At 37.9% G+C, this 72089-nt stretch overlaps 6 protein-coding genes across 6 annotated transcripts; all 6 read right to left on the bottom strand.

Moving 5' to 3' along the window:
* Positions 1–8198: 8198 nt before the first annotated feature.
* LOC123948833 (olfactory receptor 8D2-like) lies at positions 8199–9140 on the bottom strand. Its single transcript, XM_046015962.1, has one exon. The coding sequence runs from the start codon at positions 9138–9140 to the stop codon at positions 8199–8201; it is 942 nt and encodes a 313-aa protein (XP_045871918.1).
* A 12325-nt stretch (positions 9141–21465) lies between these two features.
* On the bottom strand, positions 21466–22398 carry LOC123949719 (olfactory receptor 149-like). The gene has a single exon (XM_046017302.1). It carries the CDS (start codon positions 22396–22398, stop codon positions 21466–21468), a length of 933 nt encoding a protein of 310 aa, XP_045873258.1.
* A 5775-nt stretch (positions 22399–28173) lies between these two features.
* Positions 28174–29136, bottom strand: LOC123949325 (olfactory receptor 8G1). Its single transcript, XM_046016725.1, has one exon. The coding sequence runs from the start codon at positions 29107–29109 to the stop codon at positions 28174–28176; it is 936 nt and encodes a 311-aa protein (XP_045872681.1). The 5' UTR covers positions 29110–29136.
* Positions 29137–36935: 7799 nt separating this feature from the next.
* LOC123948835 (putative olfactory receptor 8G3) lies at positions 36936–37895 on the bottom strand. The gene has a single exon (XM_046015963.1). The coding sequence runs from the start codon at positions 37893–37895 to the stop codon at positions 36936–36938; it is 960 nt and encodes a 319-aa protein (XP_045871919.1).
* Positions 37896–48941: 11046 nt separating this feature from the next.
* On the bottom strand, positions 48942–49931 carry LOC123948836 (putative olfactory receptor 8G3). Its single transcript, XM_046015964.1, has one exon. The coding sequence runs from the start codon at positions 49893–49895 to the stop codon at positions 48942–48944; it is 954 nt and encodes a 317-aa protein (XP_045871920.1). The 5' UTR covers positions 49896–49931.
* A 10694-nt stretch (positions 49932–60625) lies between these two features.
* Positions 60626–61588, bottom strand: LOC123948837 (olfactory receptor 150-like). The gene has a single exon (XM_046015965.1). The coding sequence runs from the start codon at positions 61583–61585 to the stop codon at positions 60626–60628; it is 960 nt and encodes a 319-aa protein (XP_045871921.1). The 5' UTR covers positions 61586–61588.
* Between the last annotated feature and the right edge of the window lie 10501 nt (positions 61589–72089).

Consider the following 72089-nt stretch of genomic DNA (forward strand, 5'->3'; position numbering starts at 1 on the left):
TGATCTCTCTCTGTCAGATGAATAAATAAAATATTTTTTAAAAAAAATCCTATTGATTTATAAGTATATGGCTAAATTAATCAAGATAAAAGAGAATATATAAATATGTAAAGTAAAAAAGGTGAAAGACAAACCATTAAAACACAAACAAAGCAAGCCATGAGAAAAAAATTTTGGTTTTTTTTTTAAAGATTTTATTATTTGTGAGAGAGAGCATGTGGGAACAAGCAGGCCAGCAGCAGACAGAGGGAGAAGCAGGTCCCCTGATGAGCAAGGAGCCCAGCGCAGAATTCCCAGGACCCCGGGATTATGACCTGAGCTGAAGGCAGACACTTAACTGACTGAGCTACCCAGGCATCCCAAAAATTTGATAACATTATAAAAATAAGCTTTGAAGCTTAGCTAAATGGCTAGTTTTCTAGAAAAATACAGTTTACCAAATTGTATTACCAGGAATAGTAATACAGATCAATTTCCATTAAAGATTAAAGTTATCAATAAACTACCACAGAGAAAAATATCAGACCCAGAATGTTTCAAAGGGTAATTGTAGACAACCTTCAAAAACAAAATAGTCTAAATGTTTAAAAAAATCTGGAGAATACAAATAAAGAAAATTTCCCCAGAATTTTTATGAAGTAACACATGATACCTAGAAGTGGTAAGAACAAAAATATTATGAAGAAATAACATCTGAGAATATCAAAGCAAAAATGTTAAATATATATTTCTAAACAGAATCCAGCCCCAGAATATGAAGAGAATGTGCCCTGACCAAATAGGATTTATTACAAGAAAGAAAGGTTTTTCAATATTAGGATTCTATGCTATGATAATAAACAAGTGTAAGAAAAGAGAAAAACATGAAATTTTTGTAAATCTGAAAAAGCCACTAATGAAGTTCGCATTCAGTTTAGAGTAGAATGGCATGTTTCTTTTAAGAAACAGAAGGGGAAGTTAGTTAAAGAGAAAGAAACACACTATGACCATGACCTTTACTGCTTCTGACTGCTACCCTGTGGCTCTCCATACCTCTTCCCCATGACTTTTCTCAGCACATTCTTTCCATCCTTATCTCTCAAGCTCTAGCTCAAGGGATGCCCCCATATCAGTAAGGACCATGGTAGTGTAGAATATGGGGGCAAACTTCTCCCGAGCCATGTTGCTGCTACTAGAATGCATAAGTATGATGGAATCATAAAAGTTTCCAGATGGAGAGGAGAAGGGAGTTGAGGGAAATTGGAATGGAAGGTGAACCATGAGAGACTATGGACTCTGAAAAAAAATCTGAGGGTTTTGAAGGGGCAGGGAGTGGGAGGTTGGGGGAGCCAGGTGGTGGGCATTAAGGAGGGCACGTATTGCATGGAGTACTGGGTGTGGTACAAAAACAATGAATACTGTTATGCTGAAAAGAAATTTAAAAAAAAAGTTTCCAGCAGCTGTAAATGAGAAACAAGTACTAAAATGTTTGGACCTGCCTGCGCCTGAGGGTTTTCAAAGCATGTTGGAGAGGGGCGCCTGGTGGCTCAGTCAGTTGAGTGCCCAACTCCTGATTTTAGCTCAGATCATGAGCTCAGGGTGGTGGGATCGAGCCCCTCTTGGGGCTCCGTGCTCAGTGTGGAGTCTGCTTGCCCCTCTCCCTCTGCTCATGCTCTCTTTTTCTCCCTCTCAAAAAAGTAAATAATAAAAAACTAAAAAAAAATTTAAATCTTCTAAAAAAATTTTTTAAAAAGAATGTTAGAGCACATGAAGATATAAGAGATGATGATGGTAGCTGTTGCCAACAGATTGAATTCACCTAGAGGTATCATGAAGAGCTAGTTTAGGTAGGTTCTGGAGCAGGAGAGCTTCAGGAGAGGAAATATGTCGTAGAAGTAATGCTGGATGATAATACCCCACAAGAGGAAAGCCTGATCATGCAGATCCTATGGGTACAACTCCTAATGCTGCCACCATATAGACCCCAGTCATCAACACATTGTGTATCTTTTGGGACATGATGACATTGCAGTAACTATTCTCTCCTTCAGTTTATATACTGATTGTTTTAATACCATCAGATCTGTTTTAATGCTGCACTTACTCTTCAGTGTAGTGAAAGGTAAAGAGACAATATATAGTGGTATCCTCTTGCATTTTTCAGCACAACCCATTTCCTGGCTCAACAATCTAGAAAAACACAACAAACAACAGAAACACTTACTGAAAAACAAAACAAAATTTCCTGGCACATTACACAAGAAACAAATGACAGCATTTTATTTTTTTCCAGACAAATCCATCAATACCTTTTTAAAAACTGCTTCATTTTTATAAAATAATTCATACTTATTTTAATTATTTTTAAGTTAATTATTATTTTAATTTTTTGTTATATTCAGTTAGCTACTGTATAGTACCTTATTAGTTTCTAGTGTAGTGTTCAGTGATTCATTAGTTGCATATAACACCCAATGCTCATAACAACATGTACCCTCCTTCATACCCATCACTCTGCTACCCCATTCCCCACTACACCCTCCCCTTTGAAATCCTCAATTTGTTTCCCGGGGTCCATAGTCTATCATGGTTCATCTCCCTCTCTGATTTCTCCCCCTTCATATTTTTAAAAAGACATTCAAATAAGATAAAAGTGGAAATAGAAGAGCAGTAAAAGTTATCTCACATTTTATTACACATACAAAGTAAAATATCAGTAAGTAACCATATATAGAAGGATAAATAGCTACATAGATACACAGAAGAACAGACCAAAATCATTTTATTGAAATGGCTTTGTGTTTCACAAATTTTTATAAACAAAAATATTATATAACTTTTCTTTTTATAACTTCATTTTTTCAGTGCTCCAAGATTCATTGTTCATGCATCATCGTCATCATAGAATAAGCAAAATAACCAATTTTAAATGGAAGAAATTGCTTAGCCTCTGATCATTATAACCTATATGATATACCCATGATGTTATGGGAGTTTCATGTCTCTGCTGAACAAGATACTTACTGTCTCCTTGGAAAGAGAAGAGGTGTTCTTGGGTATGTGCAGTAGTCCTTGACAAAAAAATGGTCATTTCATCTGTGTTGTTCACTTTTCTTACTTTCCTTCCTTCCTTTATTTTCTCTGGAATGGTTGAAGTTGCCATGTGGTATCTTTTCATTTTCTCATTCCCGATGTAGATAGTTCTGTATATCTCCCATATACATAATGTATGAATTCCCATGGAGTCCTCTCCAGATCATCTGAGAACTTATTCATTTTCCCCTTTGAGATGTAATTTAAGTAATTTGTTATGTTTTATGCACTTTTCTTTAACCTGGGAGTTGGAGGCAGAAGGAAGAGAGAATTTTGTGTGTACTTCATATTTGATGAACAGAATTTTGTGATTTTTCCTGAGATTTTGTTTTATGTGTTGAGTCATAATTTACTCCACCTACTCAGGGGAGGAGGTTATGCCCTTTGGGATAGTCTTAGAATTTAGCTCATTGCTAAGATTGAGTATGGCGTTCTGGAGACTTTGCTTCCATTAGAAAAGCACTTCTTAAATTGGAGTTTGTGGGTCTGAACACTTGGATAGGAACTTTATTTTAACTAATCTCTAATTTAAAATTTAATATTACCTTTAAGTCAAAATCTTAGTAACCGATCATGTTAAAATATGTAATTATCTATGACTTTGTTACCAACAGAATCACACTTACTTTCCCATCACATGAAGTTGTACGTATGTCAAAGGGGTTCTTAGGATGAAATGGAGTACTGATCATGAAGATTTATAACCATCACTACTTCAAATTATAGTAATTATTAGATCTGCTACCAGATCCTATGATTTAATTCTCTAATAAAGAAATCACAATTTATTTTAAATAATTTTATGTCAGTAGTTTAGTTTATTATAATGTTTAATCATATGTATGTTATACAGTTAGAAATACTATTCTAGGGGCGCCTGGGTGGCTCAGTGGGTTAAAGCCTCTGCCTTCGGCTCAGGTCATGATCCCGGGGTCCTGGGATCGAGCCCCGCATCGGGCTCTCTACTCCGTGGGGAGCCTGCTTCCTCCTCTCTCTCTCTCTCTGCCTGCCTCTCTACCTGCTTCTGATCTCTGTCTGTCAAATAAATAAATAAAATCTTTTAAAAAAAGCTGTTAAAATACTATTCTAAGAATCTAATTCTTCATCTGGCCACCTAAATGATCTCTGATCCAAAAAAGGATTATGAAACTCTACATTCAAGAGACTCTGGATGGTTTGTATGTTGCATCTCTTCTTAATCTCTTCCACATATGTAATATCTCTTACTAATAGTGATTTGTAGTCTCAGTCACAAAGGAGGAGGAATATAGATTTGTCCTCAGCATCAGTCTATTCATCTGTAAAATGATGACACTAGAAAGAATTCCCAGAATTTTGTGAATACAACAGTTTCTATTACTACCATATTTTGATGTTCATTTCATGGATTTTTTTTTTAAAAAAAGGAAGCTTTTTTGTATTTTACTTATATATTTATTTTATTTATATTTACATTTATTTTTTTTCATTTTTTTTGTTTATTTGTTTATTTACAGCATAACAGTGTTCATTGTTTTGGCATCACACCCAGTGCTCCATGCAGTACGTGCCCTCCCTATTACCCACCACCTGGTTCCTCAACCTCCCACCCCCCCCCCCGCCCCTTCAAAACCCTCTGGTTGTTTTTCAGAGTCCATAATCTCTCATGGTTCATCTCCCCTTCCAGTTTCCCTCAACTCCCTCTCCTCTCCATCTCTCCATGTCCTCCATGTTATTTGTTATGCTCCACAAATAAGTGAGACCATATGATACTTGACTCTCTCTGCTTGACTCATTTCGCTCAGCATAATTTCTTCCAGTCCCGTCCATGTTGCTACAAAAGTTGGGTATTCGTCCTTTCTGATGGAGGCATAATACTCCATTGTGTATATGGACCACATCTTCCTTATCCATTCATCCGTTGAAGGGCATCTTGGTTCTTTCCACAGTTTGGCGACCATGGCCATTGCTGCAATAAACATTGGGGTACAGATGGCCCTTCTTTTTTTTTCCCCATTTTATTTATTTTTTCAGCGTAACAGTATTCATTCTTTTTGCACAACACCCAGTGCTCCATGCAAAACGTGCCCTCCCTATTACCCACCACCTGTTCCCCCAACCTCCCACCCCTGACCCTTCAAAACCCTCAGGTTGCCCCAACCTCCCACCCCTGACCCTTCAAAACCCTCAGGTTGTTTTTCAGAGTCCATAGTCTCTTATGGTTCGCCTCCCCTTCTTTTGACTACATCTGTATCTTTGGGGTAAATACCCAGCAGTGCAATTGCAGGGTCATAGGGAAGCTCTATTCTTAATTTCTTCAGGAATCTCCACACTGTTCTCCAAAGTGGCTGCACTAACTTGCATTCCCACCAACAGTGTAAGAGGGTTCCCCTTTCTCCACATCCTCTCCAACACACGTTGTTTCCTGTCTTGCTAATTTTGGCCATTCTAACTGGTGTCAGGTGGTATCTCAATGTGGTTTTAATTTGAATCTCCCTGATAGCTAGTGATGATGAACATTTTTTCATGTGTCTGATAGCCATTTCTATGTCTTCGTTGCAGAATTGTCTGTTCATATCTTCTGCCCATTTTCTGATATGATTATCTGTTTTGTGTGTGTTCAGTTTGAGGAGTTCTTTATAGATCCTGGATATCAACCTTTTGTCTGTACTGTCATTTGCAAATATCTTCTCCCATTCCGTGGGTTGCCTTTTTGTTTTGTTGACTATTTCTTTTGCTGTGCAGAAACTTTTGATCTTGATGAAGTCCCAAAAGTTCATTTTTGCTTTTGTTTCCTTGGCCTTTGGAGACATATCTTGAAAGAAGTTGCTGTGACTGATATCGTAGAGGTTACTGCCTATGTTCTCCTCTAGGATTCTGATAGATTCCTGTCTCACATTGAGGTCTTTTATCCATTTCGAGTTTATCTTTGTGTACGGTGTAGTAATTCTGTAATTTGTGTTTATCATCCTTACTGGTAAGTGAAGTTCACATTTTTGTTTCTTTCTTTCAATAAGGTAAATGGACACTAGGGAATTTAAATTGTCCTTATTCTTGCATGTGGGAGTGGGAAGGGATGTGGAGACCTATGAGAGAGTGAGTATGCAGAGTTGGAGAAGCATAAACTGAGAAGAAGGGAAGATGGAGGGGAAAGAAGAACCTTTCTGAGTCTCAGGTTTTATCACTATGAAAATGATAAGTTGAATTAGATGTGTTTCACTACCACTAGAGATCTGCATTATTTTTCTGGAATTTTCTGCATATCAAGTTTATTTAATAAACTAAGTAGGAAATTCTGAAGTGTCTAGTTAGGCATAGAGGCTAAAAAAATCATCTCCTTTATCTTCATATAATCTAAATGAGGAAAATAACTTTATAAGAATTCTTTCAGTTCTTGGGGCACTTGGGTGGCTCAGTGGGTTAAGCCTCTGCCTTCGGCTCCGGTCATGATCCTAGGTTCCTTGGATGGAGCCCCACTTCAGTCTCTCTGCTCAGCGGGGAGCCTGCTTCCTCCTCTCTCTCTGCCTGCCTCTCGCTTACTTGTGATCTCTGTCTGTCAAATAAATAAATAAAATCTTTAAAAAAATGTACATGCATGCATATATATATATACACATATATACATGCAAGTGACATTATAAAAAAAAAGAACTCCTTCAGTTCTTTACTAATACAAAATGACCAAGACTACATAGAATTTCTGTTGGCGATTATTATATAATTCAATTATTAGTATGGTCATTGTAATATTATAAGTTCCTAATTATATAATTTCTTATAAATTTATTCATTGATATTGTTTTGTGAAGAGCTTTCCCTTTTCTACTATGTTCTATTTTATAGTCATTATTATTTTTATATCAGTAAGGACCTATAGATTTTCATAAGCCATTTTGATGTTCAAATTGTCCTAAATTTTTCCAGAAGAAGCTCCTTCCTTTTAACACATTTCCATAAATTGAGGCACTTATTTATTCTATGGAATAGTAATATATTCTAGGCTCATCTTCAATTTTAGGTCCCAGCTTGGAATTTACCATTTCTTAATGAAGTCCTGGTTTCTCTCAGTGGAGTGCGATAGTTAGAAATTGGATAATAGGCATAAAGTTTGTTACTTGAATTTCATTGCTTCTAGGCCCATCCAGTTAAAAGAGTAAGAATAATCTATTATTATCTAATTATGTAATAATTATCTATTAATTAGATCAGGTCATTCTTCTGTTCAAACCCTTTTCAATAGGAGCAAATGTTCCCATCGAAAGATAGAAATTTTGTTTGTCTGGCTCATAGTTGCCCAGCAAATATTATTGATTGACTGACTAAATGAATGAATTTTAATGATATATTGAGGCTCAGGGATTATTTTGAATGGTGAGAGAATTATAGTGAATAATTAAGAGAGTCATCCAGAGGGAAGTCATCTTGAGATTCAACAGAAAGGAGTCAAAGTATGCAGTAAGTTGGAAAGAAAACATGTAGATTAAAATCATAGTGGAAACTAAAAATGAGAAATCATTTTGTCCCTTTCTGCCATCCCCCCACCCAACCTTCATCCCATTTGACACCTCCACAAGACAGATCTTATTTTCAATGGTTCTAACAGCAGCCAGAAGTCTTATGAAAATATTATTTCTTCTTGTTTACTAGCAACTGGATTCCTTTCAAATTCTACTAAGAAATGTCTATTGCTTCTGTAACTCTCTTGTGTGTTAATATACAAACTCCTGAAGGCATTTACACATTCAGCCATTATTAGACATTACAACTTTAAAATACAACTAACTGAACATAATAATAATAAAAATAATAAATAAATAATAATAAAATAGATTTGATTAGGAAATTTCAGTTTAACAAGGACAAATTATAGAAAGTTTCTGATATATATGTATTTAAACTGGGTAAGAGTGTAGGCGAGGAAGTCTGTTTCCTGAGTGGCTGGACTAGACATAGTAAAAGGATACTGGGTGTTGGGAATAGGGGGACTAAAGAGGAAGTGATGTTCATCCCCCCACAAAAAATCATTCAGACATTTTAAGATGGCCCTTGATTTGAAACTAATTGATTACTCTTAAAAAACAAGAAGAAAACTTTTTTAGATAAGATCTATATTCAAAGCTGCTGGGTCTTTTAAAAAGAGCTGTTTTCTATGTTGACCAAGAAAGTAACCCACCATTTAGAACTTTTTTAAGGGATTCTTTGACATCCTTATTTCTAAGGCTGTAGATAAGGGGGTTAAGCATGGGAATCACAGTCGTATAAAACACAGAAGCCACCTTCTCCTGTGTTATGTCACTAGTAGATGGTTTAAAATACATGAAGATGATTGAGCCATAGAAGATCCCAACAGCTGCAAGGTGGGAGCTGCAGGTGCTGAAAGCTTTGGACCTGCCTTCAGCTGAGCAGATGCGTAAGATGCTGGAAAGAATGAAGGCATACGAGATGAAGATGGCTAAAGCACATGCAAATGCATTGAATCCAACCAAAATCATCACCAAGAGTTCCTTGGTGTAGTCTCTTGAACAAGATATATTCAGAAGGGGAAGGATGTCACAGAAGTAATGGTGGATGACATTAGTTCCACAGAAGGATCGACTGGATATGTAGCTGGTGTGGACCAAGGCTCCAAAGGCGCCCACTGTATACACACTAGTGACTAGTAGAAAACAGATTCTGTGGGACATGGTGACATTGTAGAGCAAGGGGTTGCAGATGGCAACATAGCGATCATACGCCATTGCTGCCAGCATGTAGGAGTCATCAATGCCAAAGAAGCAGAAGAAAAAGAGCTGAGTCATGCACTCAGGAAAGGAGGTGAGATTCTTCTCTGAAACAAAGTTCACCAAGAGCTTGGGAATTATGACAGTGGAGTAGCAGAGATCTATGAAGGACAAATTACTGAGAAAATAATACATGGGTGTGTGAAGCTGAGAACTGATTCTGATTAAAAAGATCAAGCCCAAATTTCCCACCATGCAGACTGTATAGATCAGTAGAAAGAGGAAGAAGAGGGGGAGCTGGAGTCCTGGCTGGTCTGTTAACCCCTCAAGGATAAACTCAGTTACCAAAGAATGATTTCCTGTATCCATCCTCCCAGTTGTCATGGGCTGAGGGGTTCAGGGAAGAGGTTCTTATTAGACACACGTTGTCATCTGACAGTATTTGGTGATCCAAGATCTGATGAACGACGTGATTTCTAACTGACACAGAATTTCCAGAAACCGAGAGACTAAAACCAACTTTCAGTTGAAGATTTTATCAAGATGCTGATGGTTCATTTGGCTTCAGTGTTTATTACTCCTATGTGACATTTGGAAGTAAAACTCATTTCGTCTCCACAAATTTAATTTCAGACTCTTCTAGCAATGAAAAATAACCCTTGTGTTATTCAGTCACCTTTAGAGAAACTGTACAGAGCTGCTGCCAGGTTTTGCTGGTTTTCAGTGCACAGCAACCTGTGTTCTCCTCTGATGTCTCAGAACTTAACCTCTCCCTCACTGGCATCCCATGATTTCCTCCTTGTGTCTTTGGTGTCTTCAACTTGCTCATTCAGTCCCGGACCCAGTCTCACAGAGCACTGGTTTCTTCCAAGCTTTCCATCTCCATTCTGAGTTGCTGGTTTTGACTTTGTTTCTTCTACCCATGTGATTACTCAGATAGGAGAGGAAGGAAGGCATGCTGGAGATGGTGGGAACAGGGCGGGGCTAGAAGGGAAGCTGTTGTCATGGGCTGCAGGAAGAGGAGAGCAAGGAACAGTTAACAGTGGAGTTTCTTGCATTTACTGAGCCCCTATCATGTGGCAGCCTTAATGTTAAGAAAGTTTTATTTATGATCTCATTTATGCTTTATGACAATCCCATGAAATAGACACTGTTTTTTTTTTATTATTTATTTGTCAAAAAGAGAGAGAGAGATATTGAGAGCAAGTGCAAGCAGGGGAAGTGACAGAGGGATGGGGAGAAGGCTCCCCACTCAGCAGGGAGCCCAATGCAGGCTTGATTCTAGGACCCTGGGATCATGACCTGAGCCAAAGGCAGACAAATAACTGACTCAGCCACCCAGGCACCCCTAGATGCTGTTATTATATCCATTTTGAGGATCAATTGAGAGGCAAAGAGATTAAGTAAACCCTTGCCCTAAGTCACCAAACATGAAAACAGAGCTTTTCTGTATTTTACAAATGAGTTTATGTAAATATTCCAAGCTTACACAACTAGTAAGTGTTGGAGTCAGAACTCATATCTTTGTCTGTTTTATTACAAATAAAACCATGTCCCCTGTGAACCAACTTTTTTTCTGAACCTGAGTACATTATTATAACCTCTGTGCAGCTTTAATTATTATGCTAATTTTATTATTATTACTGTTCAATCCCTTTCTCTGATATTTTCTTCCTGTTGTTAATGAGAGAATATTAGGGTAGTGCAGCTTTTGTATTAGTGTATTGTAGCTTTTGGTAAACACTTAAAGCAGTCTGTCCTCATGTGTAAGTGAGATGGTCATATTCTTTAAGGTAGAAAATAGAAAGGAAAGATTTGTATGTGCACACTTACGCACACATACACACACACGCATACATTATTCTGTACTAAAGTGATTCCCAATATCCAATTCCTAAAAGTATAAACTTCTTAGATAATAACTACAACAAACCATGTGACCATGCAAATTCTTCCATTTAGCTTTTTAATTTTGAGATACTGTGTGAAATAGGAATATTACTTTTTTGAAAAGAATATAAAAAATAGTAAGAAAATAACCTCCAGTCACAAGGACTGGAATGAACCAGGGCCAAGGATACCAAGACTCCAAAACAAACAAACAAAAGGGAAAAAAAAAACAGAGAGATAGGTAAATCAAGAAATGGAGAGAACAAACTGATGGTTACCAGGGGCAGGCGGATAGGGATTTGAGTGAAATAGTTGATGGGGATTAGGAGTGCACTTGTCATGATGAGCACTTGGTGACACATGGGATTGTTTGATTACTATATTCTACACCCAAAACTAATATGATACTGTAGGTTAATATACTGGGATCAAAATTAGATTAAATTAAAAATAAAATAAAGATATATTTGGTCTTATCAACTGATGGATTTTACAATTTTATTGTCATACGGTTCATTAAACCTCATTTTAGGAACACCTGTGTAGCTCAGTTGGTTAAGTATCTACCTTTGGCTCAGGTCATGATCCCAGGGTCCTGGGATCAAGTCCCACCTCAGGCTCCCTGCTCAACTGGGAGCTTACTTCTCCCTCCCCTCTGCCTGACTCTTCCTCTGCTTGTGCTCTCTTTCTCTCTCTCAAAATAAATAAGTACAATCTTTTAAAAAATAAAATAAATAAATAAAAATAAAACTGATTTTTAAAAATAAGCCTCATTTTATTGGTTAAAAAAAGTATCATTCTCCACAAAACTTTTTCTGATTCCCTATTACTACTATTACTCTGACATTTCTTTCTCCCCCAAGGCACCCTGTGACTCAGAAAATATAATGTAACTTATTTTCTATTTTATTTTATTTTATTTATTTGACAGAAATACCAACGACCAGGGAGTCCAATGCAGGGCTTGATCCCAGGACCCTGGGATCATGACCTGAGCTGGACCAGGTCAGGTCCAGCTTTATTTATTTATTTATTTATTTATTTATGGCCAGGACCCCATATAATGTAATTTCTTATAGTATAGTTGTGTTTTAGTCACTGAGAGGTGATGAAAAGCTGGGTTTATTACAACATATAAAATTTGATTCATTTTTAGGCATGATCATATCCTAGCTTTGTGACCCCAAGTTATTTCTCCCATATAAACTCCAGTTTCTTCATCCATAAAACAGAGATAATAATTCCTACCACATATATTTTTTCAAACAGTTTATACTTCTCTCACCCAACAGTGATCCATTGAGAGTATTCTGTGTTCTGAAGATACTTATTGAATGAACAAAATTCCTGCTCTCATAAAGCTTACATTGTAATTGGGGAGGTCAATAAGCCCATAAAGAAATAGTTGTAGAATTTACAGTCAAGTGTTGAGCAATACCATGAAGACAATAAAGCAATGTTAGAGGAAAGGCTGGAAATTAGAGAGGTATTCAAGGGTGGACTCTCTGAAGCAGTGACTTTTTTACGCTGAGTCCTGAATGAACTGAGAGTCTGTTAGAGGAAGTCTTTGAGGGGATGGGACTCCTGGCTGACACACAAGCTGACCCACGTAGTCAGTGGCTCCTGACCTCCTTCCCTGTCCTCAGAATGTATGCTGTGCCTACCTCAGAAGCCATTTTTAAGGATGTAGCCTTGAGAACATGTTGGGACCATCTGCAGATGTGACTGAACCCAGTTAAGGTCTCTATATAACATTACGATTCTGGCAAGCGAGTGCAGAGATCTGGTGTCCTGAGGCTGCCTAAAACAAGGCTCATAAGTAAGCTCCTTTGTTTATTAAATGGTCATCTACCTATTTGGAGTCATCTGCCTCGTTCTACAATCTCTCCATGCCCTCTGTTATGGAGCCAGTCTGCGAACCAACAGACAGGCAGTCCTATCAGTATCTGCATAGAAGTTTCTTTCTAGGCAAAATGGGTGAAGACAGTCAAAAGGTACAAACTTCCAGTTATAAGATACTTAAATTCGTAATATGTAATTACATAATACATAAATTACGTAATAGGTAACGTACAGCACATTGGACCCTAGCTAAAAATAGTGCATCATAGATTTGAGAGTTGTTAAGAATAGGTAAAATTTCTTACCACACACAATTTTTTAACTATGTGATTTGATGTGTACTACTTCAAATTTACACTTCAGATAAATACTAATTTTTTTTTGTAATTTTAAAATTAAAATTATACTTGTGTGGAGTGTGCCTGGACTACTCAGTTGGTTAAGTGGCTGGCTCTTGATTTGTGCTTGGGTCATGATCTCAGGGTTATGAGATCAAGCCCCGAGTTGGGTTCTGTGCTGAGCATAGGGTCTGCTTGGGATTCTCTCTCTCCCTCAGCCCCTCCCCCCTTGGACACGCACTCTCTCTATACACATATAAACAAACAACAAAAAGCCAAACATATACTTGTTAGGACTGTGACATTAAGGGAGATAATTTGATCTCTCTTTCCTTGACAAAGTGTTATATACTCACACACACCAGAAATAATCTCAAATACTGAGAACAAACAGGTGGTTACCAGAGGGGAGAGGGTAGGGGAATGGGCAAAATAGGTGAAGGGGATTAAGAAGCCGATACAAAGATTCTTCAAACAACTCATAACACAATAGGAACTCTGAGTGATGGTGTCTCTGAGGAGTATGGGCGCTTGCATAAGTTTGAGGATTGGCAGGTTTAAGCCTCAAAAAATTTTTTAATATTTTTTTATTTGAAACATGTAACTTAAGTAAAGTTCTAGGATAGATTTCTCATCCTAGGATTGTAACAAGGAGAGGAAAAAATAGGCAGAATGAATAAATAAAATTGTCAGAGACAATGCCAGGAGTCTCTTCCTTTCGTTTTTAAGGTTAGCTTTGGGGACTCTGTGATCCTCTGTTGGAAAAGCACAAAGTGGGAAAGGACATAATTTTTGACCCTGAGTATAGTACTTTAAGAGGTGAGCTAGCAGTCAGAAACTAGGGTTTTTATTTATAGGTTAACCAAGTGTTAGCTCTTAGATGTGGGATAGTAAGTAAGTTGATATGTCAGTGTCCTTTTAATACAGGAGGAATTTCTCACTGAGCCTTGTAAAATTACATTATTAATGCATGTGCAAATGCTCTGTAAACCTCAAAATTCAATATAAATGAGAGATATCAAAACGACTGTGCTTGTGTTGGGGAAGAAAAGCAAGAGTTTGCAGACAGAAGAGCAGACAAACTACTAGCAGAAGGACAAAGAGTCTCTGGGCATTATACTCTTCATGCCCAGCTGTCATGAAGCAGACACTGCCTACCTACCATGTCCAAAGACCATGGGTCATGAGAACTTTTAACTGCCTTCCAAAATTCAATCTCAACTACCATATCTTATCAAAGGTAGATGGAACTATATGACTTACCTGACTATTACCACCAGGTTAAGTGATGCTGGGCCTTTGCTAGTTTTTCTGTTTGGTCTCATGTAATGCATGCATGTGCACACACACATTGACGAGACAGCTGTGAATCATCAAACACTAGTGGCCCAGAATCTCTCTGATTCTGGCAAAATTGTAGAGTTGATTCCACATAAGAATTTAAGAAGTATTGATGAAGAGTAACAATTTAAGACCAACTAAGCACAGCAAGAAAAGTAATTCTACTGACCCTCAGTCCTCTATTATTGAAGGGAACTTTTATTTGGATCTATTTGGATCTGAAGGAGATGATTTGAAATGAAAGTTCCCGTTGGGGTTTATCATCCCTGTGGTTGGACTCTATAGGGAAGAAACAATTACAAAGGATATATTTCATATCTGTTGGCAATATAGTAGGCATTCCTATTGATCCCTGGGGTGTTTAAAATAAACATCAAACTTTTCCCCTGAGTGTTAAGATTAATAATGATTCTATGGCAAATATCAAACTTTTGACACTGTGTTAAAAATTAAATTGCTTTTTCAAAACCACAAAATTTTTAAAAATTTTTCCTTAGCAATTTTGTATTAGCATAAAATGTATTATTTATTTCAGGGGTACAGGTCTGTGATTCAGCAGTCTTACACAATTCACAGCACTTTCCTTAACATTTTTGATTTTCTATAATCCAGCCAAACCCATTTCATCATCCACGAACATAGAAGAACTTTTTATTCATAACTCATCTAACCATTTTAGAGGATTATGCCAGGAGAAAAAGAATAAGCAAACTTTCCTTTCTGTGGTTTCAAAAGGTGTGTAAAGCACACATCCACACAGTTTTCCAGGTCAGTCTTAATTTCAAACATGTGATATTTTTGCCAATCTAAATGGTCATGAATTGTCTTTTCATTTATTTACCAAAAATTTTATGGCTTTATTGAGGTATGACTGACATACAATCAGTTGCACATATTTAAAGTGTACAACTAGGTAAATTTGGCATATTTAACCATGAAACCATCACCAAAATTAAGAAAATGATCATATTTACCTCCTTAGTCATCCTTCCCTCTCAATCTCCCTCCACCCATCCCCAAGGCAACCAGGAATCTATTTTCTATTACTCTAGCTTGCACTTTCAAGACTATTACACTTACAGAACCATACTGTGTAAACTCTTTGCTTGACTTCTTCATTTGTTCAGCGTAATTATTTTGAGATTCACTCATGGTCTTATGTGGATCAATGGTTTCTTTCTTTCTTTTTTCTTTTTTCTTTTTCTTTTCTTTTCTTTTTCTTTCTTTCTTTTTTTGCATGAGAATGTCTAATTTTTCGAACACTGTCAGATTGCCTTGGCAAATGATTTTCGTGAGATCAATTGACCATCTATGTGTAGGTCTGTTTTTTTAATTCTACTCCATTTATCTGTCACCTATGTTGATTCCTATATCACACTGTCCTGTTAATTGTGGCTTCAGAATATGCTTTGAAAATTATAATGTAGACCTTCCAGCATTGTTCTTCCTTGTGAAAGATCTTGTTTGTTGTTGTTGTTGTTGTTGTTTTCCATTCTAGGCTTTTTGTACTTCTTTATGAATTTTAGAAACAGTTTATCAATCTTTGGAAAGTGCCTACTGGGCTTTTGAATAGGATTGTATAGATATTGAATCTATTAATAAATTTGAGGAAAACTAGCATCATAATAATGAGTCTGCTGATGCAGGAATACAGTATATTCAGGTTTTCTTTAATTTCTCTCAACAAGGTTTTGCTTCTAAAGATTTATATAATTAAGCCAGATTTATCACTAAGGATTTCATTTGGTTGGTGGTTTTTGCAAATGGTTCTTAAATTTTAGTTTCCTTTTGTTCATTGGTAATTATTGAAAATGATGGATTTTTATATAATGATTGTTTTGTATTTTTAAAGTTTTTGAAATCAATTAATTAATATATAGTGTATTATTAGTTTCAAAGATAGAATTTAGTGATTCTCAGCTGCATATAACACCCAGTGCTCATTACATCACATGCCCTCCTTAATGCCCATCACCCATTTACCTAATCCTCCTACCCCACCCCCAGCAACCCTCAGTTTGTTTCCTGTAGTTAAGAGTCTCTTATGGTTAGCCTCCCTCTCTGATTTCAACAGATGAATGGATAAAAAAGATGTGGTATATATATACAATGGAATACAAAGCAGCCATCAAAACCCACAAAATCTTGCCATTTGCAATGATGTGGATGGAACTAGACAGGGTATTATGCTAAGTGAAACAAGTCAATCAGGCAAAGACAATTATATGATCTCTCCGATATAAAGAATTTGAGAGGCAGGGTGGGGGTGTCGTGGGGGAAAGGGAGGAACAAATGAAACAAGATGGGACTGGGGAGGGAGACAAACCATTAAGAGTCTTAATCTCAGAAAAATATACATATATTTCCGCGTGCAACTTTATAATCTTTTTTTTTATATTTATTTTTATTTGTTTATTTACAGCATAACAGTGTTCATTGTTTTGGGCAACTTTATAATCTTTTTAGGAATGGTAACCATCCATACCCATGGATTGCTCACTAACAGACCCACAAAGGGCGTCTTTCTTTTTAAATGATCAGAGAAAAGGAATACATGCTTCTCAGGTTGAGGACAGTGAGCTATTTGAGGCAGGCTTGGGGAAACTTCATGTAAAAAATAATAATAATAATAACAGGGCTCATTTTCTTGAAAACCTGACTGCTTAAAAATGTGATGGTGAAAAAGACCTAAAATTTTTATATTGAAAATTGCAGATCTAGCAGGAAATTGAATATGAGTTTTTAAAAATGGCAGCACACTTAAACTACCTCCCTCTCTCCTCATGCCCTGTCCCTAGATTCTCTCATCTGCCAACAGAGTTACTTAGTGGAAATTTTTAAGAATTATCTTAAGAGCACAGAACCCAAACTTAGAAGACTCGTACCTGAAATCTGCCTCCACCAGAAAATGCCTTAGCCTTTGTCTTCCACAGTTCTAGCAGTAGAATTGTGTAGACATTCTGTTACATAGATAAAGTGTGTCACTAGGAGAAGTCTGACAGGCTGTTCCAAGAGGCTCTTCAGAAAGATAGTCACGACCCTGGTGTGTTCCTCATGGTCTAAAATCTGCCTTCAGCCCTGCAAGCTCAGAAACCTGATTTTGTCTGCAGGCAGACAGGAAATCGTTCTTTTGAGAATGGATGTCACAGTAACGAAACTCAACGAGGCGGTGGGCATGAGCAGACTGCTTCCTTTGTTTTTTAATTACAACAGAATCAGGACACCTGGATATATTATCAGTCTTCTGACACAGTCCTGCTACCTGGGAGATCAATCCATTACCTGAAGGCCAATGTATTAATTCAGAAAGAGAACTCTGTTACAGGAACTTGCATAATGCAATCTGTGTGACTCATTCTTTCCCCATGGAGAGACCTGAGTGTGAAGCCAAATCAGTACAATGGCTTAGGGGTTACATCACTGTTTCACTTAACATTTAAGAGAAACTAAACGGTAAAAAGTAGAACACATAAATATGCAGGTAAGGAGATAGGATTTGTCACATCGCATAAAATAAGTTACAACTCTGCATTGTCTGTAGGAGACATGCTCTAGATCCAAAGACACAAATACCTTGAAAGTAAAGCATTGTACGCATAGGAGAGATGTCGTGGCTCATTAATATCAAATGAAATCCACTTCAGAATCAGGAAGAAAGAGGGCATTGTTTAGGAATGAAGGGGTCAATCCTCCAAGAAGATCTAAAAATGTAAATGTGTATGCACCTGATAGAATATCAAAGTAGAAAACTGGTAGAAATAAAAAGAGAAATATACAAATCCACAGTTATAATTGGCACATGATCCTCTTCTTGGGGCACTCTCAAACTATGAGTCAAATAAGAAATACAAAATAAGCATTATACATCCTTTTCTTAAAGCAGACAAGATCACTCAAATTTTTACTCTAAAGTTAGATATTAATTTTTATGAGGAATAACACTGGATGGCTGAAAGAGGACCTCATTTTAATTTTTGCACTTCTTCTGGCTTTGCATGTTATTTTATAAAGGCCACTTAGCTTCCTTGTGTCTTAAACAATTCCTTTGAGAGGAAGGGGGATGTTTTACCTGATAGTTAAGTTCTATCCGCCTCTTATCTTCTAGGAGGATATGAAAAATCATTTCTTATTTTCATGCAGATGATGTATTTCCCACTGATTTTATAGGATTTTAGGATATTTTATTTAAGTGGATATTTCATAGGTATATTATTAAAAACATGCCTCTCTTTCCCACAGTTCTGTGTGAGCATGTATATATGTGTGTTTGAGTTTGTGTATGGTTTTGTCATTGTTGTTGTTCCAGATAATAGTTACAAGGGTAGAACACTTTTAAGAAAACATCCATTTGACTTTTTTAATCATTAAACACATATGTACCTTTTGAAAATATGGAATGTAATTTAAAATAACTGTAATGTTTTTGTCTACTAATTCTACTTTTCTAGGTCTTTGAATATTGACCTTTTAAATCCTATGGGTCTTGTGTTTCTGTTTCTCTATATGTCTGGAAAATTTTTTAAATTTTAATTTTTAAATTCTAGTATAGTTAACATACAATGTTGTATTTCTTTCAGGTGTACAATATAGTGATTCGACAATTTTTTACATTATTCAGTGTTCATCGTGATAAGTGTTTTATGTCTGGAAATTTTTGATTCTATAATGTGCTTAAGTTATTGGATCTATACCTTTTTGGATCTCCACTAAATGTCCCATATCTTCTTTACTTGTGATGTGGGAAACAGGCAGGAGAAAATTTATTAAATTTCCTTACCCGCTGACAAGCCCTTAAAACAGGCAGAGTGACATTCCTCTAGGGACTCAACTTCTCCCACCTTAAAGCATTGCTAAGTCAGACAGACCCCTACCCCCAACCAGGATCCTGTAAGTCTACTTTTAACAATTCCTTTGGAAACTTTATCTCTAAACTCTCCAAGATAGTGTTGACAAGCATTCCCAAGTATTTGACCCACTGATATACATCTAAAGGGTCTCACAAAAAGGCTTTATTACTGGTAATGAATAACCTTTTTCCCAACAATAGCTAGCCCCTCAAGGTCCTAGAAACCTTGCTTAGGAAATTCCTTAGAGACTTATGCCATCCCTGACCCCCTCCCAACTTGCAAGTATATCATGGACCACTCCTCACAACTCCGGGGCAGCAGTACTTTCTGCCCACGGGTCCTGTCCCCATGCTTTAATAAACCACCATTTTACACCAAAGACGTCTCAAGAATTCTTTCTTGTCCAGTGGCTCCAAACTCTACATCATTGAACCTTATCTATATTCTAAGACTTCATCACTTGGGAAGGTCAGAACTTGAATGATTTCAGCTCTAAGCAAGTACTCGAAATACTTTTATTTATAGCCCCTACTTGTTATAATTGTTTCAGAACTTTTCTTTGCCTAGTTGTGGAATTTTACTCTACACATTCACAAATTAGTGTTTAGCCACTCAAGAGGGTCTCATGTTGGGACACCTGGGTGGCTCAGTCAGTTGAGCATCTGACTTGGGCTCAGATCATGATCTCAGTGTTCTGGGATGAGCCCCAGATGGAGTCCCCTGCCCCTGTCACCACCACCACCACCCCCCATAGGATCCTGGCAAGAGAACCAAACTTCATCTGTTCAGCAGTCAATTTTGTACCATCAGTCCCTAACTGACTCTTTGTCCTTACCCTCACTAAACATACTTTACTTTTACTCTTGGAAAATGCTTTGCCAAAACTTATTCTAGCATAATGAAGTGATGAGTTTGTAAAGTCTGATTCAAAACATAGAGAAGTGGGAGCATGATGTGCCTAGGATGAAGAAAGTTTCACATAAAAAACTGTATTTTAACTAGAGGTTTGATGATAACCTGGTTTGTCTGAATTTGTCTGGCTGAAGACTCTGGAGGAAGCATGTGTGGTAGAAAGAATAAAGTCACAGAAAAAAAAAACAGAGAAACAACTAAAAAAATGTTCTCCCTTTCAGAAACATACATCATCTCATCACCCTTATATGAGGCCCCAGTGTTGTGGCTTGTTCAGTCTAGCAGATTCCCTGAATGAACTCTGATTCTGGAAAGAAGAAGGAGAAAAGAAGACTTGCCTCTGCCTCTGTCCCCCTTTCCTTCTCATCATGCTCTTCCATTTCCACCACCCCCTTCTTGTCCCATTACCCCTTCCTTTCCATTACCCCCTTTCTTCCCATCACCCTCTTCCATTGCTATCACCCCTTTTCCTTCCCATCACCCCCTTCCATCCCATCACTCCTTTCCTTCCCATCACCCCCTTCCATCCCATCACCCCTTTCCTTCCCATCACCCACTTCCATTGCCATTACCCTTTTTCCTTCCCATCTTGCCCTCTTCCCTTGTACCACTTTCCTTCCCATCCACTTCCCGTCTCTTCCCATGACCTCCTTCTCATTTCCTTTCTTTTCTTCAAATTATTGTTGGGATTGGAAAGGCACATCTCTCATACTAAGCTCATTAGGCAAAAGAACAAAGGAATGTTAAGGAAGAGCATGCAAGTCACAGCTTTTTGGTAAGCAAAGAATCCAACGCCATAGAGCATAGAGCAGTAGTAGTAGTGGACTTTGTATTGCCCCCCTGGCTGTGCTGAGGAGCTCAAAGGCAAACTCAGATTTGTAGTACTGAAAAACAATAGAATCAATCACCCTTAAGCAATTTCTGCCTATTTAGTCTCCACATTCTCTTTTATCCACTGCCTTAACTCCCAGGCATGGACTGCTTCTAGGTCCAAGACTAACAGACAGACTTTGTGGTTGATCTCTGATTCACCCATTAGAAGAAGCCTGCCTCAGGTCTCATTCAGAAGCTCTTTTCTTTGACACAGCTTCTTTACATTCCACTAGTCATAGAACACCACCTGGGGCCATGTGGTAGAAGTGCACATTTTTCAACAACTCCTAGACCATGAAATGATGGCTTATCTGATGCAAGCATTAGAGAGTGTAATTAGATAATCATGCCAGCCAAAATGAAGAAGGGCTAGAGTAAGGGGAAAGAAGCAGAGGGTGTGGTAGGAGGAAAACAGGAGAAGAAAACAGAGTGAGGAAAAGAAGGACTAGGCTCTCTTGCTAACTGGGAAGAGATCATCCTTCCTGGGCAGGATAATTTATTAGTTATGTGAACTTAATTCACTTTATGACTTCAAACCTTAGCTTCTTTATCTGCAAAAGGGGCATTAATAATATCTGTGCTCTACATCACACAAAAGGAAGTATCTTTGCAAACAGTGTCGTGCTGGTAAAGTATAGCTACCAATCTCTATCAGTTCGCAGGAAGGAAAGATACTTGCTGTAGCACATTCCTTAGAGATGATTTGACCTCCTTGTTCCTGAGGCTGTAGATCAAGGGGTTCAGCATGGGGGTGACCATGTTATTCAGGATCTGGACAGTTGCATTGAGCCAAGGATTGGGGGTGGGCTGCAGGTAGATGAGGACCACTGGCATAAAGGAGAGGAGGATGGCAGTGAGGTGGGCACTGCAGGTGGAGAAGGCGCGGCGTCTGCCTTCAGTAGATCGAATCTGCAGGATGGAGCAGACAATGCAGCTGTATGAGGTGAGGATGAGAAGGAAGCAACTGAGGGGCATGAGGCCCACACTGATGAACCCCACCATCTCCAGAGCTGAGGTATCAGCACAAGCCAGCTTCAGCATCACCGGGATATCACAGAAGAAATAGTCCACCTCGTTGGCGCCACAGTAGGGCAACTGGAAGGTGAGAGCGGTTAGAAAGGTGGCCTGAATGCAGCCAAAAAAGGAGGTCCCCACGGCCAGGCTGGCGCACGCTCTGTGGCTCATGATCACCGTGTAGCGCAGAGGGTAGCAGATGGCGACGAAGCGGTCATAGGCCATCACCGTGTACAGGAAGCACTCGGTACAGCCCAGGAAGTGGTAGAAGAAGAGCTGGGACGCGCAGCCTGCGTAGGAGATGACCCGGCTGTTCCCTGAGAGGTAGAAGAGCATCTTGGGGGAGCTCACAGAAGGGAAAAATATGTCACACACAGACAGCTGACACAGGAAGAAGTATATGGGAGTGTGGAGCCGAGGGGAGGAGACAATCGCCAGGAGGATGAGCAGGTTCCCCAGAAGAGTGAAGATGTAGAAGCCCAAAAACAGGACAAAAAGCATGCTCTCCAGGTCCTCGGTGTGGGGGATGCCCAGCAGGATAAATTCGGTCACTACGGAGAGATTCCTCATCTCTGTCAGATGTTGGACTTCACAAAAGAACAAAGGTATTCAAAGTGTGAACACTGATATAAAAGTGAGTTCTCTGATGGGTGGGATGGTTTCATGTTTAACAACCAATAATCAGCCTTATGTAAAGGAATTCTACATAAAAAGATAAAGAATAAAAAATCTTGACTATATTCTGAAAACTTTGGCTTTGATCAAGTTAGGTTAAGTTCACTATATTTTCTTACCCACAGATTATAATTAAAAACTCTGAAAGTGGGGCACCTTTCTTGAGGGTGGCTCAGTTGGTTAAGCAGCTGTCTCTTGATTTCAGCTCAGGTCATGATCTCAGGGTCCTGGGATAGAGGTCTGCATCAGGCTCTGTGTTTAGTGGGGAGTCTGCTTGAGAATTCTCTCTCCCCCTCCCCATGCCCCTACTCCTGCTTGCTCTCTCTCTCCCTCTCTTTCTCAAATAAATAATTAATCTTTAAAAAATTAAAATCAAAATCAAAACTCTGGCAGCGCACCTATCTGGCTCTGTTGGAAGGCCATGCAACTCTTGATCTCAGGGTTGTGAGTTCAAGCCCCATGTTGGGTGTAGAGATTACTTAAATAAATAAAACTTAGGGAAAAAATCACCCTGGATAAAATACAAAATGCATTTACTTGAAAACTCTGGAAAGTAAACAGAAGGAAGGAGATTGTGAAAGGAAGACAAACCCTGGAGAAGCCCACACAGGTATGTTTCTACTTTTTCCTCTTTTCTCTTGTGCTTTTGAGCTGAGAGAGGGGGTGGGGGGTCACAATTACAGAATTGTGTGGTGGCTGCTCCCGATGCAGAAATTCCAATAGATAACCCATCTTTTTGACCGGAGAACCTGATAAAAGGTGTTTCCATGATCAAAGAGTGTGAGGGAATCCCTGGTTTCCCCCCACCACCACCACCACCACCTTTTTTCTTCTAGTTCTGCCCCAAGAAAATTCTATAATTTATGTGGCAGTATGAACAATAAGAATTTGGAGGTGAACTCCAACTTCTGGACAGAAGAGTGTCACATTGAAGAATGAGAGGAAGAGAATATTTGTGTAAAAACAAACATACTGGACTATGTATTTATGATGTATTTTGAATGTTACTTTAATAACACTGTTAAGTTAGGGAGGGGAAGAGATAGAAAGAAAATAACCCCAAACCAACATGTAGTTGCAATGCTAGATGCAGAGAAAAATGAAGACTCCAAAGAAAGGGTCAGTGACATACTGGGGGAAAAAAAATCATCTGTGTTTACCAGCAGCTTGTTTCTTGTTAACTCACTTTAGAAGATTCTCTGTGTGAACTTCTGACTTAACTAGACTCTGTCCCTGAAGAACTTTTATCACAGCCTCACCCTGGAAACCTTCCTCCTTTGGTCAGTGAAGACTCAGAGTTCTTTGATCCTTGACTGTGACTAGGCAAAATGATTAATTTGCCCTTCCGGGTACTATCTCTAAGACAATGAGTCCATGATCCTCTTGATTTCTAAGTCCTTTCCAAGTAAGAGTCATCTTCAAGAACTAAAAATCTAGCAGCTCCCAACAATTGGAACCCAACTCTTCAGTGGATAAGAATCAGATGGTGTCAGTGACAGGCGAGAAAAAATCTGAACATTCATAGTGTTCACAGGGAACATGGTGAAATTTTCTGCAGTATGATAACAAGATAACCCAAGTCATGTTTCGGGTTCCCAGAAGAACATAGCATATCACAGCTACAGGAGCTGAAATTATGTGTTTATAAAAGAAGGTGCCAAGAGTATATACAATCAAGACTTGAACACACTATTCTCTCTGGATCTGTCTTTCAGATCCCTTTGGGCATTTCTCATGATCCCATCAGTGGTAGCTCTGAGGGAGCAATTAGATTAAAGTTCATCACATTTACCCCAAAACAAAATAATAATAGATTTGAAATGAAAAATATCTCCATCCCTTCTAAGTCTGCTGGCCTGGAAAATGGACTCCAATACTGAATTCAAGGCTTCAGGCTAAGTACTTTTTTTTTGCCTTCCATATTTGCCTATCTTTGCCTGTGGTAATATGGCAACACCCTGTTTCATAGTATGTAAACATTTCTAGGACTATGTAGATATCTAAAATAAGTATCACTGTTGCAGATAGGTTGTAGTAAATAATAAGCAATTATGTAATTATTATCTTACATGTTTTTTCTAGAATTTCACCTAACAAAACAGCATTAATAAATAAGTACATTTAAAGAAAGATTATAAATTGGTAGTGTGTTTAAACCATCCCAAATGAAAATGGTTTGTTTTGTTCTGTTTTTTGTTTTTTTTTAATAACAGCAATATGGTTTGAGCATTTGCCAGGTACTATGCTAATTTGTTCTTATGTTCTTATATGTTTAAATTTAAGCTTCAAAACAACCTTATAATTAGGAGAGGAATAAAAGCACCAAGAAATTTAGAACTTGATCACATAGCTAGAAAATGACTGAGCTGAGATTAAATCCCAGATCTGATTCTAGGCCAAAGCCTTAAATTTCCCCCATTGTGATACCTCCTGAGACATTTTCATTAGAAAAGAAGAAATGTGGCACTTGCTTTCAAATTCTTGAGGAGGTGCTATACTGAATTTTTATGTGCTTTTTCATGGTGAATAACCAGTAAAAAAGAATGAAACTAAAAAAAAGTTGGGCTTCATTTCAGTATAGAAAAAAAATTAATGGGATAATATGCCTTGTGAAGGATTGAGTTTTTAATCACTATAAGAGTTTAAGTATGAGTAAGATGACATTCCTGCGGGGCTGTAATGACCTTGTATCACTAATTGGAATGCAAGATTACCCTATGTACATCCTTAATGTCCTTTACAATTTTGAGATTCTTTGGTTTTATGATACTGTTCATCTTTTCAATATATCTGTGAAGATACAATAAAGCTTAACAAATGGTTCTTCTATGGAAGAAGGATGAGACCCCTAAAGAAGGCCTCTGAGCATAATTGGTCTGGGCTCAAATGCAAAATTCAGTAGATATGAAGATAGTGGTGTTTGTCTCATAACATTAAGTGTATCTGGCTTACCAAGCCATTAACTTGGTAATGGTAAGACTGGAATTCTCAATATTTTGGTGTCAAACATAGGGAATAAATTCATACTTGTTTTCTTTTTTAAAAGATTTTATTTATTTATTTGACACAGAGAGAGAGAGAGTACAAGCAAGGGGAGTCACAAGGAGAGGGAGAAGGAGGCTCCTGCTGAGCAGAGAACCCAAGAAAGGGCTCGATCCCAGAACTCTGGGATCATGATTGAGCCAAAGGCAGATGCTTAACTGACTTAGCCACTCAGTGGCTAAGTCAGTGGTTCATACTTGTTTTCTAGAATATACTGTAGCTACACATCAAAAGTAAAACAAACTCCAAGATAATCCAAGTATCACATATCCTTAATAAAAAAGGAATATTAAATATGACCTAAAACTGAAGGGAATTCAGGATGTCACTAAATCTGGATAGTGAATTATAGTAGGTCAAAAGATTTTTATTTGTTATAAATTCCATTTAGGAAACCCAAGTAAGGGAAATGAGCACAAATCATGGTTTATAATATTCTCTGACTACACTTTACCCTATGAATTGACACTTAAGATACCTTATCCCAATTCACTTTTATGCCCCCTTTTTAAATAGTTCCCAAAAAATGATGTCGCTGAGAGAATGATTAAGAATTCCATTGTGGGGTGGTGTAGAGGACGAGGACATAGACAAAGAGAAGGTTTGAGCAGAGAAGTAAATGGCAAGCAACTTCCTCCAAGGTCATGTCTGGGAGTCTGAGCAGGAGAAGACCCTCGAAATGAGCATTTATATTTGGTTATTTGGATGTCACTGGAGAGATTTTACTAACATTGGGATGGAACACAAAAATAAGTGGCTGCATAGATAGCAAAGCACCAGGTGGAGAATGTTGGCGGTTGAAAGAAGCTCAGTGATAATGATCACTTGAGTCTGTGAACAGATGACTTTGAGATTCTCAGTGTTTCACTGATCATGAGACCAGTGGTATTGTACAGGTTTATGTGTGAGAGTGTCATTCACATCCAGCTAACCCTGAGGTTACCCATCCAATAAGATAAAATGTCTCTGAATCTCTTTTTTCCAGGATATTTCCAGATTCTTCCGGGGATTGTTGGAAGCCTATTGCTCACTCAAACCAGGATTCATAATCTAAAGGAAGTTCTCTGTTTCTCCTGAAACTTACCTCCTTACCTCTCTACTTTCTAGCTTGTATATAGACTAGTATGCACAAGGACTTATGCATTTAACCTTAGAAAATTAAAGAACTCTAGAGGTATAGCAGTTAGCATGGTAGTAAATAGCAAAAGAAAACATAATCCTGACTGAGCAAAAAAATAATGATATAGCAGAAAGAATAAATGTAGAGAAACCAGAAATCTTGTGATTTTTCCGTAACTTCCCCACGTTTGTTGTTTGAGCTTAGAAAATAAAAGACAGGGGTGCCTCGGTAGCTCAGTTGTTTGGGCATCTGACCCTTGGTTTTGGATCATGAGGTCATGACCTTAGGGTCGTGAGATCAAATCCTGCATTGGGCAGCACACTCAGCAGGGAGTTGCTTCCCCATACCATTCTACCACGTGATTTGCCACATCAACCCATTAGATTTCAAATCTACTTAATTTTGTTTAGTCTTTAAAGCATACATGAATTCAAGATACTTGAATATCTTGTTTCAGGTACTTCTTGGCTATTAACAGGACGTAATGACTTAAAAAAATAGATATTAACAACTTACCGTATCTGTGTTGTGATTTACAACAGAACAAACTCAGGACTAGTATTTCTTAATCCTTGTATAGGAACAACAAAGGATGCTACCAGTTATCTTAAAGATCCTCAAAGAATTCTCCAAAGTTACACTTAATTGAACTAAAACCAGAAAGCCATATGTATCACTTAAAGTTTAATGGGTGAAGACCACATTGGATAAGTGCTGGTTTTCATATAAATATTTTATAGAGGGAAAGCAATTACCAAGAAAATTATCAAGGACCTATGAGGTAGCAAGCATTCTGCTATTTGGAGATATGGCTGTGAACCATATTTGCAGGGGTATCCCTTAATGGAGCTTACAGTCTAGTGTGAATTTGCACAATAAACAGACCATTACAAGCTGGAATAATAGATATCAGAGCAGGAGGATATTGGATCGGGCACAATAACAAAAAATTCATGGGTCTGTAACTCAAGATTTTCAAGTTCTGTTTAGGTTTCTTGGGTTTGAAATAGAGGAAATAGTTCAGAAAAAGAATGTATGGGGTAGGATATGGTGGGAAAGAGTCTTTCCCAGACTAGAGATGCAAAAGCTAAAAAAAGAGGTCCAAAAGCTGAAGATTACATCATAATATTGCTACAATTTTCATTGTCTTTACACAGGAAGAAGGAGATTGTGAACCACTGCTAGAAGATTCTTTCACTATGGCTGAGAACTGAGTTTTTATCAGTTGTACAAAGGACAAGGGGAGGGGGTGATGGTAACGGCATTAGTGAGTGGGTCCCTATATCCAGATCATTCTTAGAACTTCCAGTCTGTGTCTCAGAGATATTCAGAAGAGAAAAATCCAGAGAGCAGTGACATCAAAAGGCCATAGGAGTAAAAAATAATGTCAATAGAATCCCACTAAATGAGGCTGTATATTGGCAAATGGGCTAAAGTTAAACATATAAATTTATACAACATAAGAGACAATGGCTTAGGCTAATAAAAGATCCTCATGTTATTTCTGATCACAAGAATATTCTTTTCTCTAACAATTTCTTCAGGGCAATATTGACATCCTTATTCCGTAAGCTATAGATCAGGGGGTTCAGCATGGGCACAATGATGGTATAAAACACAGAGGACACTTTCCCTTGGTCCATGGAGCTCACAGATGATGGCTGCAGGTACATGAAGGCAGCAGATCCATAGAAGACAGCCACAGCTGAGATGTGGGAGCTGCAGGTGCTGAAGGCTTTGGACCTGCCCTCAGTGGAGCGGATGTGGAGGATGCTGGAGAGGATGAAGACATAGGAGCTAAGGATTGTCAGGCTGGGGGCAAGGATATTAATTGCACTGAAGACTAGAATCAGTAATTCATTGACATGGATATTAGAACAGGAGAGTTTTAAAAGGGAAAGAAGATCACAGAAATAATGGTTGATCACATCAAATTTGCAGAAATGAACCCTAAACATGCAGCCTGTATGAACAGATGCACAAACCAGGGCTATAACATATACTCCCCAAATCAGGGAGAAACAAGCCTGATGGGACATGATGATATTATAAAGTAAGGGGCTACAGATGGCAACATAGCGGTCATATGCCATTGCTGCTAACATGTAACACTCTGCAATAGCAAAAACAAGGAAGAAATAGAGCTGAGTCATGCATTCAGGGTAGGAGATGACATTCATCTCTGTCACAAAGTTCACCAGCATTTTGGGGGTAATGACAGTGGAATGGCAGAGATCAATGAAGGACAAGCTACTGAGGAAGTAGTACATGGGGGTGTGCAAGTGAGCGCTGAGCCCTATCAGCGTGATCATGCCCAGGTTCCCCACCACCGTGACCACATAGATTCCTAGGAAGAGGAAGAAAAGGGGCAGCTGGAGTTCTGGTTTCTCTGTTAGCCCAGCCAGGATGAATTCGGTCACTGTAGAGTGATTTCCTGCTGCCATTTTCCTCTGAGTAGTTTCTGAAGGGGAGAGAAAACACCATAGTTGTTGCAAAAAATATTATTTTTCTCTATTTAGAGTAGGGTGCCCCGTGTAAATGAGTCAGGGTTTAGATATCCTCTTGGTCTATACGATCATTTAACTCTGAGTCAATTTATGTAGGTAGAATTCATTGTGATTTAATGTTTATTAAGCCTCATTTCCAAAAATAATTAATGTATTTCATATAAAAATGGTTATGTTTTGGGGAACATGGGGGTTCAGTCAGTTAAGCATCTGCCTTCAGCTGAGGTCAAGATCCTGTGGTTCTGGGATCGAGCCCCAAGTCGCACTCACTACTTTGCAGGAAGCCTGCTTCTCCTTCTCCCTCTGCTGCTCCCCCTGCTTGTGCTCTCTCTCTCTCTCTGTGTCTCTCTCTATCAAATAAATAAATGAAATCTTTTTTAAAAAAATGCTATATTTCTAATTACTGAAAACTCACTAAGTTTCTGTTTTCCTATTTTGAACATTTCAATGATCATCAAGCCAATATTTCTAAGCGGAGACTTAGAAACGTAAATATTTAGAGAAGCCAATGTAAGTGAGTCACACTAGCTTCATGACAACTTGGGAACACACGATACCAAGGGGAATAATCTGCAATTAACTTCTGGTAGGAGTGGACAGGGGCCATATTATTTTCAGACCTTTCAGTTTTAAAAATAATTATCAGGAAATCTTAATTTCTACATAAAATCTTCGGATGTTTCAATATTATTAGGAAGATGAAACAACACCTACAACCATTGTTGTATGACAGTTTGGGCCACTGGAACTGGCCCATGGTTAGTGGGTTCATGGTTCTGGACCAGGTACTTTGGCCTTTGCTTGAAAAAGCAGTATGAGGGGCGCCTGGGTGGCTCAGTGGGTTAAAGCCTTTGCCTTCAACTCAGGCCATGATCCCAGAGTCCTGGGATCGAGCCCCACATCGGGCTCTCTGCTCAGCAGGGAGCCTGCTTACCCGCCCCCCTCCCCTGCCTGCCTCTCTGCCTACTTGTGATCTCTCTGTCAAATAAATAAATAAAATCTTAAAAAAAAAAAAAAGTCCAGTATAAGTAGTGGTTAAATGGCGGGCCTTAAATTCATGCAGTTCCTAGCTTATACAGTTTTGACTTTGACAAGTCGATCGATCTCTTTGAGTCTTGGCTTCTAAATCTGTATAAGAGAAATAACAATATTACCGACCTTGTAATAAGCTGGGAAAGACTTACCAGAGAGTGAACATCCTCAGTTATTGTGCTATTCTTACCTATTAACAGTTCATCAGTTGCAAAATAAGTTATCAACTACTCACTTCAAGTTACAGAAAAAGAAATTTTCTTTTGAAGCAGAAATGTTAATATCTCAATCTCTCTTTCTCTGCCCTTCATCTTTTCTACAAAGCAGAGGCAAATAATTAGAAAAGACAGAATTACAAATGTCCTCCCCTATTCAGTTCAATGGCAAACAGGTGCCATTTATCATTATATGTGTCCAAGAGAGCTCATGCTCTCTCTTGCTCACCCTCAAATAAATAAATAATAAAATTAAAAAAAAAAAAAGAAATCACGAATGCCTGCAAAAAGACACATCTCAAAAACATTGTGTTTTTTGAAATAAATTGTGCAAAATTTCTCTTTAAAATTTGGAGGTATTCATCGGGGTAGTTAACTAGAACAGTGGTTTTCTTTGTGTGAGAATTTTTAGCGAGGGACTGGATTTATTTAATACATATCACTGATTTTATCTTTCTTCTTAGTTTTCCTAAATTGAAATTTCATTGTGTTCATCCACTTTGAAAATGATCCAATGTGTTGTGTTAGGTTTTTCATGATGATTTCTTTAACACTAAAAAGTATTTTGGGGGGGGTGCCTGGCTGGCTCAGTCAGTTAAGGGTTCTACTTTTGATTTTGGCACAGGTCATAATCTCAGGGTCTCATGTGGGTCTCCATGGAGAGGTTCTCTCTCTCCCCCCTCCCTCTGTTCCTCCCCCTGCTCTCTCGCTCTCTTTTTTTCTCTCTAACAAATAAATAAATAAAACCTTTAAAAAATATTTTTGATTATGCAGAGATTTCTGCTTGTTTACTCTGAAAACTGGCAAATTATGGTACCTCTCTTTTTCCTTAATTTCTCATTCTAGAAGATTTTCAATTTTATTAATTTATTTAAGTAAACCAACTTTTGGCTATGTTGATTCTATGAAATATATGTTTATTTTCTATTTAGATTATTTCTAATAACTATTTTATTCTTTATTAATGTCTTTTTATTGAAACAATAGGAGGAGGGGCATTAACAAGATAGAGGGCATGCAGTAGCTGTCAAGAGTTTGGGAAATACTTGAAAGTAATGGGATCACTTACAGGCATCTTTATATAACCTAAGAAAAGCAAATGAAAGAAGAGTTTCCTGTGTGTAAATGTTTGAAATATATAAGAATATACCCTTTAACCAATATAAGGAAAAATATTCTAACATTTGAGTTATTGGAAATGAAATGAGCTATTTGTTACTAGTGATAAATTACACTCAACCATAAACCAGATGACGATCCGCATTCAGGGGCACTGGAGAAAAGATTTCCTTAACTGAATTTGTGATAAAAGTACAAAAACCCACACTCTCTTGCCTCTCTCCACCCTTAGTTCTTGTATCCTCTTCCTCTGCCACAAAACACTCGGCTTCTTTCATTTCCTGGAATACGTCATATCTTCTCAGCTGTCTACTTTTTTTCTTTTTTTTTTTTGCTGGATAATTTTGTTTTTATTTGTTGCTGGTTTTTTTTATTAAATATATATATTTTTTTCAGCGTAACAGTATTCATTGTTTTTGCACAACACCCAGTGCTCCATGCAATACATGCCCTCCCTATTACCCACCACCTGGTTCCCCCAACCTCCCACCCCCACCCCTTCAAAACCCTCAGGTTGTTTCTCAGAGTCCATAGTCTCTTATGGTTCGCCTCCCCTTCCAATTTTTTTTATAAACATATAATGTATTTTTATCCCCAGGGGTACAGGTCTGTGAATCGCCAGGTTTACACACTTCACAGCACTCACGATAGCACATACCCTCCCCAATGTCCATAACCCCCTCCCTCAGCTGTCTACTTTTTACTTGCTATTTTTTCACATGAAATGGCTCCACCAACCCTTTGTCTCTCTGTTGTATGTTAAATGTTATTTTTCTTTTCAAATCTCATTTAAATTGAAGTCATCATGGAAATGTTCTCCAATTCTTTATAATTGATGGGACCTTTCAATGAAATTCTCAGAAAACTGCCATTTCCAAAGAGCACATTTTCAGACTTGAACTACACTGTAAGTCCGATGATGGACCAAATCAAACGTATTCTCCTTCGTGTCCCAAGTCAAGAGCACAATGTTTGGCACATTATAAAAGGGTTGAAATAGCATTTTATGAACCAGTCGATCCATACATATATTGAGGAATTTTTGCCTAAATTCCAAAGTAATTACTTCCAGACTTCAGCAGGTCTCAGATCACAGGCTGAAATAAGCACACTCACCTTTCTTCTTCCTAGACCTCAATGCCAAGAGGAGAATGCACTCGTTCTTGGTGCTGGGAGTCCTGGGGATGCAGCACTGCTGCTGCGTTCGGTGCTGAGAGGCCAGGCACAGCCACTGGTCTCAGAGCCCCCTTCAAAGCTGGCTTGTGTCACCGGCCAGCACCTCTAACTGTAGGTCTCCAATCTGTGTTTCTCCAGCTTCAGGGTAGCAAACTCCTCCCCTCCACAGGCCCCTGAACAGTTCAGATTGCTGTGCTCTGAAGGTTGGTCCCAGATGTAGGCATGCCAGGCACCAAATGACCTGGAGATAAATACTCTGGAGGATTTCCGTGTCTCAGGGAACAAGCTCTTGAGAAAAGAAGCAGTTGCAGTTGTCATTTTCCAGTATGTTGTTTAATTTGTCCTTCCAGAGGGACTCTTTGGTCAATTCTGAATTTGTCAATTAGCGCTAAAGATTTGTTCATAGGATCACCTGAGGATTTTTTTTTTTTTAATGTAGATTCTGATCCAGCAGGTCTGAATGGGATTTGAGCTTATGCATTTCTTACAAACTCCTAGCCTGGGTTTTTGGTTCATAGTCCCCACTGTGAATAGCAGGATTTAGAGAATCAAGCAACATACTGACAAGGTATCCTATGCTGAATAGGGTTACAAATTTTAAAGCAATGAATTAAATCATTAATTCCTTGCACAAAATATGTTTATTTTATGCTTAAGTAGGTCATAAGCTTACTTGATTCAAAAGTCTAATCTATGTACAATTGAATTTTGAGGTTAAGGGGCAAGAATTCAGAATATTGATATAATATTTGCTTTTTTGGTAGTCCTTGTTATTAATAATCTCACTTGCTAAATTGTGCATTTAAAGAAAGTATTTTATTATTAAGCATTTCTGTTTCATATTGCTTTTTCTTTCTTATATATTTTCACAGTTTTTTCACAAACAGGAATATTTGAAAACATATCAATATGAATCAAGGTAAATTGGATGCTCACAAGAGAAGGGAAATTCTTAAAATATGGCTAAATATACCAGGTTCAATTCTCTTTAAAGGAGTTTAAGGTTGGGTTACATTAGATGCACATTTTAGGTGCACATTTCAAAACATCAAAAGTTTTATTTTTAATCTCAATACCTAGGGTGCACTCCGTATCAATGACATCAAAATTAAAGTCTGATATCAGATATCAACATTTGCTAAAAGCTTCTCAAACTTTAATATGTATAGGAATAACCCAGGAAACTTGTTCAAATGCAGATTCTGAAATAGTAAATATAGTGTATGGCTTAAGATTATGCATTTTTAACCAAGTCTTAGGCTATTCTACTGTGGCTGGACTATGGACCACCTTAGGAACAAAGTGATAGATGATCTCTTATTGCAAATCCCTCCCACTATAATTTGTTTCAGATGCAAGCAAGGTCCCACATGTCCACACATCACAAGTCTTCTTTTAGCTTTGGAACAGCAGTGGCTGCAGGATTCTGGGATTTTTATGGGAGAATATTAGGGGCTGAGAAAGCCACCTTATAGGTGAGCAGACTTAGACCGTTTCCTTAATGTGCTGAATCAAACAAGTGGGAAGAGAGCTGGAACTAGGTTAAAGTTAGACATGGGAAGGGTATGAACAGATCTTTCTATAAATCATTGTACAATAATGAAAATTATTGAGATTCATAGAAGCTCATTTTCCATTCTGGGAGGATATATGTACTGATTCCGGAGAGAATACATATATAAAGAAAGAGAAATGAGGAAACAGAAAGTTGGGATGTTACCAAGGCTTACATGTTCCAGTTGTGTTGCTACTAATTGTTACCTAGGGTTAGTGAGCACCATCTTGAGAGTTCTACCATCCTCCTATCTAGTAATCCAAACGAGAATTGTGTGTTCTGGAATACGTCATATCTTCTCAGCTGTCATACTGCCTCATACTCTCCTGTACCTTCAGCTCACCTCGATTCAACCATGTCTGAACAATCCACTTGTCAAACATCTCTTGAGCGTCTCCTTCCTTCCAGCTGCACTGTCACTGCATACAGTGTCTGGCTTAGAACAATCAAATGGCTGCTGAGGAGTCTTGATTCAGCCTCAGTGTCTCTCTACCCATCTTTCACACCACCTTAAGTGGGATACTACGAACCTGCAAAACTAATTGTTTCACTCCCTGCTTTAAAAACATTTAGCAGGGGCGCCTGGGTGGCTCAGTGGGCTAAAGCCTCTTCCTTCGGCTCAGGTCATGATCTCAGGGTCCTGGGATCCAGCCCCTCATTAGGCTCTCCACTCAGTAGGGAGCTTGCTTCCCTCTCTCTGTCTCTGCCTGCCTTTCTGCCTACTTGTGATCACTCTCTGTTAAATAAATAAAATATTTAAAATAAAATAAAAACATTTAGCAGCTCCCATCACTAGAACAAGGAGTGATGGGGGCTCCCGCGTGGCTCAGTTGGTTAAGCTTCTGACTTCAGCTCAGGTCATGATCCCTGAGTCCTGAGATGGAGCCCCACATCAAGCTCCCTGCTAAGTAGGGAGTCTGCTTCTTCTTCTCCCTCTGCTCACCCCCTCACACCACTTGTGCGCTCTCTTGCTCTCTCTCTCTCTCTGATATAAATAAATAAAAATACTTTTAAAATTTAAAAAAAAATAAAGAGTGTTGTCTTGTAGTGATCCAGAGGTGATTCATGAGATGTCCTCTGTCTACTTCTCTCTTTTAGTAGCTTTACCTATTACCCAATATATGACATGATTTTCTGGGTCTGTAGAGGTTTTTCTCCTCTTTCTTGAAGAGACCATTACCTTTCATTTAATCTGTATTTTATATAGGAGCTGTCGCTCCAGTAATTCAAGGGTCTACCCACCAGGACTCTTTTTGTTTGTCCTGCGTGAGCCTATTTGTGTCTGTTGGGCAGAGCACGGGACTAGGACTCATGCCGAAAACAGAAGCTGCAACTGTAGCCATTTTGGCGATTTTCCCTTCCACTTTTTTTTTTTTTTTTTGACTGATGAAAAAGTCAAATAAAAACTGTGAGGACTTTTTGAAAATGAATGCTTGACATCACTGAATGAACAGATAATGGAATACAAAGGTGGTAAAGAGAGATCTTTCTGTCCTAGATTTTGAAAGTATCGGTAAACACTGCGGCTTGTTCTGTCAGCACACAGCACACAGGCCGTTGACCTGACAACCATGAGGTGGAGGGTTTGAACTGGGAAGAGACAAAGGACAACTGAGTGTTCAAGAATATTATGTAAATCCATCCCTACAAGATGTTCAAGGCCCAAAAACAGAAGAACAAAATATGGAAGGACAGAAGAGATGTTTCAAAGAAAAAGCTGACATGAAATGGCAACTCTTTCTCAATTATCGGGTGAACGAGCAGGAACTGCCTGAAAATGGCACAATTGAGCAAGGTATTTGGCTTCCATAGCATTTACTTCATACTCAGCTGCAGCATCACTGGTATAAAGATAAGACAAAGTTGTTTGTGCTGCTTTTATAAAAAATGTTGTCCTCAACTATAATAACTTGAAACTCTATGATGAAAACCTATAAAGAGAACCTACAATGAGTCTCCATGTTTGCTATTTTCTGACTTTGATCAGTACAGGTTTGAAAGATTTTGATTGTTTCCATTGTATTAAATGAAATAAAAGGGAAATTGTATTGAAATTCTAGGAAAGCATCAGTCACATAGGGAACTGGGGATGATGTACATATAGAAGGAAATTCTCAGGATGTCTTAGGCCTATCTACAGGCACCTAGGACCAAAGTACGACTCTGAATAAAATTGTGGGTCCTGGAGTCAATTTTTCAGGCTGATCATTTATTATGTTTGGGACCAGGGCAATTAACCAAACTAAATAAACTTCTATTTCCTCATTTTTCAAAGGGAAATAATACTAGGGTCTTCCCTGAGGGAATACTATAAATATTAAACAAGGTTATTCACTTAAAGTGCTGGGAACACTTGCTGATATTTCATAAACTCTCAATAACATATGTTACAACTATTATCTTCATCATCATCATCATCATTCTTATTATTTGTGTAATCATTAAAAATAAAACTAAGGCTCCTTTCATACTCAAGAGTATTTGCTTTTATTCTTAATATTTCTCCACTCATAATCACTCCAATAAGCTTCCAAGGAATGGCCTGGAGAAGAATTTAGGAGACGTGTTATGTGGGAGAATGTTATTGAATTTCCAAACATTTGAACAATAAACGTAACATGTTACATATATTAGCAAATTAAAAAACTGTTTCTGACATGACATCATTATATTGATTCTATTCTTGAACACTTTCTACTCTCCAGAATTTTCTTCAGGGCAAATTTGACATCCTTATTCCGCAGGCTATAGATCAGAGGGTTCAGCATGGGCACAATGGTGGTATAAAACACAGAGGACACTTTCCCTTGGTCCATGGAGCTCACAGATGATGGCTGCAGGTACATGAAGGCAGCAGATCCATAGAAGATAGCCACAGCTGAGATGTGGGAGCTGCAGGTGCTGAAGGCTTTGGACCTGCCCTCAGTGGAGCGGATGCAGAGGATGCTGGAGAGGATGAAGACGTAGGAGGCAAGGATAGTTAAGGCAGGAGTCAGGATGTTGAATGCACTCAAGACTAGGACCAGTAATTCATTGACGTAGATGCTGGAACAGGACAGCTCCAAGAGTGGGAAGAGATCACAGAAATAATGGTTAACCACATTGCTCTTGCAGAAAAGGAGTCTCATCATGAAGCCCGTGTGGATTGTAGATCCAATGATGCCCAAACTATAAACTCCTACTGTGAGCCAGAGGCAGAAATGAGAAGACATGATGACATTGTAAAGCAGGGGATTACATATGGCAGCATAGCGGTCATAAGCCATTGCAGCCAACATGTGACACTCTGCAATACCAAAAATGAGGAAGAAATAGAGCTGAGTCATGCATTCCGGGTAGGAGATGACATTCATCTCTGTCACAAAGTTCACCAACATTTTGGGAGTAATGACAGTGGAATGGCAGAGATCAATGAAGGACAAGCTACTGAGGAAGTAGTACATGGGGGTGTGCAAGTGAGCGCTGAGCCCTATCAGCGTGATCATGCCCAGGTTCCCCACCACCGTGACCACATAGATTCCTAGGAAGAGGAAGAAAAGGGGCAGCTGGAGTTCTGGTTTCTTTGTTAGCCCAGCGAGGATGAAGTCAGTCACTGTAGAGTGATTTCCAGGATTCATTATCTCCATAACAGATTCTAAGTTTAAAAGAGAGAAAATGAAATTCTGTGTAGGTGTGTGTGTGTATTTGAGTGTGTACATAGGTGTTTTGTGAGTATATGTGAGGAGAATAATTCCATGGAGATCATGATTTTGTTCCCGACTCGAGGAGATTCATAAAGCAGGGATCTCTTGAGTCTTTACTGCTCCTCAAGCAGTGACTCTGGTTGAACTGGAGAAGGAATTATAAACTTCAAGAACCTCATAGTTACGATATTTCATAACTCTTTAAGAGAATACACCAATTTCTGTATTTTTTTAAGTCAACCAGAAGGGACATTACTACTTTTATTTCCGAGGACTCTTTCTTCTCCTATGTTCTATATGTATATTAATGTCATGCTTGTCAAATGAGAGTTTCAACTTCTTCAGAACAGTGTATGTTTTCTATACTGAGTAAATATACGATTCATAAGTCTGCAAAAACTCATTATGCTACTCTGAGCTATTTTCCTTACTAGTATCACAACTCAGAATAACTGAAGGACTGAACAGCTCCTGATATCTTTCCACCAGAGAATCTCTCCTCTATATGGCCCAGCTCTCTTCCTCTAGGTCTATCGCCCCATGAGCAGAAACATAACTGTTTGGCAGACGTCGTGCTGATATCTCAACAGCTTTTCCCAGAACAAGGAACCATTCCCACTTCTAATTTAGTCATCCCAGTGTTAATATAATGGCCTAAATGGAGGTCATGTATTCATTCCACCAATGTGACCGGGGTACAGTGGTCTATGACTGGTCTAAGCAATTTGGATTTCATGGTTGAAGTAGTGGAGGTCTGAAAATTATTCATATTCTCAAAATGTAAGAAGGGGTTTTGAAAACAAACTCTAAGTGTTACTTATGCTGGTCTTCTCTTTTTTTTTTCCATTTTATTTATTTTTTCAGTGTAACAGTATTCATTCTTTTTGCACAACACCCAGTGCTCCATGCAAAACATGCCCTCCCCATTACCCACCACCTGTTCCCCCAACCTCCCACCCTTGACCCTTCAAAACCCTCAGGTTGCCCCAACCTCCCACCCCTGACCCTTCAAAATCCTCAGGTTGTTTTTCAGAGTCCATAGTCTCTTATGGTTCGCCTCCCCTCCCCAATGTCCATAGCCCGCTCCCCCTCTCCCAATCCCACCTCCCCCCAGCAACCCCCAGTTTGTTTTGTGAGATTAAGAGTCATTTATGGTTTGTCTCCCTCCCAATCCCATCTTGTTTCATTTATTCTTCTCCTATCCCCCTAACCCCCCATGTTGCTTCTCCATGTCCTCATATCAGGGAGATCATATGATAGTTGTCTTTCTCCGATTGACTTATTTCACTAAGCATGATACGCTCTAGTTCCATCCACGTCGTCGCAAATGGCAAGATTTCATTTCTTTTGATGGCTGCATAGTATTCCATTGTGTATATATACCACATCTTCTTTATCCATTCATCTGTTGATGGACATCTAGGTTCTTTCCATAGTCTGGCTATTGTAGACATTGCTGCTATAAACATTCGGGTACACGTGCCTCTTCGGATCACTATGTTTGTATCTTTAGGGTAAATACCCAGTAGTGCAATTGCTGGGTCATAGGGTAGTTCTATTTTCAACATTTTGAGGAACCTCCATGCTGTTTTCCAGAGTGGTTGCACCAGCTTGCATTCCCACCAACAGTGGAGGAGGGTTCCCCTTTCTCCACATCCTCTCCAACATCTGTCATAAAGCAATCTACACATTTAATGCAATCCCTATCAAAATACCATCCATTTTTTTCAAAGAAATGGAACAAATAATCCTAAACTTTATATGGAACCAGAAAAGACCTCGAATAGCCAAAGGAATATTGAAGAACAAAGCCAAAGTTGGTGGCATCATAATTCCGGACTTCAAGCTCTATTACAAAGTTGTCATCATCAAGACAGCATGGTACTGGCACATAAACAGACACATAGATCAGTGGAACAGAATAGAGAGCCCAGAAATAGCCCCTCAACTCTATGGTCAACTAATCTTCGACAAAGCAGGAAAGAATGTCCAATGGAAAAAAGACAGCCTCTTCAATAAATGGTGCTGGGAAAATTGGACAGCCACATGCAGAAAAATGAAATTGGACCACTTCCTTACACCACACACGAAAATAGACTCCAAATGGATGAAGGACCTCAATGTGAGAAAGGAATCCATCAAAATCCTTGAGGAGAATGCAGGCAGCAACCTCTTCGACCTCAGCCGTAGCAACATCTTCCTAGGAACAACAGCAAAGGCAAGGGAAGCAAGGGCAAAAATGAACTATTGGGATTTCATCAAGATCAAAAGCTTTTGCACAGCAAAGGAAACAGTTCACAAAACCAAAAGACAACTGACAGAATGGGAGAAGATATTTGCAAACGACATATCAGATAAAGGGCTAGTATCCAAAATCTATAAGGAACTTAGCAAACTCAACACCCAAAGAACAAACAATCCAATCAAGAAATGGGCAGAGGACATGAACAGACATTTCTGCAAAGAAGACATCCAGATGGCCAACAGACACATGAAAAAGTGCTCCACGTCACTCGGCATCAGGGAAATACAAATCAAAACCACAATGAGATATCACCTCACACCAGTCAGAATGGCTAAAATTAACAAGTCAGGAAATGGTCTTCTCTTAAGTCATGTATTTTGCCTGTGTTCTCTACAGAATTCCAAGGTGAGATGTGGATTACTAGTGCATGTGCAAATACACTTAGAAATTTTAGGTTATTCAGCCTATACTAATCTAGAATGTGATGTGTTTCTTTAAAAAGATTAATGTCACTTTAGTTTAGATTTGAAAAGAAAATGAGTACATTCAGGGAACCTGAGTGGCTCAGCTGTTAAGTCTCTGCGTTTTGCTCATGTCATGATCCCGGGGGTCCTAGGATCAAGCCCCACATCGGGCTTCCTGCATGGCAGGAGTCTGCTTCTCCCTCTCCCTCTGTGCCTACCCCCTGCCCTGCTCCTGCTCTCTCTCGCTTGCTCTTTCTCAAGTAAATAAATAACTTCTTAAAAAAAAAAAAGAAGAAAGAAAAAAGAAAATGAATACATTCTAGAAAATGCAAATTCTTGCAAATTCTTAATTTTATGTATCTTTCAAGCAACAGTTGGGTTCGTGTTTTTAGTTGGGGGTACAATACTTTATGTGATAGTAGGAAAATTGGCACACTGCAGAAAGAATGATCTAGAAAGTTTCATTTTAAGGATAGCTCAAATAACTGAAGATATTTTGCTAGCAAAGCAAAGATTCATGTGGCCCATGTCTCCAAAAGAATGAAATAAAACTGCTTGAAACTCTGGAGAGAAATATTTGGTTTCACAACAAAGATAACGGTCTCAGAAATACCCTGAGCTCATCCTCACAAATGTTTGAGCATAGTCTGAATAGCCACTTTCCAAGCTGATTCTGTTTAAGGATTCAAGCGACTCATGGGTGATTGGTCTTATCACCTCTTCCAGTTCCACTGTTTCATGAGTCTCTAATTCTAGTAGGTCTTGATTATTAAGTTACACAAGATGGATTGAAATTTCAGCTCAACCCCAAATTTGCTGTACCACCTTGGGATAATTATATCCACTCTCCAACCCTCTGAAAAACAAAAATGCTATTATCTGTCTCCAGTGAAAACTAACTTAAATGATGTCTACAAGATGCTGAGCACAGTTCCTGGCTCCTGGTAAGAACTTAATAATGTCAATGTTATTTTAACTTTAATCTTTTGAGTTTTGCTCTGTCTTATCTTTTATTTGACCAACATTTTCACCCTTTAATGAGGACCAAACTTATTTTTTTCCCTCAGCACATCTTGTTGCTCCTTCTGACATTAAGACATACAAAAATAAAAAGATTTTAAATTTTTCACTCAATATTGACTTCCTAAAATCATCAATATTTTTCATAGTCTTCAAATAAAGTCCAAGCCAATTTCCTTGTCATTCAAAGGTTTATATCATTTGGTAACAAAAAGAAAAGTTTTCTTATTTTTTTCCCAGCATGTATCACATGATTTAGCCATTTCACAAAAAAGCATTAGTAGACTCCCATCATATTGTTTTAGCTCTTTTTTTAAAAAGAAATTCATTAATTCTCTGTGTCCTGTGAAATCTGTTTACTAGTTACAGCCCTTTAGTTAAGGGCTCCAATAGTGAAAGCTCCGGTGCACTGGGAGGCAGCTAGAGGAGAGAATTCTAAAATTTTAAAAGTTACAGACCAGGACATTTTCAGACATACCCCTTATGTTCCCCCCAACTGCAGCCATGTGTAATTTTCTCCTTCATTCCTCTGAAGGGAAAATGACTCTGATGATGCTGGCAGATAGTTCTGAGTACTAACCTTGCAAGACTTCTTGGTGCTGAGGGGGCCTTGGATTAAAACCCTTCATGGCAATAATTTGGGAGTCATTGATCCTGATCTCTACTGAAGCCAATTCCCTTCTACACAGGTTGGTTGATGTGATGGTTTTTTTATACTGGGTAGTGATGCCAAGAGTCTGATTAGGAACAAGTTACGATATTCGTCTCCCACTAGTGTCTCATCCCATGAGTATCAACCTTTGGGAAAAGAAACAATCAGAATTTCTCTTGTTCCCTATCAGTTTTCAAGTGTTTGCTAGTGCCACATAAGTGAGATTTATTGTTCTTGTTAAATTACGGATTGAAAACAAGGAAGTATTAGATTTTGTTAGTGTTTCAGTGAATTTCACACCAAGCTATTTAAAAGTTAAAAAATTCATGGAACTTGATAAACATACCCTAAAGGAATTTTCTGAACTGATGTCCCAAAAAGGATAACAGAAATATGATGGGTGCCACATATATGAGCCATATATGTAATCGTAAGCTTACTAATAGATCCATTAAAAAAGTGAAAAAGAGGTGACATAATTTCAATGACATGTTTTATTTAATTCGATGCACCTAAAATATTATCATTTCAACATGTAATCAATGTGATTTCACTCAGATGTGGAATTTAAGAAAGAAAACAGATGAAATAGGGGAAGGGAAGGAAAAATCAAACAAGACGAAATCAGAGAGGGAGGTAAACCATAAGAGACTCTCAATCATAGGAAATAATAGTGTGGCTGGAGGGGAGGTAGTTGGGGGGATGGGGTAAATGGGTGGTGGGCATTAATGAGGGCACATGATGTGATGAGCACTAGGCGTGGTTATAGGCAACTGATAAATCACTAAATTCTACCCCTGGAACTAGTAATACACTATATGTTAACAAAACTGAATTTACATAAAAAATTAAGGAAAAAGAAGGATAAATAGAAAATTAGGGAAAAAAATCTCAGATGTAAGATTTAAAAGTTATATTTTCATTGACTTCTACTAACGAGATTTCATGTTGTCCTCATAAAACAGCATTACTTGGGATACTTTAACTTGGCGCTGGATAAAAACACCTGCTAGATATTGCCATAAACCCATGGCTTGTTAGGCTTGTTCCTAACAAGTCTAACAAAGGAAGATCATGACTGATTTTCCTCTAAAATTAAAAGAGATGTATTGAGGCACAATAATAGCTACATTACCCCTGAGACAATCCATATGTCTCCCCAGACTTTCAACATTTGATCATTTTGGAACTTGCATAAAACAAGACACAATGTACTTTCCATTTTCCTACTATGAATCCTTTAGGGATGATTCAAACTTGCAGGGTCAGCTTCCTTCTGGCCCCAACTATTCTCTGATGGTTCTTGCTACTAAATGAGCCCTGGATATAACATTTAAACTGAGATAACCAATATCTTAAGGCAAAATAGAGTAAGTACTGGTGGGATCATTTGGCTGTATTGAGGGTTCTCTTAGAATTTCTGGAAAATATCAACTCAGCTACAAGGTCTATCCTGGAGAGTACGACTCTCAAGAGCTCACAATAGTGGAATCTGGAAGCTCAAGATATTTTAATGTGCTGTCCTCATGCTCTAAACCCCTTTCTCTTAGCATCTGCGTCCATTTAAAATCTACTTATAGGATCGGGAAACACGATTCTTTCTAGAATCCAACCAGTCTCGACAGAGAAATTTTGTGTGTGTGTGAAATTTTGGGTTATTCTTTTTTTTGTTATGCTCAGTTAGCCAACATACAGTCTACATCATTAGTTTTTGAGGTAGTGTCAATGATTCATTAGTCGCATGGAACACCCAGTGCTCATCAGAGAAATTTTTACATCAAGCCCAATATTTCCATTTCTCCACATAAACACAACACAGAGCTAGTTCATCATGTCCTACAGATGAGAGGCATAAGCTCTCATTATGTGTTTATGAGATAGAGGTCTGTGGGTCATTGCTTTACAGTCAGACATAGAACATATTCGAGTGTTTATTTATCCAGGATTTCCCCACATGTTTGATCATCAAGTCACCCAGAGAGCTTACAGTATTTATAAAACTTATGACTGTAAAAATCTAAGCATGATTATAATGACAAAGCCATACTTCCTGAAGCATCCTCCCTACATTCAGTCTTTTCCTCGAGGGACAATTTAATCTCTGTATAGCTCTGATAAACAGATTCTCTTTCATGTCTTCTTCTGAAGGTTACCTCCACAGCTCTAAATAATTCACACATCTTCTATTTCCAGATTATCAGTTTCAGGTGTTATCTCCACTATTCTATGACTTCACTTTACTTAAATCACGATCACTGTCTTCCCCTCTATCCTTATATCTGATGCTTATTTTTTTTTAAATTCTTCTCTTAATGGCTCCTAAATCTTTAGAATGTATTCTCAAACCTTTTTAATTCATCAACTGCCCCAAATTTCTCAATTCATCCAGAGAGATTTTTATTAGAGGTTTCTTATTCTATCACAGGAATTAGTGAATCATAGTCTTTGAGGTCATAGGTCAGTGTCTCCAACTGTATGTCTTCAGTTTGCATTTCTCTGGCTTCAGGGTAGCAAACTCCTCTTCCCCCACCGGCCCCTGAGTGGTTCTCCTCACTGAGCTCTGAAGGTTGCTCCTGGTTTCAGGCATGCCAGGGACCAAACAACATGGGGACAAATACTCTTGAGGATTTCCATGTCTAGGGTACAAGCTTTTGAGAAAAGAAGTACTTATCTTTAGCATTCCCCCATTTGTTCTAGGGATTTTTCATCAATTTTGTTTTTATCAATTAATGATAAAGATTTTTCATAGGATCACCTGAGGATTTTTATTTTCTTTTTAAGATTTTATTTATTTATTTGACAGACAGAGATCACAAGCAGGCAGAGAGGCAGGCAGAGAGAGAGGAAGAGAAGCATGCTCCCTGCTGAGCAGAGAGCCTGATGCAGGACTCCATCCCAGGATCTGGGATCATCCCAGGACCCTGAGCAGAAAACAGAGGCTTTAACCCACTGAGCCACCTAGGCGCCCCAGGATTTTTTTTTTTTAATGCAGGTTCATGTCCAGCAGGTCCCAGTGGGGTTTGAGATTCTGCATTTCTTACAAGCTCCTAGTCAGTGCAGTTGGTTCACAGTCCACACTGTGAATAGCCGGTTTTAGAGGATCAAGGCAAACCCTGACAGGGTATCTTTCTGTTAATGGAGCCAGAATTTTAAAATAGTGAATTGAACCATTTTTCCTACATAAGAAATTCTTATTTTATGCATAACTAGGTAATATACTTACTTGATTCAAAAATCAGATCTATATAAAACTGGATATTAAAGGTGTAGGGTAAGAATTCAGAATTTTGATGTAATATTTGCTTTTGTGAGGTCCTCACTAAAAATAATCCCACCTGCTAAATGGTGTATTTAAAGAAAATATTTTATTACAGGCACCAATGTTCCATACTAATTAATTCTCCTTTCTTACATATTTTTTATTTTTCCCCAAAGCTGGAATAATTGGAAGCAGATTTATTACAGTATGAGTTAGGGTAAATGGGACACTCACATCAGGGGAGCTCTTATAATATATCATTACATATATTAAGTTCAATTCTTTTTAAAGAAGTTTACTTTTACATTAGTGTCGGGGTACATTAGTGTGTCTCACTTATAACAGCACATTTAAAATAATCAAGGGAGTTTTTAATAATCTCTATATCCAGCTGGAACCCCATATCAATTAAACCACAGTTTTGGGGTCTGAGTTCTGATAATAATATGTTTCCTAAAACCTGTCAAACTTTTTTTTTTAAAGTTTTATTTATTTATTTTGGGGAGGGGGAAAGCGTGGACACACATGCACGCACAAGGCGGGGAAGGGGCAGAGGGAGAGAACCTTCAAGCAGACTCTCCACTGAGCACAGAGCCTGACATGGGACTTGATCTCACAACCCTGAGATCATGACCTGAGCTGAAATCTAGAGTCGGATACCCAGCCAACTGAGCCACCCAGGTACCCTAAAACTTGTCAAACTTCAATGTGCACAGGAATAACCTTGGAATCTTGTTCAAAAGCAGGTTCTTGATTTAGGAAAGCCGGTGTATGGCTTGAGATAATGCATTGTAACACACTCTCAGATTTTACTCATCCTGCTGGTCAATGGACTCCCCTCGAGGAACAAGGCATAAAATGATCTCTTCTTCTAGTCCCTTTCACTATCTATAATTCATGCAGATTCAAGCAAGATTTTGTGTGCTCACACATCACAAAGCTTCTTTCAGCTTTGAAATAGCAGTGGTTGCCGGGTTCCAGGATGTTTATGGGAGAAATTACATGTCTGAAATGCCCCTTTGGAAGTGAGCAGACTGTTTTCTCAGGGTGCTGAATACAATGAGCAGGAACAGAGTTGGAGGAAGGGAGTTGGAGGTTAAGACAGAAACGGGAAGGGTATAAAATGACCCTTACATAAATGATTACACAATAAAGAAAATTTTTGAGATTCACGGAAACATTAGTTTTCATTTTGTCAGGGTATATGTACTGATTCAGAAAATTAAATATATATGTATGTGTATATATATGTGTGTATGTGTATGTGAATATATATATTATATACATATATAATATGTAATATATGTTATATATATGTACAGTATGTGTACATATAATGTGTATATGTATACATATTTTATATAGAGAGAGAAACAAACAGAGAGAGTTGAGTTTTACAAGACTTGTGTGACCCAATTTCCTTGCTGTCTTGAGCTCCATCCCGAGAGTTCTGTCATCAAGGTCCTTCTGTATAATAATTCAGACTCGAAATTTGCATTCTTCCTTACAATTTTCTGTACCCTCAACTCACCTCCGTTCAGCTCTGTCTGAATGATCCATTTTTCAAAAACCTCTTGAGCATCTACTTCTTTCTAGCTCTGCTGTCATTGCATAGAATTGTCATTGTCTTGCTTAGAACAATCAAATGGCCACTGACCAGTCTTGATTCAGCCTTAACGTCTTTCCATCCATCTTCTACACCACCTTAAGTGTAATACTGCTAGTGTGCAAACTAATTGTTTCACTTGCTTAAAAAACATTAAGCAGCTCCCATCACTAAAATAGTCATGTCTTGTGGTGATTCAGACATGATTCATGAACTGACCTCTGTCCACTTTTCTCTTTTAGTAGCTTTACATATTACCCAAAATATGACGTGATTTTCTGGGTCTGCAGAGACTTTCCCCCCTCTTTCATGATGAGACCATTACCTTTCATTTAGTCTGTATTTTATATAGGACCTGAAGCCACAGTGATTCAAGGGTCTACCCACCAGCACTCTGTCCTGCATGAGTCCATTTGTGTGTATTGGACAGAGCACTGGGATAGGAATCACGCCCAAGACAGGAGTTGTAATTGTAGCAATTTTCTCTTCCTTTTTTTAGACTGATGAAAATTAAGTCACATAAAAACTATGGGGACATTTTGAAAATGAATGTTTGACATGAATAAGCAGATAGTGGAATATAAGAGTAGTGAGATAAATATTCTTGTCCTATATTTGGATACTCTATGCAAACATTGCAACTTTTTGTATCAGGTGAATAACATAAACACAGTAACCTAAGAAAACTGTTCTGACAACAATAAGGTGGATGGTTTGAACTGAGAAGAGAGAGAAAACAGTTAAATATTTGGAGTATCATACAAATCCATAGTAACAAGATGTTAAAAGCCCAGAAGCAGAAAAGCAAAATATGAAAGGAAAGGCAAGATGTTTTAAAGATGAAATTGACATGCTATGGAAATTACTTGTAAATTATGGGGAAAAGAGCATGAACCATATGAAAATGGTACGACTTAGCAGGATTTTTGGCTTTCATAGCGGTTACTTCACAAATAGCTACAGCATCGCTGGTATAGAGATAAAATAATGTTGGTTGGGCTGCTTTTATATAAATTATTGCTATCAAGAATGATAACTTGAGCTTCTGTAAAGAAAGTCTACCAGGTTTGAAAGATTTTGATCTCATCAAATGAAATAAAAGTGAAAATAATATTGAAGGTATCTGTAGGAAAACAGCACTCTTACATAAAGGAACTGGAGATGCCGTCTGTGTGGGAGGAAATTCTTGAGGATGGTCTAGACCTATCCACAGTTACATGAAACCAAAGTATCATTTGAGTAAAATCATGGGTCCTGGAGCCAAACTTTCTAGGATTGATCATTTATGTTTGGGACATAGGGCATTTACTCAAATGAATTAAGTTTCTATTTCATCTTTGAAAGAGAAGTAATACGAAGGCTTTTTCTGAGGGAAAACTATAAACATTTGGTAAGAAAATACTATAAATAAAGTCAGTCATTTAAAGTGCTGGGCATAGTGCTTGATATTTTACAAAGTACTATTATCTTAAAAAATTGTCATCAGCAGCATCATCATCGTTCTTATTATTTCTGTTATCTTTAAAAATAAAACTCAGGCTCCTTTCATACTCAAGATCCTTTGATTTTATTCTCAGTATTTCTCCACTCATAATCACTCCAATAAGCTTCCAATGAATGACCTGGAGAAGAATTTAGGAGACGTGTTATGTGGGAGAATGTCATTGAATTTCCAAACATTTGAACAATAAACATAACATGTTACATATATTAGCAAATTAAAGAACCATTTCTGACATGACATCATGATATTGATTCTATTCTTGTACACTTTCTACTCTCCAGAATTTTCTTCAGGGCAAATTTAACATCCTTATTCCGCAGGCTATAGATCAGGGGGTTCAGCATGGGCACAATGGTGGTATAAAACACAGAGGACAATTTCCCTTGGTCCATGGAGCTCACAGATGATGGCTGCAGGTACACGAAGGCAGCAGATCCATAGAAGACAGCCACAGCTGAGATGTGGGAGCTGCAGGTGCTGAAGGCTTTGGACCTGCCCTCAGTGGAGCGGATGCGGAGGATGCTGGAGAGGATGAAGACGTAGGAGGCAAGGATAGTTAAGGCAGGAGTCAGGATGTTGAATGCACTCAAGACTAGGACCAGTAATTCATTGACGTAGATGCTGGAACAGGACAGCTCCAAGAGTGGGAAGAGATCACAGAAATAATGGTTAACCACATTGCTCTTGCAGAAAAGGAGTCTCATCAGGAAGCCCGTGTGGATTGTAGATCCAATGATGCCCAAACTATAAACTCCTACTGTGAGCCAGAGGCAGAAATGAGAAGACATGATGACATTGTAAAGCAGGGGATTACAGATGGCAGCATAACGGTCGTAAGCCATTGCAGCCAACATGTGACACTCTGCAATACCAAAAATGAGGAAGAAATAGAGCTGAGTCATGCATTCATAGTAGGGAGTGATGTTCTTTTGTGTCACAAAGTTCACCAACATTTTGGGAGTAATGACAGTGGAATGGCAGAGATCAATGAAGGACAAGCTACTGAGGAAGTAGTACATGGGGGTGTGCAAGTGAGCGCTGAGCCCTATCAGCGTGATCACACCCAGATTCCCCACCACCGTGACCACATAGATTCCTAGGAAGAGGAAGAAAAGGGGCAGCTGGAGTTCTGGTTTCTCTGTTAGCCCAGCGAGGATGAAGTCAGTCACTGTAGAGTGATTTCCAGAGTCCATTATCCTCTCAAGGGGTTCTAAGCTTAAAAAACAGAAAATGAGTGTACTTGTGTGGGGCATGTGCATGTGTGTCTACATATGTATATGTGTATGTGTGTGAGGAAGAGAATGATTTTATTGAGATCATTATTTTATCCCGCATCAAAGGACATTCCTAATGCAGGTATCTCTTGAATCTCTTCTATCATTCTGGGACAACCAATGATTCCAGCTGACCAGAGGAAAATTCAAGAAACTTCTAACTAAGATATTTCCAATTTTAACAGAAAACTCCAAGTTTGCATGCTTTGAGTCAGTTAGTAGGGAAGTTACTACTGTTATTTCTTTTTTTTTAAGTTTTTATTCAAATTCCAGTTAGTTATCATATAGTGTAATATTAGTTTCAGGTTACAGTATGGTGATGCAAGTGCTGTTATTTCTAATGACTCTTCCCTATATGTATATAATCATCTTATATCCTGTGGGATATCCTATATGTCTATATTAATGCCATGGCATATTAATCAAATATCATAATGATGAAATTGTCATTCAGTTGAAAATAAGAAAGACTAACATGTTTTCTACAAGTAATAAACACAGGATTCATAAGTCTGTGAAAAGTTGTTAATTTGGGGGCACCTGGGTGGCTCAGTGGGTTAAGGCCTCTGCCTTCGGCTCAGGTCATGATCCCAGGGTCCTGGGATCGAGCCCCACATCGGGCTCTCTGCTCCGCAGGGAGCCTGCTTCCTCCTCTCTCTCTGCCTGCCTCTCTGCCTAGTTGTGATTTCTCTCTGTCAAATAAATAAAATATTAAAAAATAAAAAAAATTTAAAAAAAAAAGTTGTTAATTTGGTCTGAATCATTTTCCTTACTAGAATTTCTGCACAAAATACCTGAAGGACTGGGCAGCTGCCACTATCATTCCACCTGGAATTCTGCTTCTCTTCTTGTCCTAGTTTCCTCCACCCAGACCTACTACCTCACAAGGTAAGAACATTACATACCTACACCTCAACAACTTCTCCAAGAGTGAAAACTGTCTTCCTTACTTTATAATTTAAATAATCCCAGGGGAGTAATCTAATGGCTGAAATTTAGATCATTTATTCTATCTCTGTGGCCAGAGAAGCAGAAGACTATGAATGGTTTATGTTAATTGGACATCATGGTGGTGGTGGAGGTCAGAAAACCACTCTTTTTTTTGGGGGGGGGCGGGGGGGTGGGAGGTTGGGGAACCAGGTGGTGGGTAATAGGGAGGGCACATACTGCATGGAGCACTGGGTGTGGTGCAAAAACAATGAACACTGTTACGCTGAAAATAAACAAATAATAATAAAAAAAAAAAAAGTACAAAAGGCTCCTGAGACAGAACTGAGAAAAAAAAATAAAAAATAAAAAATAAAGAAAACCACTCTTATTCCCAAAATATGAGAAAGGTTTTGGAAGAAAAATACTAGGTGTCTTCTTATCATGTATTTTGCATGTACTCTCTACCGAATTTTAGGATGGTAGAAATATGGATTATTAGAACACATGCAAAATACAATTAGAAATATTAGTTTCAATTCAATACTAGCCAAGGATGTGATCTTTTTAAAAAGACTAATAGATATTACATTTACACTGCAAAGAAAACTAGATTCTAGAAAATGGAAATTCATTTTCTTAATACTCAAGCCATAGTTGGAGTAGTGTTTTCAATTTGAGATAAAATACTATATATATGATTTATATATATATATATATATGTTTATATATATAGATAGATATAGATAATTTCAGAAAAATTATTTAGAAATCTTGTCTTTAGATGAATGGCTGAAATAACTGAGGGTATTTAATTACAAAAAAAATTTATGTGGCACATGACAGTTATTGCCAAATGTTCAATATTTTGCTGCATTTAAAAGGGTTGGACTCATTTTTTATATTTCTCCAAGAAAATAAGGTAAAATGACCTGCTTGAAACTATAGGGAGGACTATCCGGTTTCACATCAAAGAAGCCTGACAATAATCACATATACCTTGATCTTACAACCAGAACTGTTAGAACACAGCCTAAAGAGCCATTTAGTGGATATTGTTTATGGATACAAGCTCTAGACGGTTGGTTGGATTAAGTCATCCTTAATATCTCTTTCAATTCCAATATTTCATGATTGTGTATAATTCCAATATATCTTGATATTAAGGTAGGTAGTCATGGATGCAAATAATTTTGTCTTATACTTCCACTAATCATCTGAAAAACGGAAATGTTAATTTCTGTCTCGTGTGAAAATTAATTAAATGATACCTGCAAGGTGCCTAGCAGTTCCTGGATCTTGATAAGAACTTAATAAATATCAATGTTGTTTTAATTGTTATCTATTGAGTATCTCTCCACTATATCTTTCATTTGCCCAACAATTGTCACTCCCATAATGAAAACCAGATATAAAAACCCATAATGAAAATTTCTTTCCTCAACATATCCTCTTCTTGTTTCTGTGAATACACACAATGGGGATCCTGGGTGGCTCAGCCGGTTAAGCATGCAACTCTTGATTTAAGCTCAGGTCATGATCTCAGGGTTGTGAGATTGAGCCCTGTGTGGGGTTCCACATTCAGCGGAGAGCCTGCTTGAGATTCTCTCCCTCTGCCCCTCCCTCTGCTTGCCCTCACTCTCTATTTCTCTAAATTTTAAAAATACACAAAATATACAGAAATTCAGAAACTTTTTACTGATAAGTAAGCTCTTAAAATTATCAATATTTTCCAAGGTCTCCAAATGAAGTTCAAACCAACTTGTCATCCAAAGATTTATATCATTTGGCAACAACAACAAAATAGTATTCTTTTTTTTTCTGTTCCAACGAGTATCATGTTATTTAGTTATTCTTTAAGAGTATTTGGTAGATTCTTAGTTTTTACTCATCATATTCCTTTATCTTTTCTCTTCTTCCATTCCCTCTACCTTGTGAAACTTATTTAATAGTTAGGATCATTTAGTTAAGGAGATTAATATGAGAGCCCCAGTCAACATGACCAATTGTTTTGTGCCCATAATACCTTTCCTATGTTTACATAAGCACTTACTTAACTTTCTATTAATTATTATGAGTTATTTACTGGTTTCCCTTGTCTACTAGACTATAAATTCAGCACAGTTCCTGGCACAGTGCTTTGTGTCCAGTGATCCTCAATCAGTGGGTGTTAAATAAAATTGTGAAGGGAGGTTAGAGATAAGTTAACAGAGACTAAATCAACAAAGACTTCACTGCTTGAGTTGAAATGAGTAAACAAAAAAGTATTTGCCATAACTTTATACAAGAGGAAACAGAGAGAAAATAAAGGGACCTGTGCTCATTAGAGTGTGAATAATGGGATGAGGACAGGTGAGGACATATAAATAACTACGTGTGTCTGTATGTGCACTGGAAAGGGAGCTTGAGTGGAAGACTAAGATTTTAAAAACCGAGGACTGAGATTCAGACCTACCCTTCTTCTTCCCAGAGAGTTCAATGCTGTGCATTTTTCTTCTTCATTTTTCTAGAGGGGAAAATGACATGATGATGCTGGTGGATAGTTCTGAGTACTAACCTTGCAAGACTCCTTGGTGCTGAGAGTGTCATGGTCTAAAAGGTTTTTTGGGCAATTGTTTTTAGTCACTGATCTTGATTGCTGGTGAAGTTGATGCCCAAGGCCAGCTGTCCCCCTCAAAGACTGTTTGATAGGATGAGAGGATTTTATACTCTGGGTATAGATACTAAATGTCTGATTAACAAACAATGATAATGGCCTCCCACTAGAATCTTATCCCACAAGGATCCACTCTTGGGAAAAGAAACAGAACTTCTCTTTCTCCATTGTTTCTCAAGTGTTTAATAGTGTCACATAGGTGTGATTCATTGTTCTTGTTAGGTTACATATCAGTATTTAGGATGTGAGCAATATTGTCAGGACACCAGTAAATTTCATGCCAAGCCATTTTAAAATGCAAAATTTCAGGAAATTTTTAAGACATATACTAAAGAAGTTTTCTAAAGTTCTTTCCCACAAAGACAAAGTAGAAAACCAGGGAAAACAACCTGGGTGTTTAAGATCTGAAAGTTTTTATTTTTATTGACCTCTGTTAATTGTACTTAGATTTCATAATGTACTCAGAAAATAGTGACACTTGGAATGTTTTCATTTGTGGCCTAAATGAAAGTATCTGACAATTATTGCATATTCCCCTGAGGAGTTCCTAACAAGAGGAAGGAGAGATGATGACTTTATTTTTTCCTAGAATTAGAAGAGAAATAATGAGAAGCAATCATAACATATGTGCTATAGAGGTTATTTCAGTTCTATATAATGACTACATCATTTTGCTGGAAATAAAAATCATATTTAACATTTTATTCAAAGTATTTATTGAATGTTATATACTTTTTGACAATAATCACAATAAATTTTCTTAATCAAATTTATTCTAAAATGCTTTAAATTATTGTTAGAAATGGACATCAACCTTCTTTGTAAAAGTATTTTTGCCAATCACTATGAAAAGAGCAAAAACTTAGAACAGAATATTCATAAACCCTATGGAAAATGTTACTTATTAATAATCAAAACTTAGAACAAGAAATATGGTTTGTTCTTCAGAATTTGATAATTTTGATAGAGATAATATCCACAAGCACACATTAATAGTAAACAACAGAAAAGGCATCATTATTAGAGCATATATGATGAACCAGAAGTATGTCTGCTAATAGCCTGGAGTGGTCAGAAATGCATGGAGAATTAAAAACTTCTGTTTGTCATTGAAAAGTATATAAAATTTGGAAAGGGAAAATGAAGTCAAGAAGTCATTTCAGAGGATATTATGCTAAGTGAAATAAGTCAGACTGAAAAAGAAAAGAAAAATTGGTCAAATCATGTGATTTCCCTCATCTTTGGAATCTAAAAAAACAAAACATGTGAAGAAACAAACAAAAAAATAAGAATCAGTCCTATAAATACAGAGAACAAACTGACGGTTGCCAAAGGGAAGGATCGGGAGGGGGGAATGAGCAAAATGGATGAAGAGGAGCGGGAGAGACTGGCTCCCAGTTATGGAATGAGTATGGAATGAATAAGTCACAGGAATAAAAGGCACAGCGTAGGGAATATAGTCAACAATATTGTAATAATGTTGTATGGTAATAGATGGTAGCTACATTTGTGGTGAGCCTAACATAATGTATGAAGAAGTTGAATCACTATGTTAAAGACCTGAAACCAATGTAACACTGTGTGTCAGCTATACTCAAATTAAAAAAAAAATCAAGCTTTTTCACAGTGAAGGAAACCATCAATAAGACAAAAAGGCAACCTACTGAATGAGGGAAAATATTTGCAAATGATATATCCAACAAGAAAATATTTGCAAATGATATATCCAACAAATGATATATCCAAATGATATTAATATATCCAAAATATATGAAGAACACAAAGAATCTATACAATTGAACACCAAAAAAATGCAAACAATCTTATTAAAAAATGGGAAGAGGAGCTTCTTTTCCAAAGACTATATATGGCTGAAAGAATATATATGGCTGACTTTGAAAAGCAGTGTGGAGATTCCTTAAGAAATTAAAAATAGATCTACCCTATGACCCTGCAATTGCACTATTGGGTATTTACCCCAAAGATACAGATGTAGTGAAAAGAAGGGCCATCTGTACCCCAATGTCCATAGCAGAAATGGCCACAGTCACCAAACTGTGGAGAAAACCAAGGTGCCCTTCAACAGACGAATGGGTAAAGAAGATGTGGTCCGTATATACAATGGAGTATTATGCCTCCATCAGAAAGGATGAATACCCAACTTCTGTATCAACATGGACGGGACTGGAGGAGATTATGCTGAGTGAAATAAGTCAAGCAGAGAGAGTCAATTATCATATGGTTTCACTTATTTGTGGAGCATAACAAATAACATGGAGGACATGGGGAGATGGAGAAGAGAAGTGAGTTGGGGGAAATCGGAGTGGGGGATGAACCATGAGAGACTGTGGACTCTGAGAAACAAACTGAGGATTTGGGGGGAGGGTTGGGGGGTTGGGTGAGCCTGGTGATGGGTACCGTGGAGGGCACATATTGCATGGAGCACTGGGTATGGGACATAAACAATGAATTCTAAAACATTGAAAAGAAATTTTTAAAAAATAAATAAATAAAATTTTTTAAGTATAAAAAACTTTTTTCAAAAAAAAATATATATGGCTGGCCATATATTAATCACCAAGGAAATTCAAAGAAAACCACAATGAGATATCACCTTACACCTATCAGAAAGACTAAAATCAGAAGGACAAAAAATAACAAGTATTGGTGAGGATATGCAGAAAAAGGAATGCTTGCGTATTGTTGGTGGGAATGTAAATTGGTACAGCCACTGTGGAAAACAGCATAGAGGTTCTACACAATACTAAAAATAGAAACATTATATGATCCAATAATTCCACTACTGGATATTTACCCAAAGGAAACAAAAACACTAATTCAAAGGGATATACACACTTTTATGTTTATTGCATCTTTATTTACAATAGCTAAAATATGGAAGCAACTTAAGTGTCCATCAGTACATGAGTGGATGAGGAAGATGTGACATATCTATACAGTGGAATATTATGCAGCCATAAAAATGATATTTTGTTCATTTTTGCCCTTGCTTCCCTTGCCTTTGCCGTTGTTCCTAGGAAGATGTTGCTACAGCTGAGGTCAAAGAGGTTGCTGCCTGCATTCTCCTCAAGGATTTTGATGGATTCCTTTCTCACATTGAGGTCCTTCATCCATTTGGAATCTATTTTCGTGTGTGGTGTAAGGAAGTGGTCCAATTTCATTTTTCTGCATGTGGCTGTCCAATTTTCCCAGCACCATTTATTGAAGAGGCTGTCTTTTTTCCATTGGACATTCTTTCCTGCTTTGTCGAAGATTAGTTGACCATAGAGTTGAGGGTCTATTTCTGGGCTCTCTGTTCTGTTCCACTGATCTATGTGTCTGTTTTTGTGCCAGTACCATGCTGTCTTGATGATGACAGCTTTGTAATAGAGCTTGAAGTCCGGAATTGTGATGCCACCAACTTTGGCTTTGTTCTTCAATATTCCTTTGGCTATTAGAGGTCTTTTCTGGTTCCATATAAATTTTAGGATTATTTGTTCCATTTCTTTGAAAAAAATGGATGGTATTTTGATAGGGATTGCATTAAATGTGTAGATTGCTTTAGGTAGCATAGACATTTTCACAATATTTATTCTTCCAATCCAGGAGCATGGAACATTTTTCCATTTTTTGGTGTCTTCCTCAATTTCTTTCATGAGTACTTTATAATTTTCTGTGTATAGATTCTTAGTCTCTTTGGTTAGGCTTATTCCTAGGTATCTTATAGTTTTGGGTACAATTGTAAATGGGATTGAGTCCTTAATTTCTCTTTCTTCAGTCTTGTTGTTGGTGTACAGAAATGCAACTGATTTCTGTGCATTGATTTTATATCCTGACACTTTACTGAATTCCTGTACAAGTTCTAGCAGTTTTGGAGTGGAGTCTTTTGGGTTTTCCACATATAGTATCATATCATCTGCGAAGAGTGATAGTTTGACTTCTTCTTTACCAATTTGGATGCCTTTAATTTCTTTTTGTTGTCTGATTGCTGAGGCTAGGACTTCTAATACTATGTTGAATAGCAGTGGTGATAATGGACATCCCTGCCGTGTTCCTGACCTTACTGGAAAAGCTTTCAGTTTTTCTCCATTGAGAATGATATTTGTGGTGGGTTTTTCATAGATGGCTTTGATAATATTGAGGTATGTGCCCTCTATCCCCACATTTTGAAGAGTTTTGATCAGGAAGGGATGCTGTACTTTGTCAAATGCTTTTTCAGCATCTATTGAGAGTATCATATGGTTCTTGTTCTTTCTTTTGTTAATGTGTTCTATCACATTGATTGATTTGCAGATGTTGAACCAACCCTGCAGCCCTGGAATAAATCCCACTTGATCGTGGTGAATAATCCTTTTAATGTACTGTTGAATCCTATTGGCTAGTATTTTGGCGAGAATTTTTGCGTCTGTGTTCATCAAGGATATTGGTCTGTAGTTCTCTTTTTTGGTGGGATCCTTGTCTGGTTTGGGGATCAAGGTGATGCTGGCCTCATAAAATGAGTTTGGAAGTTTTCCTTCCATTTCTATTTTTTGGAACAGTTTCAGGAGAATAGGAATGAGTTCTTCTTTAAATGTTTGGTAGAATTCCCCTGGGAAGCCGTCTGGCCCTGGGCTTTTGTTTGTTTGGAGATTTTTGATGACTGTTTCAATCTCCTTACTGGTTATGGGCCTGTTCAGGTTTTCTATTTCTTCCTGGTTCAGTTGTGGTAGAGGCAAGGGAAGCAAGGGCAAAAATGAACTATTGGGATTTCATCAAGATCAAAAGCTTTTGCACAGCAAAGGAAACAGTTAACAAAACCAAAAGACAACTGACAGAATGGGAGAAGATATTTGCAAACGACATATCAGATAAAGGGCTAGTATCCAAAATCTATAAGGAACTTAGCAAACTCAACACCCAAAGAACAAACAATCCAATCAAGAAATGGGCAGAGGACATGAACAGACATTTCTGCAAAGAAGACATCCAGATGGCCAACAGACACATGAAAAAGTGCTCCACGTCACTCGGCATCAGGGAAATACAAATCAAAACCACAATGAGATATCACCTCACACCAGTCAGAATGGCTAAAATTAACAAGTCAGGAAATGACAGATGCTGGCGAGGATGCGGAGAAAGGGGAACCCTCCTCCACTGTTGGTGGGAATGCAAGCTGGTGCAACCACTCTGGAAAACAGCATGGAGGTTCCTCAAAATGTTGAAAATAGAACTACCCTATGACCCAGCAATTGCACTACTGGGTATTTACCCTAAAGATACAAACATAGTGATCCGAAGGGGCACGTGTACCCGAATGTTTATAGCAGCAATGTCTACAATAGCCAGACTATGGAAAGAACCTAGATGTCCATCAACAGATGAATGGATAAAGAAGATGTGGTATATATACACAATGGAATACTATGCAGCCATCAAAAGAAATGAAATCTTGCCATTTGCGACGACGTGGATGGAACTAGAGCGTATCATGCTTAGTGAAATAAGTCAATCGGAGAAAGACAACTATCATATGATCTCCCTGATATGAGGACATGGAGAAGCAACATGGGGGGTTAGGGGGATAGGAGAAGAATAAATGAAACAAGATGGGATTGGGAGGGAGACAAACCATAAATGACTCTTAATCTCACAAAACAAACTGGGGGTTCCTGGGGGGAGGTGGGATTGGGAGAGGGGGAGCGGGCTATGGACATTGGGGAGGGGAGGTGAACCATAAGAGACTATGGACTCTGAAAAACAACCTGAGGGTTTTGAAGGGTCAGGGGTGGGAGGTTGGGGCAACCTGAGGGTTTTGAAGGGTCAAGGGTGGGAGGTTGGGGGAACAGGTGGTGGGTAATGGGGAGGGCACGTTTTGCATGGAGCACTGGGTGTTGTGCAAAAAGAATGAATACTGTTACGCTGAAAAAATAAATAAAATGGAAAAAAAAAAAAAGACCACACACCAAAAAAAAAAAAAAAATGATATTTTGCCATGTGCAACAATATAGATGAACTTAAAAGATATTGTGCTCACGTTTTGCATGGAGCACTGGGTGTTGTGCAAAAAGAATGAATACTGTTACGCTGAAAAAATAAATAAAATGGAAAAAAAAAGATATTGTGCTAAGTGAAATAAGTCAGACTGAGAAAGACAAATACCATATGATTTCACTCATATGAGGAATCTGAAAATCAAAACAAATGAATAATCAAATAAAAAGCAGAATCAGATCCATAAAGGCAGAGAACAAACTCTTGGTTGCCAGAAGCGAGAGGATTGGGGGAAATGAGCAAAATGGGTGAAGGAAATTGGGATAAACAGGCTTCCAGTTATGGGATGGGTAGGTCATGAGAATAAAAGGCACAGTATAGGGAATATAGCCAATAATATTTTAATAGTGTTGTATAGTAACAGATGGTAGCTACATTTCTGGAGAACGTAACATAGCATATGTTGAATCACTATGTTGTACACCTGAAACTAAAGTAACATTGTATGTCAACTACACTTGAATTCAAAGGAGGGAGAGAGAGAGAAAAGCATACTGGTAAGACCTTACCATAGAGTTCTGGCAGGTGGTATATCTCTATTATGATTAGTCACAGTCTTCAAACCAAACATGTAAAATTAAAATAGTTTATGAATCCTATATGATAATCACAGTCATTTATAACATTTGTCCTTCAAATAACTAGTAGAAGTTAAAAGTCTTGAAAAGCATATTAAAAGATAGTTAAAGAATTATCAGAAGAATTGTACTTGACTTATTTCACCTATTTAAGTTAGAAAATACCCATTTTGTGCATTCTATTTCTAGAGGATACTCTAATTCTGCAAATTTTATTTGTCTGTGCTGCGCTTTCTAATCCCAGTATAATTGGTGCTCTCTGATGTCCATGTGGTGTCCAATTCTATGTCCAAAACATGCCATTGTATGGTCCTGCTTTCCATATGACTGGCACTATGAATCCAGTCCCCTCCTGCATTGTTTTTCCAAATTATCAGGTAGTCACAACAATCTCGTTACTTGTAGACATACATTGCTATCTCTGGACTATTTCCTTATCAAACCTCATTGGAGAATTATGAATTTTTGCTCAGGCAAAATACCCCTTTTCTTCTTTTTTCAAGGATCTTATTTAGAGCAACTTTGACATCCTTATTCCGCAGGCTATAGATCAGGGGGTTCAGCATGGGCACAATGGTGGTATAAAACACAGAGGACACTTTCCCTTGGTCCATGGAGCTCACAGATGATGGCTGCAGGTACATGAAGGCAGCAGATCCATAGAAGACAGCCACAGCTGAGATGTGGGAGCTGCAGGTGCTGAAGGCTTTGGACCTGCCCTCAGTGGAGCAGATGCGGAGGATGCTGGAGAGGATGAAGACGTAGGAACTAAGGATCATAAGGCTGGGGGCAAGGATATTAAATGCACTGAAACACAAAACTACCACCTCATTAATGTAAGTGCTGGAGCAGGAGAGCTCCAAGAGTGGGAAGAGATCACAGAAGTAATGGTTGATCCTATCAGCTTTGCAGAAAAGCACTCTTAACATGCAGCCAGTGTGTGCTGTGGCACCAGTCAAGCCCATGATATATACCCCAACTACCATCCCAGAGCAGACCTGATAAGACATGGTGACATTGTAAAACAATGGGTTACAGATGGCAACATAACGATCATATGCCATTGCAGCCAACATGTGACATTCTGATATAACAAATACAAGGAAGAAGTAGAGCTGAGTCATGCATGCTTGGTAGGAGATAAAATTTCTCTCTGTCACAAAGTTCACCAGCATTTTGGGGGTAATGACGGTGGAATGGCAGAGATCAATGAAGGACAAGCTACTGAGGAAGTAGTACATGGGGGTGTGCAAGTGAGCGCTGAGCCCTATCAGCGTGATCATGCCCAGGTTCCCCACCACCGTGACCGCATAGATTCCTAGGAAGAGGAAGAAAAGGGGCAGCTGGAGTTCTGGTTTCTCTGTTAGCCCAGCGAGGATGAACTCGGTCACTGTAGAGTGATTTCCTGCTGTCATTTTCCTCTGGAAATTTTATGTAGAAAGAAAAAGAAAAAAATTTGTGGTAGATATTTATTGTCCCACCACGTAATGTAGTATGAAACAGAATTTGTCTTTTCAACCAGGTAGCTCCAGTTCTATGTCTATCCCTGACCTATGTTAGCGTTCAGAGACACTGAGGTCTCAGTAATATGGGGCATGTAAATAAATATCAGAAAGAACTAGTCTCTTTTTTGTTCTATGCTTAAGAGTGGCTCTTATGCACTCCTATATTTATTGTACCATTATTCATGATAGCCAAATTATGGAAGTAGCCCAAGTGTCCATCGATAGACAAATGGATAAAGATAGGAGATATATATATATACATACATACATATGTATATATATATACACACACACACATATACACACACACACACATATACACACACATATACATATATATATACACACACACATATAATGAAATATCATCCAGCCATAAAAAAGAATGAAATCTTGCCATTTGCAACAGCATGGATGAATCTAGAGAGTATAATGCTGAGTGAAATAAGCCCATCAGACAGAGGCATATGCCAAATGATTTCACTCATGTATGAAATTTAAGTAACAAAACAAATGAACAAAGGGAAAAAATAAGAGTCGAATCAAAAACAGAGTCTTAACTATAGGGAATAAACAGATAATAGGAGGTAGGTGGAGAATGGGTAAAATAGAATGGGATTAAAAATAAACTTATCTTAATGAGCACTGAGTTATATAAGGAATTGTTGAATCACTATATTGTTCACTTGAAATTAATATAGAACTGTATGTTACACTGGAATTTAAAAAAAGTAGTCCATGGCTTGGTTTTATTACTCTCACTTCTTATGCAGAACAAATACCAGTATGCCTGGTTTACATATTAGGTAACTGAGGGTTATAATGGTTGGATATTTGCTCGTATTTAGGTATGTAATCAGTAAATGATCAAGGATATGAGCTAAGGCTTGTCTGTTTCACCTTCCATATCTTATTTTATTTTATCTTTTTTAAAGATTTTATTTATTTATTTGACAGAGAGAGAGAGATATCACAAGTAGGCAGAGCAGCAGGAAGAGGGAGAGGGAGAAGCAGGCTCCCTGCTGAGCAGAGAGACCGATGCAGGGCTTGATCCCAGGATCCAGAGATCATGACCTGAGCTGAAGGCAGAGGCTTTAACCCACTGAGCCACCCAGGCACTCCCCCACATCTTATTTTAACTATGCATGTCCGCTCCCCTATCTTTATCTCTTTGTCATAGCAGAGAAGCCACTCACAGCAATTAGTGTGAAGGAAAGAACTTATGTAAAGTACTGCAGTAGTGTACTGACAACTGGTCCAGTCTAGACTTCCTGTAGTGAGTACCCGACTGTTGGCACCCCTTCAAAAATACAGAAATACTGGCTCTGGAATGTAACTGGATAGCTAACAAGTCTATCATTCAGCTTGAATTCCATATGCAGGAAGGGTGTGAGTTTCCTAATGAGGAGTTTGGAAGGATGAAACGTTAAAGTCCAAATTTGCTCATTCCAAAAACACTTACGGAATACTCACCATTAGCTAAGTGCTTTGTGTGACTTGATGTGGTCTGTGACCCTTGGAATTTATGTTCTGGGAGAACAGAGCTGCAGAATGTCAATCTTGCAGAGTACATACTAAATGATGTGCACATTGTCTTGGTGTCTTTTTAACTCACCTTCAGCCAGAGCTTTTAACAGCACACCTTCAGGGGCACAAGAGACCACAGCAGAAAGATTATGTGTATCTTTCCGTCTCTGGGATATGGTCTGGAAAAAAGCTGATGATTCCAACTAAAGTACGCTGTGATGATTGTTCTGTCTTCAAAAGAAAGAGATCCAAGAGATACCATCACAGATTATTGGTGTATCAAAAACAAGTGTATGAATATTTAGATTAAAATTAAAAGACTTATAATAGCCAAATTATCGAAACAGCCAAGTGTCCATCAACTGATGTATGGATAAAGAAACTGTGATACATATCTGGAACTTTACCCATTAAATAAATCCCCTTTCTTCCTCTTCTTTGGGACCTGGTAACTCTTATTCTATTCTATGTTTCTATGAATTTAATTACTTTAGATACCTCACATAAGTGTAGTCATATAGTAGTTATATTTTTGTGACTGACTTATTTCACGTAATGTAACATCTTAACGATTTTTCAAACTTAAATGACTCAAAGGACCACCTTAATTTAAAAAAATAAGAGCTTATGTTGCAATTTGAAGAGCATATGTCTGGTCAAAAAACATTCTGTTTTACTTTTTAAATAGCACAACCATCCATTAAAAAAAAAAACACAGCTATCATCATACTTAATGACGAAAGGTTGATTATTATCCCCTAAGATGAGGAACATGACAAAGATGGCCATCCTACCACTTCTACTCAGCCTTATACTAGAGATTCTATTGACAGCATTCAAGAAAAACAATGGAATAAAATGCATCCACATTGAAAAGGAAATGGTAAAACTATCTCTATTCACAGATCACTTGATGTAACATAAAGAAAATCTTAAGGAATTTATTTTTTAGAAACTTAGATATAATTAACCAGTTCAGCAATGTTGAAAAATACATCAATATATAATGCTCAGTTGTATTTCTACACACTTGCAATAAAGAATCCAGAAAAAATTCCATTTGTAACAGCACTAAAAATAATAAAATATTTGGTAGCAAATTAAAAAAAGAAACACAAGACATGTACACGAAAATTACAAAACATTTTTGAAAGAAATTAAGGAAGACCTACATAAATGAAAAGTCATCCCGTATTAATGAATCAAAAACTTTAGTATGTTTAAGATGGAAATACTCACCAAATTGATCTACAGATTCAATGAAATCTCTATCAACAGCTCATCTGTTTTACATATATTAACCTCTCTTCCTAGAATTCATGTGGAAATATAAAGGATTCCATAGCCAAAATAAACTGGTAAGAGAAGAACAAAGTTTAAGGACTCAGACTTTCTAATGTGAAAGCTTGCTACAAAGCTACATAATTAAGATGGTATGTTACTGACATAAAAATGGACATAATGGACATATAGATTGATGAATTGAAATTAGAGTTTAGAAAAGAATGCATACATCTATGGTGAGTTGATTTTGACAAGGATTCCAAGACAATGCAATAGGGAAAGAACAATATTTTCAACAAGTGGTTCTGGAATAATTGGATAGTCACCTGCAGAAGAATGTAGTCAGATTTCTTCCTTACACCATACAAAAAAAAAAATTTAATTCAAAATAGGTCTTAGACCTAAACTTAAGAGCTAAAACTGTAACATTCTTTTTTTTTTTTTAAGTAGACTCCGTATTCAGCGCAGAGTCCAACTCAGGGCTTAAACTCTCTACCCACTTATTTCTTTTTAATCCATACCCTAATTTTACCTTACTTGATAAAAAAGGATCTGAGTTGTGGTATCCTTCCATATTTCTGAATCTTTACAATGGCCAACTGACTATTTCTCCTGTACTCCTGGCCCTTCACAAAGTGACCCACTAAGTACTCCAGCCCATCACAGAAGCTCCATTGTATCTTGTCCAATCTTTGTAATTTTCATTGGGGGTATTGGGCTCTTACTCATTATGTGTGACCAGCTCACTCTGAAGTCTGACTCTGACACATGATCATAGTTCCCATTATTTCCTGGTCTGTCCAGGTGACACCATCTGTCTGTTTGAATGCCCATGACTGCTATACCCAGAGAATTTCCAACATTGCATCAGTGGTCTTTTCTTACCTTAGTCTAATCTATCTTAGCCAAGAATCCAGCCTGAGAAAAACACAAAAACAGTTTAAGAAAGAAAAAAAAAATGTTGCGGTCTTATAAAAGTAAGATTATAAGTTATAACCAAGATAAAATCATAAGGTAACCCAGATTTTTTTTCTTTAGTTTTACCAGGTTAGTAGACTAAAAGAATGTTCTAGTCCTAGATTATCTTGATTTTTTAAAAAAGTGTTTGCTAAATTTCTTGTGATAGTCTATGGACATGATAAAGTTATGTGTGGTAGTTAAAAATATAGAACAAACATCATAGTTATATGAATTCAATGAATATCTAAAGGTTAATCATAAAGTGAGAAAATTTAAGTTATTATTCCATAGGACTGTATACCTAATCTTGTCTTGAAAAACATTCTGTCAGTAACTTGGATGATGCTGTAGAAGAGATCATGAAATTCAGAGATAATGCTAGCATAGAAAAGAGTAATGAACACTTGTATGATAGCGATATAAGGAGAGAATGATAGGCTGTGAATCTAGACAGATATTAAAAGGAAGAAATTAGAAATCTTGTCATTTTTCAATGACATGGATGGAGCTAGAAAGTATTATGCTAAGCGAAATAAGTCAGTCAAAGAAAGACAAATACCATATGACTTCACTCATCTCTGGTGTGTGTTGACTTATGTGTGGTGTGGTCTATGTGTGTTTAAGAAATGAAACAAATGAGTACGGTGGGGAAAAGAGAGAGAGGCAAACCAAAAAACAGAGTCTTTACTACAGAGAACAAACTGATGGTTAGGCCCAGGGAGGTGGGGGGGGGGGTGAAACAGGTGATGGGGAGTAAGGAGTACACTTGTGATGAGCTCTTGGTGTCATATAGAAGTGTTGAATGGCTATATTGTACAGCTGAAACTAAGATTGCACAGTATGTTAACTGACTAGAGTTTACAAGCATAAAGTTTGTTGTAAGCACTCAGGATAGAGAGATGAATGAGATAAAGTTTCTGCTCATCGAAGTGTAAAGAAGTCCTCAAACTAAACACACACAAAACAGAAAATCACATCAAAAAATGGGCAGAAGACATGAACAGACACTTCTCCAATGAAGACATGCAAATGGCTAACAGACACATGAAAAAATGTTCATCATCACTAGCCATCAGGGAGATTGAAATCAAAACCACATTGAGGTACCACCTTATACCAGTTAGAATGGTCAAAATTAACAAGACAGTAAACAACATTTGTTGGAGAGGATGTGGAGAAAGGGGAACCCTCTTAGGCCATTGGTGGGAATACAAATTGGTGCAGCCACTTTCGAAAACACTGTGACGATTCCTCAAAAAATTAAAAATAGAGCTACCCTATGACCCTGCAATTGCATACTGTGTATTTACCCAAAGATACTGATGTAGTGAAAAGAAGGGCCATCTGTACCCCTATATTCATAGTAGCAATGGCCACAGTCACCAAACTGTGGAAAGAACCAAGATGCCCTTCAATGGACGAATGGATAAAGATGACATGGTCCATATATACAGTGGAGTATTATCCCTCCATCAGAAAGGATGAATACCCAAATTTTGTATCAACGTGGATGGGACTGGAGGAGATTATGCTGAGTGAAATAAGTCAAACAGAGAGAGTCAATTATCATATGGTTTCACTTACTTATGAAGCATATGGAGTAACACAGAGGACCTTGGGAGATGGAGAGGAGAAGTGAGTTGGGGGAAATCGGAGGGGGAGACAAACCATGAGAGACTGTGGACTCTGAGAAACAAACTGAGGGCTTGGGGGATGGGGGTGGGTGAACCTGGTGGTGGGTATTAAGGAGGGCACGTATTGCATGGAGCACTGGGTGTGGTGCATAAACAATGAATGCTGGAACACTGACAAGAAATAAAATAAAATGAAATGAAAAAAAAAGTTCCAGTCTAGAAGTGGGGAGGCCAACGGTGTATGAGATCAATACATGATTGCACGTGTGAATGTGGTGCTAACCCAGAAGAGGGTCCAGGAAGGCTTCCAAAAGAAACCCGATCTAAAAGGATAAGTCGAAATAAGCCAGGTCTGCCAATATTCAAAATTGGGAAGCATTGGCCTCACAGCTCTCATGTTCAAAAGATCTGGATCAAGAGAAAAAAACACGTAAAGATGCTTTTAAATTCATTAAAAGGAACACAGTATCCAAAATGAGCAAACTGATAGTCGCACAAGATAAACAGCACCTGGTGAATTGTGTTGAGCCCTGGGGCTAGTATTTTATGGTTGCAATTTACCAACCATAATTATCTATGAAAACTGACGTTTGGGATCCAAATAATTCATACCAGGTGTCTGCATGACTAGTAACAGGAACTGGAATTAGATTTATTGTATGTTACCTCAAAGAGAAGAACTATGGCCAATGAGCTACCTGTTTCAACATCAAATATCTCTTTAACCATTAAATGTGCCTGAAAGTAGTATGGGTTGAATTTTATGTCTTCAGATTCTTATAGCAAAAGATGAGTAACTATCTTCTAAAAGCTTTAGGAAATTACTGTAATGCAGAGAAGTTAGACTACTTTAACATTCTGAGATTAAAATTTCTGGAATAGATAGAATTCAGATACTCACCCTTTATTTGGAAACCTTATTCTGGGTTATATGTGCTATTTAGACCAGATATCCTCTAAGGGAAATAGATCCTGAGAAGGAGAGTAGAGGCTGTTCAAAATGGAAATTTCTGGTTACTAGGGGAACAAGGAAGGTCTCAATTACTGAAAAGTTCACATAGACATTATGTATCAAAACCCATGGTTCCCTATTGTAGCCTCTTCATAATGTGATCAGAGCCACTGGCCAAAGTGATTTATTTTTATCTAGGGTAATATATAAGTGATAGCCTCGAAGATCTATACATGGAAGCTCCCTTGAGACTTCCGTTCACCAGGGATGAGCTATTGGGGCACAGGAACAATTAAAATTTGCTTTTTAAAAAAAATCCTTTATTGATGTTCTCATTAGCTGCCATATATATAATTTTCTCTCTCAGTGTAGTGATAGTAGATAGTAATTAGGTTAAGAGCTAGAAATTAAAGCTTTGCAGACACTGATCTAGAAAATCTTTTTGACAACAGCTTCCTATCTGAATATAATTTCTGAAATATTTGAATCATGATTTTAAATTTTTTCTGTTAATTTAAAATTTGGGGTAATAGTTAAACATGTATGATTAGTAATGGTGGCTACTCCTTATAGTTTTCAAAACACCATATTTTTGTATGCATAAATCACTGTTAATAATGATAATAGCCAGAACTTATTGAACACTTATGTGCCACATATAATTCTAATCTTGTTAAAATTACTTATTTATTCAATTCTCACAATATCTCAGTGTAAAAGATAATTGTTAGGCTGAATCAGGTAGCAATTTCATAATAATTCAAACTAACAATATATTTAATACTTTAAAAATAATCTGAGGCAGGGGCGACGAAGTGGCTCTGAGGGTTAAAGCCTCTGCCTTCGGCTCAGGTCATGATCCCAAGGTCCTGGGATCAAGCCCTGCATCAGGCTCTCTGCTCAGCAGGGAGCCATCTTCCACCTCTCTCTCTCTCTGCCTGTCTCTCCGCCTACTTGTGATCACTGACTGTCAAATAAATAAATAAAATAAAAATAATCTAAGGCAAGAAAGACCAAGTCATCTACCCAAGTCATTTCCCAAAATAGTGAATTTTCTCATATTAAGGTTACATCTGATATATTGCATATATTTTTTTAATTTTTTATTTATTTTTTATTTTTTATAAACATATAATGTATTTTTATCCCCAGGGGTACAGGTCTGTGAATCACCAGGTTTACACACTTCACAGCACTCACCATAGCACATACCCTCTCCAAAGTCCATAATCCCATCCCCCTCCACCAGCCCCCCTCTCCCCAGGAACTCAGGTTTCTTTTCTGAGATTAAGAGTCCCTTATGGTTTGTATCCCTCCCAATCCCATCTTGTTTCATTTATTCTTTCCTACCCCCCTAACCTCCCATGTTGTAACTCCACTTCCTCATATCAGGGAGATCATATGATAGTTGTCTTTTGCCGACTGACTTATTTCACTAAGCATGGTACCCTCTAGATCCATCCACGTCATCGCAAATGGCAAGATTTCATTTCTTTTGATGGCTGCATAGTATTCCATTGAGTATATATACTTCTTTATCCATTCATCGTTGATGGACATCTAGGTTCTTTCCATAGTTTGGCTATTGTAGACATTGCTGTTATAAACATTCAGGTACACGTGCCCCTTCGGACCACTGCATTTATATCTTTAGGGTAAATACCCAGTAGTGCAATTGCTGGGTCATAGGGTAGTTCTATTTTCAACATTTTGAGGAACCTCCATGCTGTTTTCCAGAGTGGTTGCACCAGCTTGCATTCCCACCAACAGTGGAGGAGGGTTCCCCTTTCTCCGCATCCTCGCCAGCATCTGTCATTTCCTGACTTGTTAATTTTAGCCATTGTGACTGGTGTGAGGTGATATCTCATTGTGGTTTTGATTTGTATTTCCCTGGTGCCAACTGATGGGGAGCACTTTTTCATATATCTGTTGGCCATCTAGATGTCTTCTTTGCAGAAATGTCTATTCATGTCCTCTGCCCATTTCTTGGTTGGATTGTTTGTTCTTTGGGTGTTGAGTTTGCTAAGTTCCTTATAGAGTTTGGATACTAGCCCTTTATCTGATATGTCGTTTGCAAATATCTTCTCCCATTCTGTCAGTTGTCTTTTGGTTTTGTTAACTGTTTCCTTTGCTGTGCAAAAGCTTTTGATCTTGATGAAATCCCAATAGTTCATTTTTGCCCTTGCTTCCCTTGCCTTTGCCATTGTTCCTAGGAAGATGTTGCTGTGGCTGAGGTCGAAGAGGTTGCTGCCTGCATTCTCCTCAAGGATTTTGATGGATTCCTTTCTCACATTGAGGTCCTTCATCCATTTTGAGTCTATTTTCGTGTGTGGTGTAAGGAAGTCATCCAATTTCATTTTTCTGCATGTGGCTGTCCAATTTTCCCAGCATCATTTATTGAAGGGGCTGTCTTTTTTCCATTGGACATTCTTTCCGGCTTTGTTGAAGATTAGTTGACCATAGAGTTGAGGGTCTATTTCTGGGCTCTCTGTTCTGTTCCATTGATCTATGTGTCTGTTTTTGTGCCAGTACCATTCTGTCTTGATGATGAAAGCTTTGTAATAGAGATTGAAGTCTGGAATTGTGATGCCACCAATTTTGGCTTTCTTTTTCAATATTCCTTTGGCTATTCGAGGTCTTTTCTGGTTCCATATAAATTTTAGGATTATTTGTTCCATTTCTTTGAAAAAAATGGATGGTATTTTGATAGGGATTGCATTAAATGTGTAGATTGTTTTAGGTAGCATAGACATTTTCACAATATTTGTTCTTCCAATCCAGGAGCACGGAACATTTTTCCATTTCTTTGTGTCTTCCTCAATTTCTTTCATGAGTACTTTATAGTTTTCTGAGTATAGATTCTTAACCTCTTTGGTTAGGTTTATTCCTAGGTATCTTATGGTTTGAGGTGCAATTGTAAATGGGATTAACTCCTTAATTTCTCTTTCTTCTGTCTTGTTGTTGGTGTACAGAAATGCAACTGATTTCTGTGCATTGATTTTATAGCCTGACACTTTACTGAATTCCTGTGCAAGTTCTAGCAGTTTTGGAGTGGAGTCTTTTGGGTTTTCCACATAGAGTATCATATCATCTGTGAAGAGTGATAGTTTGACTTCCTTGTTGACGATTTGGATGTCTTTAATTTCCTTTTGTTGTCTGATTGCTGAGGCTAGGACTTCTAGTACTATGTTGAATAGCAGTGGTGATAATGGACATCCCTGCCGTGTTCCTGACCTTAGCGGAAAAGCTTTCAGTTTTTCTCCATTGAGAATGATATTTGCGCTGGGTTTTTCATGGATGGCTTTGATAATATTGAGGTATGTGCCCTCTATCCCTACACTTTGAGAGTTTTGATCAGGAAGGGATGCTGTACTTTGTCAAATGCTTTTTCAGCATCTATGGAGAGTACCATATGGTTCTTGTTCTTTCTTTTATTAATGTGTTCTATCACATTGATTGATTTGCGGATGTTGAACCAACCCTGCAGCCCTGGAATAAATCCCACTTGATCGTGGTGAATAATCCTTTTAATGTACTGTTGAATCCTGGTGGCTAGTATTTTGGTGAGAATATTTGCATCTGGGTTCATCAAAGATATTGGTCTGTAGTTCTCTTTTTGGTGGGATCCTTGTCTGGTTTGGGGATCAAGGTGATGCTGGCCTCATAAAATGAATTTGGAAGTTTTCCTTCTATTTCTATTTTTTGGAACAGTTTCAGCAGAATAGGAATTAGTTCTTCTTTAAATTTTTGGTAGAATTCCCCTGGGAAGCTGTCTAGTCCTGGGCTTTTGTTTGTTTGGAAATTTTTGATGACTGTGTCAATCTCCTTACTGGTTATGGGTCTGTTCAGGTTTTCTATTTCTTCCTGGTTCAATTGTGGTAGTTTATATGTCTCTAGGAATGCATCCATTTCTTCCAGATTGTCAAATTTGTTGGCGTAGAGTTGCACATAGTATGTTCTTATAATTGTCTGTATTTCTTTGGTGTTAGTTGTGATCTCTACTCTTTCATTAATGACTTTATTTATTTGGGTCATTTCTCTTTTCTTTTTGATAAGT

This window comes from Meles meles, chromosome 8 (assembly GCF_922984935.1).
Source record: "Meles meles chromosome 8, mMelMel3.1 paternal haplotype, whole genome shotgun sequence".
NCBI classification, from domain to species: domain Eukaryota; kingdom Metazoa; phylum Chordata; class Mammalia; order Carnivora; family Mustelidae; genus Meles; species Meles meles.

Bases quoted from the DNA above. Each gene is read 5' to 3' on its own strand.
- LOC123949325 (XM_046016725.1), bottom strand. From the start codon at position 29,109: ATGGCAGCAGGAAATCACTCTACAGTGACCGAATTCATCCTGGCTGGG.
- LOC123949719 (XM_046017302.1), bottom strand. From the start codon at position 22,398: ATGAGGAATCTCTCCGTAGTGACCGAATTTATCCTGCTGGGCATCCCC.
- LOC123948835 (XM_046015963.1), bottom strand. From the start codon at position 37,895: ATGGAGATAATGAATCCTGGAAATCACTCTACAGTGACTGACTTCATC.
- LOC123948837 (XM_046015965.1), bottom strand. From the start codon at position 61,585: ATGACAGCAGGAAATCACTCTACAGTGACCGAGTTCATCCTCGCTGGG.
- LOC123948833 (XM_046015962.1), bottom strand. From the start codon at position 9,140: ATGGATACAGGAAATCATTCTTTGGTAACTGAGTTTATCCTTGAGGGG.
- LOC123948836 (XM_046015964.1), bottom strand. From the start codon at position 49,895: ATGGACTCTGGAAATCACTCTACAGTGACTGACTTCATCCTCGCTGGG.